The 72,089-nt window shown below is 38.3% G+C and overlaps 2 pseudogenes; one reads left to right on the top strand and one right to left on the bottom strand.

Annotated features, from left to right (window-relative positions):
• Positions 1 to 26,632: 26,632 nt before the first annotated feature.
• LOC102469870 (GTP:AMP phosphotransferase AK3, mitochondrial pseudogene) lies at positions 26,633 to 27,280 on the bottom strand (annotated as a pseudogene).
• A 7,659-nt stretch (positions 27,281 to 34,939) lies between these two features.
• LOC106733802 (histone-lysine N-methyltransferase SETMAR-like) lies at positions 34,940 to 47,192 on the top strand (annotated as a pseudogene).
• Positions 47,193 to 72,089: the final 24,897 nt, after the last annotated feature.

The following is a 72,089-nucleotide window of genomic DNA, read 5'->3' as shown; positions in this document are numbered from 1 at the left end:
TTCCTTTGGTCAATTTCTTTTTCATTTTAAGTTTATTTAATTTCTTCCGAGAGAGAGAGAGAGGGAGGGAGAGAGAGAGAAAGGCATACCCCCATCTGGGTCCCAATGCCACAATCAACATCCAGCCTTTAGCCAGCCCTCAACATGGACCGCTATTTGCCCAGAATATTCAGGAATGTCTGTGGATTTTAAATAGAAACCTCCCCAAGTACGATTCCTCACAGAAAATCATGCTTTACCCCTGCATCATCATCTTGCCCCCAATTGCTCATTTTTAATATCTTAGCTAAGATTTTGCTTAGTATAGGTCATTTCTCTGACTTCCCTATTTCAGGTTGAGGGTCCTCTTTGACTTCCATGTAAATAGTTCCATGGTTATACCTAACAGAGTATCATCGAGAGTAATATGCTTCTTCTTCTTCTTCTTCTTCTTCTTTTAGTTTATTTCTTTTATGAAAGAGTGAGACAGAGAGAAGGAGAGAGAGACAGACTCTTCAGGGTCTTTGCACATGCTACCACCCTCTCCTCAGCATACACTTGTGCACCCAGTGTGCACAAGAAGGTCTTGATACACAAATGTGGGACCTTGCCATATGGCTTCAGTATCACAGAATATTGTGTTCCTGCTGTGCCCTGTGGTTTGCCTATTACAAAACTATCTTGGGACTGGCAAATGGCATCGAGGGTAAGATGCTGTACTGCCACATGGTCAACTATGGTTCGAATCTTGGACCTGGAGGCTTGCTATCTCACTTTTCCTCTCTATCTGGTAAATTTAAAAAATAAAATAAAATAAAAATAATTAAATAAATAGTTCATAAAAAGAGAGAGAATGTATTTATGTATTCCTCTCTTCGCTATATTTCAGCTCCTTCTTTGCAAAAACTCTGCATTTTGTTCCATAGGCCCAGAAACCAGAAATTGCCCTGAGATTTGAAATGTCTTATGCACATAATAATGTTTTATAAAATGCATGAATATAATTTATTTGAAGAAGCATGCTGCATGGGAACCAGCAGTTAGCGTAATGGCTATGTCGCTGGACTCCCATGTAGTCGACCGCGGTTCACGTCCCGGACCCGGTGGCTTAGAACTCACGCCGGGCACGTGTGTGTGCATGCCCAAGATCCCGAGAGGAGAATGGAGGAGAAGGGATTGCGGCGTGACTATCCCCCCTGGGGGGTGATTTCTCTCTTTCTGTCTCTCTGTCTCTCTCTGTCCCGGCAGAGCCAAAAACCAAAAAAAAAAAAAAAAAAAAAAAAAAAAAAAACTCCAAAAAAAAAAGAAGCATGCTGCATGACAAGTCCTGTTCTAGAAAGTGAGTATACAATTGTGAAAAACATAACAAAGTCCTTGTCTTCAGAGAGCTTACCTTCCAATGGAGCAGCAAATAAATAAATTTGCATTCAAAGCCATTAGAAAGTGGAGTCATTTTAACATTTGTAATCAGGTACTGTTTCTGTTTAAGAATTATCTTGTTCACCTTATTTATTTATTTTAATTTGACCAGAGATGGAGGGAGGGAAAGAGAGAGAGAGAGAGAGAGAGAGAGAAAGTGAGAAAGCAAACTTCTAGGTCTGAGATTCGAACCACATGTGGTAGTCTAGCACCCTTAGCCTCTATGCCACCTACTACCCCTCAGGTATTGTTTTATGAACAATCAGAAAAGCAGCTCTTCTTCAAGTTGCAGATTTTATTTGGCAGACTCAAATTTCTGAATTAGGTGTAAAAATGACACTAAAGTGAAAGTTTTATCTGTAAATCTCATATTAAACCTCCGAATGTCTCTGAATGTGTATGATTTAATGTAAGTAGGATGATCATCTGATAAAAGTCATAGAAAAAACTGTAAACAATTCCAATTACATTGACTTAGAACGTTTTAAATCAAACTTTGCATATAAGATTTATTTCAGAAATCTCAAGCGTAAAGTATGCAAAGAAAATAGGCTATGAATGGATGCGAGTCTAAAAAAGTGTCTGATTTCTAATTCCAGCTGCACAGAAAAGAATGACAACTATGCTAGGCTGTGGCTGTGTCTGCATCCACAAACTGATTTTTTTAAAGGACTGAATTCATGTAAATGGCCAGTTATTTTGACAAAAACCAATGACCCAAAGTGGCCAAATCTAGTCAATATGTGGTTGTTTGCATTCAGCCTACTTGCCCTCTTGAAATGGTTCTGTATGTGTAGATAGTCTGTATATCAAAAATTCAAGGTCGGCCACTAATGCCATTTGGTGAAAACAGCATATTACTAGGTAAGAGTGTTTTCTGGCCCTCTGCTCTTGGCCACCCGTGTGTCTGAGATGACAGTACCCTGAGCCCAGGACCATAGGGCCTCACGTCTTCCTCATCTTCTTGAGGTGTGGGGAAAATAATTTGATTGGAAAATAGTCAACTTAGTGGCTGTGGAGGCATCATTACCACAGAGAGTTGCTATTAATCCAAGGGTTAGCCAGTGCCCCACCCCCGGCCCCTGCTACTGAAGAACCCAGGAATTCTTACTCTCCTTTAATTAACCTGATTGGTCTATTGGACAGAAATGTTTACTCAAAAGCATAGACTTGCAAAGAAATATTTTTTTTTTAATGAAGCAACTTTGCTTTTGAATTGTATTTGTGTCTGTAACAATTCTCCAGCTTTAGTTTCTGTCAAATAAAAGACCAGCTAGTATTTTTCTAAATACAAACACCAACAAATATGCTTACTGCAGTTACTATAGCTGCCTTTTTACTATTGTTAGGAGATATTGAAAGGCTTAATTGCTTGTATTTCTTGTAATGCTGATTAAAAATAAGAAAAATGCACACATACAATTCAGTGAGGACTATGAGAAAAACAATATACAGCTGAAAATATCCTGCTGGTCCTTAGCCTGGGTTAATACGAGATTCGTGCATAATAGCACAAAATTTATGTTAAGAATGCTGTGTGCTACCATTGTAATTTATTTTAATTTTAGTATTTATTTTATATTGAATTCAGATTATCTTATTACTTCTATGTAGAGCAAAAGGAAACCAAAGGATCACCAGGTTATTTCTTTTTTCTCAATTTTATTTCTCAGTGATAACCAGAAGTAAAAATTTAGGCTTACGGCCCAATGTATATGTGATCCTACCTCACTGGACAGGTCAAAGTTGTCTTTAAAAGCAGTTATGGGGGCCGGCAGGTGGTATGGTGGTTAAGGGTGCTAGACTCCCACATGGCCAACTACGATTCGAGTCGTGGTCCCAACGACTTGCTTCCTTATTTTTCTTCTTTCTCTCTCTCTGTCCCTCTCTGGTCAACTTAAAATTGATGAATAAGTAAATTAAGTTAAATAAAAATGATTCTTTAAAGGAAAAACAGATATGAAAGTGATGTGGTATTATTTCTATAAATGTAAGCTGTGCTGATTAATATTTATTTACTTATTTATTTATTCACTTATTTTGTGGTCTAGAAATAGAAATCGTAGAGATGGCAGAACCATAGAAGGAGCTGCTAATTCACTCACATACACAGACATTTATGTTGAGAATAAATCACTGGAAAACTATCATTAATTACTCTTCAGGACCCCTGAGTCAGCAAAATCACCTGCATGGAGTTGAGAGAAGAGTCCTCCATAATGCAGATTTTGAGTTTGATTTTTAAGGAGGACTCAAAAGCCAGAATACAGTAGCTGTGGATGGCATTTATATTTAGTAAGAGTGCAATATACTCGTTTGAAGTTGGGAGATGAGTATTTATTGAAACAGCTGGCAAATCAGCTTTTTTTGCAGGAAAATGCTGATTTTGAAAAAACTATTCTTCTTCTGTGGAATCAGACCTACTGTATTTAGCAACACTATTATAATTGAACACAAAAACTGCATTAAAATACCATTAAGAAGGAGACAGAACTCCAGAAAAATAAGAGAATTCTAAGTTAAAGGCTGGCCCAGCATTCCTGAGTCAGCTCTTTTCAGCATAAATGCACACATAGGCTTTCGAAGATGACATGAGATGAACCAGCTAGACTCAGTTTCCCTGTAACTTGGGGTCACTGTCTAACACAACCAGGATCTTTCTTCAGGCTGCCCTACCCCAGTTCATTTATCGAATCTCCACCCAGAGCGTGAATTCCACCATTCGTGGAATGAAAACACTAGAAAACAGGGTGAAAGTTTTAAGTTCCATGCGACATGAACACAGACTAACCTTTCCTCAAAAATGATCTGTGTCTTAGTAAGAGACGTTATGTAACTCCTCTGATTTTTTGCCACTGCTTTGAAACACAGAACCGTACTTTCATGTAGACATAAGGAAACCAAAGGATCACCAGGTCTTTTTTTTTTTTTTTTCAATGGGAACACTAGGACCTGCCTAATTTACGTGCCTTGCTAAAGGTTACACAACTGGTTTGTGGCTAAAACCAAATCTTAGGACTTTTAATCCAGTGTCCTTTCCCCCCTCTCTTGCCCTGTCTTTATTTAGTCACTTATGGTTGTTGCTATGCATAAAATAAAGGTAGACTCTGTCCCAACCCCGAACTGTTAAGGCAACGAGGAGGGCAGAAGTAGGTATAAACAGTAGGGCATTTTGTGAAGCACTTAATGGTTGCTATTTTCTCCTCCTGCATTTAATAATGACAGCAGTCAGGTAGGGTTTGTCCATCTCCCCAGCATAGGCCAAGAGCGTCCTGTGGCAGACCACTGTGCTGAGTTTCCAGGGCAACAGGCCACAGATGTAATGCCGGTTGCCCTGGGAAAGTCAGGAAAACATAGTCTCTGCAGGAGGGCAAGGTGCAGTTGCTGAGCCTTTTTCTGGGGTAACTCAGCTCTGGCCCCCCAGGTCCATGTTAAAGCCAGAAGCCCATCTCCCCACTTCTTAGACATGCATTGTTAGTTTTTTCTGATAAAAGACAAGAGTCTGAAATTTCTGGCAGATGAGCTTCACTTAACCCCTTCTTAAGAAGAGGAACACCTGCATTTGTCAGAACTGGAGAAATAGTGTAAGTGCTGCCGATGCATCCTAAGAAGCTACATTTTTGTGCCCAGCTCTGTTTTTCAAAGGTGCAACTCTGCTCCCTCTTACAACCCCAAAGTAGGGATGGACTTACCTAGAAAATAGCTTCCCTGCGTTCACAAAATCTAATCATTCAGTACTTTAGAAAGGCTTCAATTTGTTGGTTAAGGTTCACATCGTGGTCTTGGAAAATTTAGGAAACAGAAAATCTGACCACTTATTTTTCTGAGTTGAAAGTTCAGTGAACGTGGCTGAAATTTTAAACCTAAGTTAGCTTTTGAATATTCAAGTCTGTACCTTCACTGGCAAAGCACGACCTCCTTTTCTTTATGGGGAAAATTTCAAAATCTCGTGTGTTATTTTTTCAAACATTTTAATTGCAAATGACAGAAACATATGAATGAAGCCTCTCTGAAACTGTATACATAGTTGCTAATACTGAAAAAGTAGAAAAAGATTAAAACAATTTCGTTTAGACTTCATCAGATCATAAGTGGCCAAAGTAAATTTTGCAAGGGAGAGGGGGAAATAGAGGTATATGATACCTTTTATTTTTTCATGTGCAAATGGAATTGAAGAAAAATTTGTCTTGAATATTTTTGGTCACAGTCTCCAATCTGCCTTATCCTGCTTCCAGACTGGTGCTCTGTTTTATTTATTTTTTTTTTCTTTTCTGCTTTACACTAACATATTTTTATTCTCCTAACCAGATATGTTATAACAGGAACCATTAATAAATGCTGATCAGAAACATGACTTTGGTCCTACCTAATTCTGGGGGTGAGTCTGTGGTCTTTGAACGTGGATTGCCTACACCCTCCTTAAGATCAAGTTTGGTTGCAAGTCTAAACAATCCCAAACCATCACTATGTTACTTTCAATATTCCTACATCAGTGATGTTGAATACTTCCACACTCTGATTTCAGGCAGACTGATTTACATGACAGCCCCAGTGTGAGTTTCCAATCTATCTTTTAGTAATTTTTATACCTTTATTTAATTACATTTATTTTGACATTTTATTTTTCTTCTAAAAGTTCTTTTTGAATTATTTTTAAAGTAACATATTTAGCACACTCTTGGCATTTGATGTAATACTGCTTTTGTTAATTTTGTTAAGGAATAATAAACATTTATTGAGTGCTTGCTCTACATTGATGATGCAAAACCTTATATATATTGAGCACTCACATGTCAGGCTTTTCATATAAAATTCTTAATCCAATAATAAATTTTATCCAAATGTTCTATACCTTCTGTTACCCTCTCCTATAACCTTAACCCCACTACCTGACACCTTGATCCTACTTTCTACCATGTTCTACACAATTTCCTAGAGATCTTTGGGTTAATTCCATATTGTAGTCAAATGCAGCATGGGAGGACAGGGAGGGTTGCCTCTTAATGACTCTGGCTCTCCGTGAGAAATGTTACTATACTTCACTTCTTTTAAGTTCAAAACTTGTTATAGGTAAGGACACCCAGGACGTCTTTATTGATCTGGATACTAGTCTGCTCTATTCCCTGATGCATAAGAGGAGCATAAGACCAATTCTTTTGACTGTCTCCTAAGATCAATATCTGAGAGATAAAAACTTGAAGGTTAACCAAAGATCTGCATATACTGTACACACCTGCATGCAATGACTTACTAGACAACTTTAGATGGGGACATGAGAAGGCCTGATTTCTCTGATTCTTCAGGCTAAAGTGAGTATGAAAAAGTACACAAAGCGTGGAAGTGTCAAGGCTTAACCCTCACTGTACATCACTGATGTGGCTTCAATCTTCACTGGCGTGCAGTAAGTCTGGATTTTCCAACACTGTGACTGGACAACAAAAAATATTAATAAATAAATTTTGGATGAAAAAGGTTTATATTTAAAAAGTAGTAACTGCCTTAGAAACATCAGCACTATAAACTTGCTTACATGTATTTTGTGATTCAAAATTATTGGGTCATTGGAAAAGTTGTGACGTATTTTTCTAGGTTTTTCTATGTGAAAATGCATCATGACTTTTCTGATGACCTAATATTATATTCTAAATTAGATGTTTGGATATAAATAGCAGGGAACTTGGGCATAATGATAAGTTCAGTATTGGGCACCTCAACAATATTTCATAGCTATTCAAAATACTTTTAAAATTTCAGGTTAGGTGTTCTCTGATGAAATGTAGACTCAATAAAATATTTTTAGTACTTTCCATAACCTTGGTTCAAGGATGAGAGTTGATGAGAATTGTTGGTTTTTATTTTTATTTTTATTTTTCATTAATTCCCTCTGAGAATGTCTTCTGAGAAAGACAACAATATATTCAAAACACACACAGTGTTTCAAGCGTTCAGATCATAGCCCCAGAGGATTCCAAGACAACAATTACAAATAAGCTGAAACATTGATAAGGATATGAGTCAGTTTTACTCAACTCTAAGGCAACATTACTGTGTAGGTTTGAGTTATTTTGAGTTATTAGCCAGCTTTCTAGAAATGATCTTTACAGTATCTTCTGCCCAGGCCCAGAGAGATTTTTCCATTTTAATTTGCTACAGGGCACGTGTACTCACAGGAGAGAATCTGAGATAAGAAAGAGAAAGAGAGCAGAAGTGAGAAAGAACTCCATAAGGGGGAAATGGCCACACTGCAATTCTGTCTCCTCCGTTCTCCTCTCAGAATTTTGAGTATGTTTACACACGCACCCAGGGTGATTTTAAGCTGTGGAGTCTGGGTCTTAAACTGTGCAATCTGCCCTGTGGTATCTAGCTGCCTTAACCATCATGCCACCTTTATAATCTCCACTTTTGTCAGTTCAGGTCCTCTAAGTAGGAGAACCCATGATAGTATTAGAAAAGATTTCATGTGGAAAGCATATGGAGGATAAAGAGGGAGAATCGTTGGATAATGATACATATTGGACCTCAGTGAGTGAAGAAGGGAAGGGAAAGATTAAATCTGAAGGTTCAGAGTGCAGTGCAGTTCTGAGACTTCCAGGTCAGTGGGAAGTTCCCAAGCCAACGTTGCCCATTAGAGGGTCCTGCAGAGAAGTCCAGACATAATACCCTTGCTTGCCCGACCAATGTCATGGTGAAGTCCTGGAAAAGCATAACATGGGGGAGTGCCAGCAAGGATTCAAAGCTGTGGCAGCTAGACACTGTCAAACAAATAGGCTTCCACAGCAGCTTTTCCTGAAGGGATATCTGAAAAGCACACCTTGGTGGTTAAAGTCTACACCTTGCCCTGCCCAGATCCACTTTTCTACTCATACTAGACAAGGAGCTTTTTCAGTTTACGTGGTCCTCAGCTCCTAAAGGGACTCAGAATAGGGAGACTAATGGGACAAAGTTCATCTAACTGCTCAGCTGGGTTGGGGCCACACAAATACTGATCTTCTCCTCCTTTACTATCAATTTTAAAATCCCTCCATCCCCAGACATCAGCTTAGTAGGTTTAAGTGCAAATATAGAAATTCATCCAGTGCAATTATAGAAATTTCATGTCTGAGAGGTCTGAGCCTTGGTCAATAAACTCTTCATTCATAATTACAACTAAGCAAGTTAGTTCAAAGAAGTGCCCTTCTGTGTCACATACTCCACTGTGCCCCAACTATGTAAATGCAGCCTTCCCTATCTGCCGATCAGGGTAAATTACACCTGACAGGATGGTGACACCTCTTCTCTGCAGCTCCTTAGACACAAAAATTCCAAAGTGCCCTGGAAGATGCTATAGCGTGTACTTTAATGGCGAGAACGAACCTTGTTTGGGAGTCTCTAACCTTGAAAAGCCCAGAGTTGCAGGTATGGGAAACACAAAGTCCCCAAGTAGGCCTAGAAACAATAGTTATAGGGGCCACTCTTGCTTCTATGTCTTGGGTCCCAGACCTGGGTATTCTGTTTATTGGTGTTGTGGCATCATCTAGACATTCTCGTAATGGAGCTTCTGATGTAGTGCATGTGTTGCATCATTAAAGAATGACATCACATTAAAAAAAGAAAGAAAGAAAGAATGGCACCACATTCTTATAGAACATTTCTTCTGAGCTAGTATTTCAGTTGTGCCTTCAATAGTCTGTTCCAGGAATCAATAAGACTTACTGCTTCTGAAAGACAGTCTCTGCCACGGCCAAGAAAGCACATTGCCCTGGGCCCACTCCTGCACCTCCTTCACTATGATGCTGATGTTCTGGTTGGATGTTATGCTCTGTGGGATCTTTGTGCTTATAGATTAGAACAGCAGTACACGGTTATGCTCTGCAGACAGGAAAAGTAAACCCACACTGAGATTAGGTTTCTGTTTCTGTGAAAATAAACTTCTGGCCTTTCCCCTTATTATAAAATGGGCTCCATCTAGTTGACCTGCTACCAGATGACTGGCTGGTGTCCTCAAGAATCCATACTGCCACTCCCCCATGCCATGCTTTTCCTGAACTTCACCATGACAATGGTGCAGGGCACTTCTCCTTAAGTGTATATTAGTGACTCTACAGTGGGCTCTGTTGCTCGTAAGTTGGGTACTCAGGGCAGCAGTAGCTAGATCAATCTTGGTAAGTAGAGTTCCATACTGGGCTCATGTACACCTTCTTCTCTGCTACTGCAGCCATGCCATTCATCTACCCACTGTGCCAGTTCCAGCTTTATCAGTAAGAAAAGTTAAATGCATGATCATGTCATCAGGAAGTCATGATACATTTTTGCATAGACTAACATAGAAAAATGCATCAGAACTTTCCCAGTGACCTAAGAGATGATTTATCATGCCCATCTGGTTGTTCCATGACTTTTCTATGGTGCACTTTTTTGGGGAAGGGATTTTAACGTGTGTACAAAAATCTTCCCCCTTGTCTCTACTCCCATGTACCTACCCACATGCTTCTACCCCTTCCTCCTTGTTCAGTTTTCTTATTCTTTTCTTTCTATGTCATCCTTCAGCATTTGGGAATTATCATAAAATGGGCTCCATCTAGTTGACCTGCTCCCAGATGACTGGCTGGTGTCCTCAAGAATCCATACTGCCACTCCCCCATGCCATGCTTTTCCTGAACTTCACCATGACAATGGTGCAGGGCACTTCTCCTTAAGTGTATATTAGTGACTCTACAGTGGGCTCTGTTGCTCGTAAGTTGGGTACTCAGGGCAGCAGTAGCTAGATCAATCTTGGTAAGTAGAGTTCCATACTGGGCTCATGTACCCCTTCTTCTCTGCTACTGCAGCCATGCCATTCATCTACCCACTGTGCCAGTTCCAGCTTTATCAGTAAGAAAAGTTAAATGCATGATCATGTCATCAGGAAGTCATGATACATTTTTGCATAGACTAACATAGAAAAATGCATCAGAACTTTCCCAGTGACCTAAGAGATGATTTATCATGCCCATCTGGTTGTTCCATGACTTTTCTATGGTGCACTTTTTTGGGGAAGGGATTTTAACGTGTGTACAAAAATCTTCCCCCTTGTCTCTACTCCCATGTACCTACCCACATGCTTCTACCCCTTCCTCCTTGTTCAGTTTTCTTATTCTTTTCTTTCTATGTCATCCTTCAGCATTTGGGAAAGTCCCTGGCCACTGCCTACTAGAAATGTGTGTGTGTGTGTGTGTGTGTGTGTGCGTGTGTGTATGTATACATATTAGTGTGTAAGTGTATATATACGTGTGTGTGTATACTCATAGACATGTGCACACATACACACACATATGTAATTACAGTCTGAATAATAGTTTGTTCCCCAAGTTTTCATGTCTTGGAATTTCGATGTCTCCCAAAAATCTATGTGTTGGAACTTGATTGCATTATTAAGTGAAAACTTAATTTCTTCATGGTATCTCAGGGTAAGACCTCTGGATATGATGATGTCATTAGGTGAGGGCCCATGATTGAATTCTGATGTGTATATAAAGAGAGCAGCTGGGGTAGACAGCAGCCACATGGATACAGATCACTCTCTGCTCTGCTAAAAGTCTGCCTTCCACCATTTTGCAATTCCTTTGGACTTTCCAGCCACCAGAACTGTGAATCTAAATTAACTTATAATTTCTTAAATTCTCCAATGTCAGGTATTTCTGTTAGCAATGCAATAACAGAGTACCATATATATTTATACATACATACATATATATGTATACACATGTGTGTATATATGTTTATACATACATACATACATATATACTTATGTATATGAAATCAGGGACATGCCCACCAGCCACGTATGTATGTGTATGTATGTGTAAACATATATATGCACATTATTATGCAGGGTGATTGCAAGACACCCATTGGGGAGATTTTTCCTTCCTACTGTCTCTGGAGGCCACTCATGGTTCTAGCAGTAATGCAATTGCCATCCATTCTTGGGCTTGCATCCTCATTCCAAACTCAGGCTTTTCCTCTTCCTTCTGCTGATCAAACAATATGCCCATAGGGAACCCATGAAGCACATCAGTGAAAAAGTAATGATTTTTTTTTTTTTCTTTGAGAGGTTTTTGCTATAGGGCGTGAGACAGAGAGACAGAAAGCGAGAAATCACACACACACACACACACACACACACACACACACAAACCCAGGGAGGATGGCCACACAGCAATCCCTTCTCCTCCATGCTCCTCTTGGGATCTTGGGCACACACGCACATGCACCTGGTGTGAGTTTTAAACCACCAGGTCTGGGACGCGAACCGCGGTTGACTTCATGGGAGTCCAGTGACATAGCCACAGTAATGGTTATTGATGTTGAGACAATCTAGACAACTTACTTGTCCCTTCTGGGCCTGCTTGCGTTTGATGCCAAATGTACCATTTCCATCTTGTGGTGAGTTGCTGGTAGAGCTATTTGACTATAAGCTTAGTGGGTCCCATAGAATTCAGTTTATAATGAACAATTTGAGATGCATGGTCACTTAGGGTCTCATAGTCTCTCAGTCGATCTACATCCAGGACCAATTACATATCAGAAGACATTTTTCAAAAAGTGTACAGTTCTTTAATGCTGATGGCATAGCTTTATTCCTGAATCCCAAGGGCCTGCATTGTGCCTCTTCCTGTGTAACTCATCATAATTCACATTGGGTTTTGACTATGTGGCCTCCACAACCCAGAAAGGCCTCCAGGGGTCATGCTTCCCTCTTTGTTGTGGAGAAGCAAGATGCACCAATCTGTTTGTCTGTATTTATTAGTTTATTTAAGAGAGAGTTTTGTGATGCCACAATCTTTTTGTCTCAGCCTTTTAACTAGAACTATAGGCAAGACCACCAAATACGGCTCTAATTTTTAAAGTTTTTTTAAATTTTTTAACATGGGATTTCCCTATGTTGCCCATGTCAGCCTCAAGCTTGCAATCCTCCCATTTCAGCCTTTCAAATCACTGGAGTTAGCATTACCACCATGTCCAAGAATCAAACCTGGTTCTCCCATGTGATTCCAGCACAGTCTGCAGAGCACAGAGTCATTTTAGCAACATGTATCATCCCAGCTTAGTCTGCCTTATGTTTTTTGGGGAAATACCTAACATGCCCCTGAGATGCCTAAGAATGTCACTGTAGTGATAGATCTCCAAATCATTGTGGGGCCTATCTCTTGCTATCTGGCACATCCCTGTATGATCAAGGTATCCCACATGTTGTTCATCCTGCTCAATCAGCCTTTCCTTGATGTAGTACATCACTGTGTCGGTCAAGATCCAGATAGTATGAACTTCTTCAGACTGCCTTAGGACAGGGAATGGGAGAGGTAACATTAGGGGGAAACTGGAAATGAATATTGGCATCAATTCTATGTGACTATAAACTCTTTCTGACTCTCTTATTCTGCTGCAAAGAAAAGAATGCATTTGGCAAATCTATTGTAGCACACTGTGGATCTAATGCCTTTTAAATCCATTCTACAATGATAACGTACCCGGCACAACAGTTGTTATCAAGGCTACTAATTGGTAGAGTCTGTGGTAGTCTATAGTCATTTTGGGGATCCATCCAATTTCTACAGAGGTCAAAGTGGGAAATTAAATATAGTATGTTAGATACCTTCACCTCTGTATCTTTCAGGGTTTTTTGTTTTTCTTTTCTATAATGTGTGTGTGCTTACTAGAGAAAAACAGAGAGAGAGGAAGAGAGAGAGAGAGAGAAAGAGAGTAAGAAGTCACCCAAGTGACTTCTCACCCCAAGTGACCAGGATGACCATGCCACAATCCCCTCTCCTCCATTGTCCTCTTGAGATTTTGGAAATGCGCACACATATTCCAAGTGTGTTTTTCAAGACTCTGGATATGGGACTTGAACCTCACAGTAAGTCTTGTGGAATATAGTGGCCTTAACCACCACACCACCAGCTGGCCCTCTTTTACATCTTTATTAGTAGAGATCATTTCATTCTCCATCCCAGGATGGGTATTTTTATTTACTATCTTAGATGGAATATGGGGAACAGTTTCAAAGGCTTCTACTCAGTCTTCCCGTTTGTGTTAATTCTTACTCTATATACCCAGACTCAATATGGGGATCATTCCAACTGCCGTACATGCCAATTGCAATAAGACACTTAGAAATTAGGGAAATGCCCACCAGCCACTTATATCAACACAGCAGCTCCACTTTATGCAAGTTCTCATTCAAGATTCTGTACATATCTGAATGGTCATGATGGTGTTTTACTTTGCTGGGTATCAAGGTCCAATAATATTCAAAATGCCCAGGAACTTCTCTTTCTCCAATTTATACTCACTGAGTTAATGGCTGTAGATTCGTCTGGGAAAGAACTGAGAGTATGCATTTGCTGTGGGGTTACACGTCCATTGTCCTGAAGGCCTGGTACTTTTTCAGTCAATGAGTTTAAGATACGAAATTTGCTTTAGGTGAAGAACTGAGCAAGTAATTGTGACTTTTTGTGAGGGCTCCTGCTCACTCTTCTTATCTTATTCTGATTTTATTTTATTTATTTATTTACTTTGAGAGAGATTTTTGCTATAGAGCAATAGAGAAACAGAAAGTGAGAAATCATCCCTCTCCTCAAGGGGGATGGCCACACTGTAATCCCTTCTCTTCCATTCTCCTCTCGTGAGTTTTAAGCTACCAGGTCCAGGACTCAAACCACGGTCAACTATGTGGGAGTCCAGTGACATAACCATTGTGCCATCTGCTGGTCTCTATTTATTTTTTAAAGAATTGTTTAATTAATTAATTAATTTTTAATTTGGCCAGAGAGAGATAGAGAGAGGGAAAGTGAGAAAGCAAGCTGCCAGGTCTTCAATTCAAACCATGGTCAGTCATGTGGAAGTCCAATGCCTTACCCACCACACCACCAGCTGACTCCTATTTTATTTATTTTTGAAGCTTATTTATTAATTTATTTCTCCAATATGTGCAAGAGAGAGGCATCCCTAAAATGGTCGTCATACTGAGGCCACCTCTATCGGGGTTTTCATGCTGAGATCCACTCCCAGCCTCAGTCAGCCGGGACCACAGACATGCAGCCACATACTCACGTGCCAGGAGAGCTCAGACCATGAGCCCAGGACCCTATCCTGTGGCTTGAGCATTGTAGAGCATTGTGTTATGGCTGCACCACCATGACTGGCCACCTTATTCTGATTTTAGATGTTAGCACCTTTATTGGCTAACCATCTCCTTTGCTCCTAGGAATACCATCCTTTATCAACCATCTCCACAAGGGACGGGGCAGAACACACTCTTGCATTAGGAACTTATTCCTGTAACAACTAACTTATTCCCATGATGGTGGCATTAAACCATTCATGAGCTGAGAGCCCTCATGACCTAATCACCTCTTGAAGTATCTCACCACTTTTGCACTGGGGGTTGATTCTAGGCCACAACGTTGGGATACACATCCAAACCATAGCAAAGCCTAAGAAGATCTTCTCTTATGGCAGAGAGGTTAGTTCATATCAAGGAAAATAGCCCACCTCTATAAGCTCTGAGGATTCAGAAAGAACTGCTGAGCTAAAATCTTACAGGCATGGGGGCCAGCAGATGGTGTAGCAGTTATGTCATTGGACTCCCAGATGGCTGACTGTGATTCAAGTCCTGGGTCCGGAGTCTTGAAACTCGTGCCAGGTGTGTGTGTGCATGTGTGCCAAAGATTCTGGAAGGAGAATGGAAGAGAAGGGATTGTGGCACGCCATCCCACTAGGGGGTGATTTCTTCCTTTCCCCCTGACTGTCTCTGTTTCTCTCTCTCTCCAGAGAGCATACACACACTAAGGTGAAAACCTCCACAAGAAAAAAAAAATCCTGTAGACATGTGTGCAGAAGTCTTCAAACCATAACTTAGGGCCCCAGGTTTCCCTAATAAAAGTTATGACTTTAGCAAAGTAGTTCTGTTGCATTGGCTGAGCATTTAAACATGTCTAGAGGTCTGTGATTCTATTAAACTACCCAAAGGACTTATGGATCTCATGCTTAATCTTTTTTAGCTATTTCACATTATTCCTATGCAAAGAATAAGTAATACTCAGTAATAACTGGCCAGTTCTGCTCTATAAATAGGAATTATTCTCCTCTATGTCTTTAAAACATCTGAATAATCATGTTTGAAGGAAAACTTCTTGTTAAGAGCAAACTTGATGAAAATATCATCTTAGATACAATCTTAAGATATTATATAATGGAATCATCTTCATGAAACAAAATGACCATGGCAGTAGCAAAATCTTTAACACTAGCCAGCTATGAATTGGTAAGGAATACCCAATTAATAGATAATATTGATATTCTGGGAACTGTTGGACAACCTTATGGAGGTCAAGGAAGCTTTTGGGGGAAAAAAAAAAAGAGCTCAATATCTCTATCACTTCTCTATTGAGGCTCAAGGTTCAATTTTCTTTGATGGATTGAGGTGACTTGGTAACAGATTTCCATAGGTAGAATAGATTTTTAAGGGACACTAGATTCTAGGTGGTAACATATTAGAAGCAATAAAAATAGTTTACCTTTTTGAAGAGGAAGTGAATGTTCAATTTAAATAACACATATATTCAGTCATGATGACAGGATAATCTATAGGCAAAGAAGTTTTTTTATTAAATTACGCAAACTCAGTAAGGTAAAACTTTCTTAACGGATGTGATTCTTTCCTGGACATTAATCTTTCTAAACCTACATCTGGTTTTTCCTTTTTAACTGTCATACACTCTGATATTTTCTATGACCTAATTGATACCATTGTAGTGGTGTTGCTGTAGAACTACTCTGAAATCTTTTAACCAATGTAATGGAATTATAATGGCATTATAATGGGCTCCCATAATTTCTTTTTACTATTGTAATGCTGTCATAATGGCATTGCAAGGGGTTCTCTATAAACATATACTGAAATCATTCTGCCACCATCATGACAGTGAAATGAGTCCCCATAGAGTTTATTTGAAATTGTTTTGCTCTTATAATGGCATTATTAATGCAGTCTCCATAGACTTACAGGGAAATTGTTTGACCATCATAATGTGGTCTTCATAGACTTACAATAAAATCGCTTACCAGTATAATGTGGTTTCCATTAACTTGCACTAAAATCATTTTCCTACCATAATGGCATTATAATAGGGTATCCATGAACTTGGGCTACCAAAGTTTGGTTCTCTTGATGGCATTGTTATAAAGACAGTTAAAGTAATGTTGATGCTCTGTTGTGTCATAAGCAAAGACTATAAGTAATGCACATCTACTTTTCACACTTAAGTATCATGTGGTTTTTTCTTTAAAAGTAGCGTCCTGACCACAATATATTTTATAAACTGACAACAATCACTTCTCTAATAACAAGAAAAGATAACCCAAGATTCTAAGGGCAGCAGATCTCATCACATACACCCTCTCCACATATTCTAATTTTTTAAATTAATTTTACTCCTTCCCCCCCCTTTTTTTTTACTTTTCTCCTTTTTAAAAATAATGTGATAGATTCTTTCCTCCTGATCCTTTTAAAAAGAGAAATTTTTAAAAATTATCTCTTATACTACAATTTATAACATTTTATAAAATTAGCGGAGTATGAATCTGAACTTTCTAGTCCATGTATGAACATGATGAAGTATATGTTTATATAGTTTTTTTTAAATAATTTGGTCTTTCTTACTTAAAAAATACAATACAAGCACAGAGAACTCACTGACAATGAGAAAATATAGTAAAAGCATGGATTGAAAGAAAATAGTAAGTAGAGTGAATTAAATAAATACTGGATAGATCATTGTTAGCCTCTTGGTTAGCATCTAGTGTAAATATATATTGGATGTACAGACCCAGTGTTTGGTGCATTATTAGGAGATGTGAGCAAAGAAAAGGGTGTGATATTGAGGGTGTTTTATGTTTGTATAACATGTGGCTAGGTTACACGTAATGTAACTTTACAAATTGTTATTTGAGGTATACTTACTATGGACAACTTGCTACTTTGAAAAATTTTAGTCAACCTTTCTCTGAATTATCAATATCATAAAGAAAATGTGTGTGATTCTTTAAAAGCACAATTTGTATTGTTGTAAATATTATTCTCTTAACATTCTCTCCACTTGACTTCCTGTGGGCACACTCGTGAGTTCTTATATCAGAAAGCAAATACATAAACAATTAGGTATATAATAGATGAGGGTCATGGCACATGATTTAGGTAGAATTTACATTTTTTTTTAAATTTTGTCATAGCTTGTATATGCTTGCCAGAGAGAGACAGAAGGACAGGGAAAGTAAGCAAGGTTATTCTCCATGGAGAATAACCACACTGCAATCCCTTCTCCTCCACTTATCCCTCTTTTCAGGATTTTGTGCACTCACAGAGATGAACCTGGTGTGTTTCTCAAGCTACAAGGTCAGGGACTTGAACCATGCAGTTCACCATGTGGGGTCAAGTGCCTTAACTATCACATTATAAACTGCCCTTTATTTTATATATTTAAATAATTATTTAATTTAATTTGACCAGAGAGGAACAGAGTGAGAGAGAGCAAGAGAGACAGAAAATGAGAAAGCAAGCCACCAGGTCCAGAACTCAAACCATAGTTGGCCATATGGGAGTCCAGCGCCCTTAACCACCATGCCACCTGCCAGCTCCATTTTTTTTTTTAACTATTTTTCTTTTTCATCTTTTCTTTCTTTCTTCTTTTCTTTCTATCTTCTCTCTCTTTCTCTCTCTCTCTCTCTCTCTCCTTCTTCTTCTTTTCCTTCTTCTTCTTCTTTTCCCTCTTCTTCTTTTTTCATCATTATCTTCTTCAAAATTCATGATAGAGCATGCACAGGAGAGAGAGAGAACCCCACTGTCAATAGCTCAGTCACACCGTGATCTTCTTTCTCCAGTTTTCCAGCTTGCCAGGACCCTAGACACATGTATATGCATCTGCTGTGTCTTCAGGTCAACCAGCCATAAGCACTGTAAGTATGTAGTTTCCAGCTCTTTTGGGGTAAAAATTATCCCTCTGAATGCACATTTAATTGTGTTGCTCATTAGGAAGAAAGTGGAAAAATTTGTACAGAGGTCAAGGAACGTTTTGAGAATAAAGAGATTAAGAATTCAACCATGTTCCTTTTGAAGTTTAATATTAGCACATCTTTGCTAGTTAGAAATGGTTATAAAACAGAGACCTACAGGTGCAGAGATCTACCCCAGGGGCACCTCAATAAGGACATTCGACATGAAAGGCCTGAAGTGGTTACTGAGTACAGTGCTAAAACCTACATGGTCATAGGTGAGTGAACAAAGGTAGTGGGAAGCTTTTCTCAAGCTAGTAGCTACTCTCAACCCTGGTTGTGCTTTTGGACAATGATTATTATGTAATAGTAACAAAATAATGATAATATTAATAAATCAGGGATTTCTATGTATGTCTTACATAGATTCTCTCAAAACAACTATGAAGCAGGTATTTTATGACATATATTTTATCCATGAGAAAAATAAAAGAATAAATGAATTGACCAAGGTTACACAGCTAGCAAGCAGTTGAGGCATGAGTTACCTGAAGAAATTTGACCCTTGTGTCTATCCATTTTCACACTGTAATATTTTGAGATCTCAAGCTTAGGCATTGCACTTAGCACACTGACACACTGAGATCTTACTCCCAGTACAGAGATCCAGGATAGTAGCAGTGATTTGAGAAATGAAGCTTTTACTACACTGGTATAAGGAAACATTTGGAAATACACCTTTTGCCTTTCAGACCCTAAGAATACACTGTCAGGACATGATGTCATCAGTACATCAGATAAGATTAGCACCCCAATGTGTATCCCACTGTGTGGGTCCACAGGTGTCACTGTAGCATACCAGAGTATGCGTCCACGATGACATATGTGGCTGAGAATGGTGATTGTAACTAAATCGAGGAAACTTCCTTCCATTAAACTGATCAGGTTTTCTATTTATGTACCTTAACTGTAAAGCATTATTGTCCCCTAAATGAGAAAGTCTCTAGCGTGCTCGAAATACTCAGGGAGCAGAAGAAGTCCCAAGAGAGATGCTTGAGTTCCTGCTAATGGGCATGTAAAGGCTCTAAAGATTAATTTTAATACTAAACCTAGAAATGCCCTCATTTATATCACAAGCACATGAAGCAGGTCATTCTGCATATTCTGCAAAGACCTCTGGATTAACATATACCAGCCCAATTTTGAAATATAAAAAAATGCAAACAATGTTTAGCTGAGAATTGTCTAATGAAAACCACTGGCTTTTATAGCCAACCTTAAATTACCTACGTAAAAAAAATAGAAAAAGCAAATCAAAATTATCCAAAGATGGTAGCAAAATAACATTAGGACAAAGTGATGAAAATAACTGTCTGAATTATGACTCTCTCATAAATGACACTTAAAATGGCACAAACAAACATATATGATTATGTAACATTCTATTACATCATTTCTGTGAGAAAATTCATATCAGGTCTAAGGATATCATTATTCCTCAACCTTAACCAGCAGCCTTTTAAGTCAGTGAAAAGAATACTCAACAATGTATTAAACGAGAAGCCTTACAAGTTTGTCATGGGGATTAAATGAGATAATTTATCTACAGCATTTAACATAATGCTTGAAACACAGTGAACATTCAAAAGATGCCGGCTCTTCCATAGTTTGTTTTATGGGTTATCATTGCTATTTATCAATAAAATACATGCCTCTGGACAAGTCACTTAAGTTCTCAGGGTCATTCTAGTAAGTCTAAATATTTTACCTTGAGTTTAAACAAATAAAAGTAAATGTTGCAATAAAAAAAAAAAAAGCCATGCAATGAAATAGTTGAAATCATGAGCTTGGCATATCGACTACACATAGTTCTCCAGGTCTTAAGTACCCTACCTTCAAAATGAGGAAGTCAAAGTAGATTAATTTCAGGCTCTTCATAATTTCACATTGTTTGGTCACATGAAGTATATTAGAGAAATTCCGATGGTAATAGTCTCTAAAAAACGTTTTAGGATAAACTCAAAATTATTTAGCCATAGATAGGAGAACTATAAAAATTGATAAAATGTAATGTTGATGAGCTGGCCCCATAGCACAACAATTAAGCATTACACACAGAAACCCAGATCCAACATGGCCAGTAACAGTTCAAATCCCAACTTCAGCAGTTTGAAAAACATGTCAGGTACATATGCATGCCCCACATCTTGATGGGACAGAAAAAAGAGGAAAAAGGATTGTGGGATAACCATGCCTTGTTGGGTAGTACTTTTTGACTCTCTGGTGAGCTCACACACCCTCTGGCAATTAAGAAAAAGAAAGAGAAGGAGGAGGAGGAAGAGAAGAATAAGGATAAAAAGAAGGAGAAGATGTGCAGCGGTCAGAAATGAGGACTTGGAGTGTGGGATCATTATTGGCCTTAGAAGAAAACACTTAGGACTCAATCGCAAGAATTACTGGCAAACACTGGCAAATCATAAAACAAGTTACTCAATAACCTTCATAAAAGAGTCTGGGATAGCAACATTATCAACATAATTATCTCCTTCAAATAAAAACATATTTATGATTAGAAACCAACAGTTAATCGTATCATGAGATACGGATATCAGAACTCTTTTAGAGGAAGCCTTTTGAGATATTTTGATATGAAAAGGAAATCGCTTTTTTGGTCAGTCAATCTGACTTATTGAGATTATTGACCAAAGAACTGTCAAAATACTTAACAAAAGTTAACTGTGGTCAGATCAGATATGAGGACATACACTAGGGAAATTAAGATCAATAGGAAGTAAAAATAAGACTAATTCTTTGGAGATAAAGAGGAGAATATGAGTTGCAACAGGACACTCTTAACCTTGACAACTGTCAAACTTTCGGGCATAGAGTTATGATTTTGTTGTTGCTCTTATAACCTCATTATTCTGACAGATGGAGCCAGCCTTTGACAAAAGTAGGGTGAGAAAAATTGTGTTTGTCTTTCAAAGCACGTTGAAACCTTATGCTTTGTTTGTGACCTTTAAAGTGATCTGAGACCTGTGGACATATTCTTCTCCATGTAGAGGTGCCTAATAAAATTATGAGACATTATGGGAGATGACAGTGTAGCTAGAAAAAGTCTTCGATCCCTCTGAAATCCCTAAGTTGCTTTGTGTCCTACAATGTTTTCTTCCGTATTATTCTTTTGGCCATTTCAGTATCCTCTCTCCATGCTTATGCTGGGCCTCACAACAAAACTATATCGACCAACGATACTTCACATGCACGCACTGCCTTTTCTCTCAATGCCTTTAGTCTTCTGCTCTTTTCCTTAATTATCTCTTCTTAGCTCAACTCTAACTATTCAATGTGTATACTTTCTGAAATGAAAAGCTATGAACATTTTAAGGACTGACTTTTATCACCCTTCAATGGATTTTGACAATAACTCATAGTTTTAATAGAATGGGCTCTTGTACTTCTACACTATAAATAAATACCTTATAATTTAATATGTCATTAAGTAACCCTAACTGTCCAAATACTATACTTTGATTAACAAGATTACTATATCCTTCATATCGGAAGACAATATGAACATTTAATGTTATTCAGTATTTTTAGAAAAAAAATCCAAATATGTACTTTTTTTTTTGAGAGGGTTTTTTTTTTTTTTTTTTTTTTTTTTTTTTTTTTTTTTTTTTGCTATAGGGCGCGTGCACTCGCCAGACAGACAGAGAAAGAGAGAGAGACGAGACAGAAAGCGAGAAATCACCCCCCAGGGGGGATGGTCACGCCGCAATCCCTTCTCCTCCATTCTCCTCCCGGGATCTTGGGCACGCACGCACATGCGCCTGGCATGAGTTTTAAGCCACCGGGTCCAGGACACGAACCTTGATCAATTACGTGAGAATCCAGTGACATAGCCATTACGCTAACTGCTGGTTCCCCCAAATATGTACTTTTTTAAAGAAGATTTTTTGCATGTGTACTCTCCAGAGAAAGAGAAAGACAGAAACAGAGAGAGGGGAAGTGAGAAATCACCCCCTGGGAGGATGGCCACGCTGCAAACCCTTCTCCTCCATTCTCCTGTTGGGATTTCGGGCACCCCTGCACATGTGCCCGGCATGATTTTCGAGCCACCAGGTTTGGGATTCGAAGTGCACTCAGCCATGTGGGAATCCAGCATCTTAACCACCATGCCAAATACTGACCCCAATTCCTAGATACTTACTTTTAATCAAAGTTTAAATATATACAGTGAGGGCCACAGTGGGTATAAACCTAAAGCTTACAGCTCAACTGCTATTCGTGAAGTGTGTGCATGTGTGTGTCTGGGCAATAACTAAATGATTACACATTCACATATCCACACCATTGATAGACACATAGATATCTATCCTTATTATCTGTGAAAGTCATTCAAACTGTGTGAAGTAGCAATTTTATTTTTTTTCATGACTGTAGGGTTCTACTGTATAAATATAGGAAAATGTATTGATTCGACATAATGTTAATGGATATTTGGACTGGTATAAGCATTCCTGTTCAAATCTTCATATGAATATGTTTTCATTTCTCTTTAGCCCATGTCTTAGAATGGAATTTCTAGATAATAGAGTGCTACACATTTAGCTTAGTAGATACCAACAAATCGTTTTACAAAGTGGTTAAAGCAATTTACATTCATACCAGCATAGAAGGATTTTCGTTGCTGCAAATCCTCTATGTGTGAAGTATTATACTTTTTACTGTACTCGTTCAAGTAGGTGTGTAATTTATATTCATGTGTACATTTTATGTGCATTTGTATTTGTTTATGATGTTTAATTCAAAAACTCATCATTGAATTTTTCTGTTTCTATGGAATCTGCTGCTAACTTCTCCGGGAAATATATGATTATTTACAAAATCATACCAAAATTTCACTATGTTGAAAGAGTTAGGAACTAAGAATTGGGTTTTAATTCTAGCTTGGCTTGCAACTCATAGAGTGATTTTAGATGATTTCTTGTGTGGCTCTCGGGTTCCTCACCTGTAAATCAAGGGTTTGATTATGTGGTTGTAAGGTTGTTTCAATTTCTAACATATATGGCTTAACAAATGTTTCATTTTCTGTCCCTGTTTGAGTCTCTGGCCTGGAACGATCTCTCTGTCTCTGCACTTGTTAGAAAGCGAGTTACAAGCAGACAAAAGTAAGCATTAACTCTGGGTCTTTTTGCATTGAGATTTCTAGCTTATTTGGATTCATTTAGATTTGTAGCCTTTTTCTTCACCAAATCCGAATGGGTCTAACGATCTGCCTTACAATTCAGTTTTTGCAGACCTTGTTGTTCATGTCACATTCCTTCAGAAACCCTCCTGGGTCCTCTCGGCAGAGGGTCTTTGCTCCAAGACCAACCAGCTTTCTCTCATTTGTGCTGACACAGTTCTCCTGTCAGACCTAAATCTTAACAAGGGTTACGCCCTCACCAAACTGAACAGCTTTGCATCTGCTTCAGGGAAATCCGGGAGACCAGGAGTGTTGGCATACATCATGCAGTCACAGTAACAAAAATCACCCCCTGCTACACGCAGTTAGGGCAGCTGTGGCTGAGTGAGGGTAAGGCTCTTCTCTCCGTACTGGAACTAGAGCAGGAAAGAGCATCCTTTTTCTCCAAACCCCGACTACTGGTGCTCGATGGCTTCCACCATGTGTCTTTTTCCTGCTTTCTTTAATTCCACATAAACAAATGATTCCATTACAGGCTGCATTTTTTTAGTACCAAAATTGCTACCAAGTGAAAAGTTAGCCTCTTGTCATTGCTGCATTAACTAATGAATGCGTTATTTACATGGAAATAACCTGATGTATTTCAGAGGAAGCGAGAATGAGGCCACTGGATCTTGGTTCAGAGAGACTCAGCTTCTTGATTTATACGACCTGTCCTTGGCATTTATAGGCTTCTCAGTCAGATAAAATCCCTACTTGATAATATAATGGGTAATTAGTAGTTAACATTTTTTTTTAACTTTTTGTAAGCTTATTTCTTATCACAGTATCATTGATTTGTGAATTTAGCAAGCATTAAACCTCAGAGAGTATGATATTTCTGAAAATGCAATAGCAAAATAAAGCAAAAAGTCATTTTTTTTTCTTTTTGTGAGGGCTAGGAATCTTATAGGGGCCACTGTGAGAAAGTCTTAAAGTTAAAATTTTAGATATCCAAGAATATGAGCTAGGTGACTTAAGTAATCTAAATTTTTTTAAAAACCCTTGAGCTATAGGTAAAAGCATTTACTTCAGGCATCACTTTCTCTACATTTTTTGTTTTGCTCTATGTCATCTAATTGGCATTGTCCTAAGCCCTGAGGAGCCCAGAGTGAAGGAGACAGATGTGCCTATTTTCCTCTAGAGTTTCCACCTATTGTTATCTTAGATTCTGCTTGGAAAATTTCATGCTTAATGACTAAGATCCTGGGTCACTACTAATTATTAACAATGGCTTTCATCTACATGGAAACGCCAATGCTCATAAGTACCTTCCTCACAGGGTGCCCAGAACTTGGTTTTTATCTTCCCTTTGAAGCGATAAGCATAAGGGTGTGCATGTGTGCACATGTGTGTGTGTGGTGCACACATATATCTTGAAAATACTTGTTTCTTTTTCCAAGTGTATACAGCTTGGTGGAAAAGGAAATGAGAAAATAATTCTCACATCTTTAACTATGCCCTACCCAGCTTGTACATGAGTTCAAACCTCTTCCCCCATGTCCCATCCAAACTAGATATGGTATATTTAGGGTACAGGTATACCTTGGAGATATTGCAGGATAGATTCCAGATCACTGCAAAAAATCGAATAGCACAGTAAGGTGAATCACCTGCATTATTTTGGTTTCCTAGAAAATGTAAAAGTTTTGTTTTTATTGTACTTCAATCTATTAAGTCTGCAATAATAGAATTATGTTTATCAAAACAATATATACATATATATATATAGATAAAATATTTTAACTTATATATATATAACTTATAATATAACTTATAATATATGCTAAAAAATGCTAACAATTATTTGTGCCTTCTGTCAATTATCATCTTTTTTGTTGGTTAAGGCTCTTGCCTTCACATTGATGATTGATGACTGCTGACTGATTAGGGGTGCTATTGATGGTTGGGATGGCTGTCCATTTGAGGGTTTGAGGGGGGACAATTGGGTCTCAGTTTATATTCTCAATTTCCTATTTTTGAATTATTTAATTTAATATTAATTATTTTAAAATTTGTTATAGGGCATGTATGCTAACCAGAGAGAGAGGAAAAGAGAGAAAACAAGCCATCAGGTCTGGGACTTGGACCATGGTGGGCCATTTGAGAATCCAGCACTGTAACCACCACACCGGCTGCTGGCCCAGTCTCAATTTCTTTTTAACTGCTATATAGTCTTTCTTTTCTAAGTTATTTTATTTTATCATTTATAATTTACATTTAATGGTTGTATATCTTTGTGGGGCACGGCATGGATTTTCAAAGTATGCATGCAATGTGCAACAGTCAAATTAAGGATAATACCATATTCATCATTTTCAACAAACACACACATACATGTATAAACACAGATATATACATCTATATTGGGTTCTTGGAAAAGTTATGACATATTTTTCTATGTTTTTCTATGGAAAAGGTACATCATGATTTTTCTGATGACCCAATATATACATGTGTGTGTTTGTGTGTGTGTACATAATTGGTATGTCTTTTTTTTTTCATACAGTTGTTGTATGCTATTCTACAATCCATTTGCCACATCTACCTGCATTCCTATGTCTATTAAATGCTCTTCTTCCCTCATGCCCTCCTATCTTCCCCACTCCCCCATTCCCTATGCAGTCTCTGGTATCTACAGTTGTCTTCTCTGCTCTGCCTTCAATCATTTCATATTCTGCCATAGAATATACTGGATGAGGGAATACAGTGTTTCTCTTTCATAATCTGGCTTATTTCACTTAATGTTACGTCTTCTAGATGCATTCACTTTGTATCAAAAAACACACCCTGGCAGTTTTTAAAAAGAAGGAAACAGTGACATTTGCCACATCAGTTAACTCTTGCTTTCATGAAAGAGTTTCTGTAGTATGTGATACTGTCTGACAGCGTTTACCCATAGTGAACTTCTATTGAAATTGAAGTCTTACAAAAAGAAGCTTTTACATGCAAAGATGTTGCAGTCCTGCTCATCTTACTAGTCGCACATGTTCCTCACGGATTAACTGAGGCTTTCTGGTCAGTTTGTGGAACTTCTGATTGTAGGCAGGTGCATATATAGGGCCAGATCTTGCTGGTTTCTCTGGAGGATGTTTCCAACAGCCCTTTTTTCCAGTAATGTTCCAGGACTGGCTCTGGGGGGCTTCATAAGACTTTAGTCTCTCGATAGCTGTCTCTAGTCTATCATCCTCACACTGAATGAGAGGCTCCTGGGTCAGATCACCTATGCCCACAGTTTTGGGGAGTTGAATTCAATGTTGTAGACGCTGCAACTTGCAGGATGAATCCAGTGAGCACTGAGGCATCGTTTAATGACCTCGAAGGGCACATTCAGGTTAATCACTGTGTCTATTTGATAAGTTCTATCCAGGGATTCTGCTTGTGGAAGTGTCCTTGGAAAACCATCCAGCAGCTAGCTATATTGGGTGAGATTTTTCAGCTGGAGAAGGGCCAGCCAAGTCATGACATCATTGGGGATGAGCTTGCTTGGTCAATGAAAGTCTTGTTTAATACACCAATTTCTGTGCCCCGCAGCATGTCGTCTCAGAGCAAGTCCCTGCTGGAGAGGTGCTTGAGTTAGAAGTGTTTGGTGATGCGTGATGACACGGTGCCCTTGCGGGATCCCGGGGACCACTTGATCATTGCTCACGGGAGCCACGCAGGTGCTCCCACGGCTGCAAACCCAGGCCTAAGATGCGCAGACACTGGGGCTTTGGCCTTGTTGGCCCGCACACCCTCTCTCAGACTGGATTTAGCCAGTTAGCAGCATGGCAAGCAAGTCAGGGATTTTTAAAGGATTATTATAAACATTTCTTCTTTATAGAACTTTCTAGAATGCCTTATTTACATGTTAATATTTTGTGCTTTCTGAAAATGTTAACTATTAAAGAATTATCAGTAGGTTATCAGGCATGCATTAATCTTTATTAGATAAAATGAAATACCACTCAACCTTTCTAAAAAAAAAGAAGAAAGAAAATTTGAAATCAGTATTCTCAAACCCTGTTGCTACTTTATCAACTAAGTTGATTCTACACTACAGCCTCTGCTGTTACTTCAACAATGTTCACAGCATCTCCACCAGGAAAGATTCCATCCCTAGAAACCACTTTCTTTGCTCATCCATACGATACAACTCCTTTCAAGTTTTATCATGAGATGGTAGCAATTCTGTCACTTCTTTAGGTCCCACTTCTAATTCTAATTCCCTTGCTATTTCAATCATATCTGAAGTTACTTCTTCAACAGAAATATGAAACTCCCCAATGTTATCCAAGAGGCCTGGAATCAACTTCCTCTAAACTCCTGTTAATGTTGATATTTTGACCTCCTTTCATGAATTACACACATTCTCAATGGTGCCTGGAATGATGAATCCTTCCCGGAAATTTTTCAATCCACTTTGCCCAAATTCATCAAAGGCATCGCTATGTATGTCACCTATAGCCTTACAAAATGTATTTTTGAAATATAAGATTTGAAAGTCAAAATTACTCCTCGATCCATGGATTTCAGAATGGATATCATATTATCATCAGAAATAACTGATCACCATAACAGCATTAATAACAACAAAAATATTGGAAATTGTGAGAATTACCAAAATGTGACACGGAGAAAGGAAGAGAGCACACAGTGTTGGAAAATGGTGCCAATAGACTTGCTTGATGCAGGGTCGCCAGAAAATATCAATTTGTAAAACATTCAGTATTCGTAAAGTGCAATAAAGCTAAGGGCAATGAAATGAAATATGCCTGAACTAGCTTGATGGTCAGAAAACTTGAGTTTGGATTCCAGATCCGCCGTTCAGTACCTGGGGAGCTTGGTCAACTTATTTCTTGTGTTCAAACTTGAATGCTCTCATCTGTAAAATGGAAATAATAATTCTCATTGTCTGCTCAATCAAATTTTTAAAGAGAAAATTGGATTGCACAGGAGATTCTGGGCAACTCGTCTAATTATGCTGCAGGAGCAACCTTCTATTTAATGAAAGGAGCTAGTACTACAGTTACATCTCTCTATTATGACCATTGACAACTAGAAGGAAAAGAAAAAGTGCTATCTTCTCATAACCACTTAGAAATTATAACACAGTTGCCACCTTCTCTGTCCTTTGATAATCATCATTTGTTCAAAACACCATTTTTTTATTACCAAAGTGTACTTTGAGTGTAAATATATAGTGTCTGGATAGATGAGTTATCTTTTCTAGAAATTTATCTTCTTTCATAGAGGGAGGGTTTTGACAAAGTTCCCTCAACCGTGCTTCACTCCACCATCAAATATTTCCTTTCCCTGTGGGTCAGTTATCCCATTTCACTAATGAGGCATGGATAAGCTAAGTGATATCACTCAGGCACAAATGACAATTAGATGGCAGAGCTGGAATTAGAACCCATTAGACGGCTTTACTTCCAGGTCTAGTCTCATTTCATTGAACAAGATTTGTGCTCCATTTCAGCTCAGATTTCTTATTTATAGTTGATGTTTTGTTGTCTGGAATTTCATAGATTAGCACTCTGACCCCTTAAAAACAGGTTTAAGTGATTGGAGCACTCTTGCCTCAGTGCACTTTTATTTTTGCTTAATCAATTCATTAAGACTTTCTATTGTTAGTAGGAAAAAGACAGACACCAGGAACTTTCACAGCAATTCCAAATACTCAATTTTGCATCAGAAGTAAAAGCATTTTATGAAAGAAAAACAGATGCAACAAGAATTATTATGATTTAACAAGTGAACTGCTCTAGACCTGAGCATGGAATGAATATGCCTGTGAGTGAAAGCAAAAAATATGGAATCAGATTCCATAATTTATTTTCTGCCCTAAGAAGTTTTATTTTCCAAAAGCATCTAGTCTGCCTATATCAATTAGGACTAAATTCAGCTGCAAACAACAGAAAATCCATAAGTAATAGTGATTAAACACATACCAATATTCATTCTGTCAACTAAAAGGGAATCAAAAGTAGGCAGTCCAGGTGCGTTAATTGGCACCACAGAGGCAGTAGAAAACTTCCTGCTCTGTCTTTTTTTGCTCCATTATCTTCAATGGGTGGCTTCAGTTCTCAGTGTCACCTCATAATCCAAATATCTGCTAGAGCTCCAGTTCTCATATCATTATTCCTGGCAGCAGAAAGGAACAAGATGGGAAGGCCAGAAGGGTGTGCACGAGCTGCCAGTCTTCCTTTTATGGGGGCCCTCCTGCAAGTCCCACACAACAACTTCTGCTTCTCTCACTTTGGCTAGATTTTATCCTCATGACCATGCTTAGTTGTGTGGAGATTAGAGTTTCTATTTTGTTTGTGTTTGTTTTACTTTGTTTCATTCTGTTCTGTTCTGTTTTAGTTCTAAGCTGGCCATGTTGTCTCTGCTACTATTATAAAGTTTCATACAGTAAAGAAGAAGGGAGAAGGCTTATTGGGTAGACAATCTGCAGCATCTGACACAATGTTGAAACCATGTGTGGAGTAAACATCAAACATGAGAACTGGCCAGCCACAGTAGCAGTAGCAGGAGTAATGCAATACTCCATGGTGTGGGAGCCACATGGGAAAGCCTAGCTTCATATACTGGGACCTCCCTGTACATGCCCTGTGTATGTGTACCCATAACACTGGCTGGCTGAAGCTGGGAGTGGATCATGGCATGTGAACCCTGTGAGAAGAACTCTTCTCTCTCTCTCTCTCTTTTCTATGTCTCTCTCTCTCTTTCTCTCTTGTAAGACACACATAAGTAGGGGCTGGCAGGTGGCATGGTCGTTGGGGAGCTGGACTCCCACATGTCTGACCCTGTTTGAGTTCTAGGCCTGGTAACTTGCTTTCTCACATTCCCTCTCTCTCCCTTCGTCCTTGTTTGGTGAATTAAAGAATAATAAATATTTTTTTAAAAGAAAAACATAAGTAAAATTTTTTTCAAAAATAAGATTTAGGTCAACAGGTGGTATAGAGGTTAAGGACTAGATCTCCCATGGCCTGTGTTGTGATTTGAGTCCTGGACTCAGTGGCTTGAGAATTACAGTGGGCATGTGTGCATTCATGCCCAAAATCCCAAGAAGAGATTGGAAAAGAGATTGTGGTGTGGCCATTCCTCCCCTGAGGGGTGATTACTCACTTTCACTCGCTCTTTCTGTTAAGTGCATGTCTCCTATATAAAATAAATAAGTAAAAAAAAAAAGAGAGAGAGAAATGTATTTAGAGACCAATTGATCTTTGAAATAATTCACATAAGTGACTAGTCCATGTAAATGAGTAATTCTGTATAATAATAATAAATACAATAATAATAAATACAAGAAAATTCTTAAATACCTTTCTATATTATTATGTTAACAATAAAAGCAATGTGCAATTGTTATAAAAATAGATAATGTGGATATATGAAGAAAAATGTTCATACTCTCTTTGATTCTTCTTTGTTATTCTGCTCCCCTCCCTGTATTTAGAAAACAAAAGCTAAGTTTATTTTTTCCATCTCTCTCTAGGATTATACACATAAATGTATACTAGTCACTGCTAGTAATCAGAGTAGGATTGTACTATACCAATTATTCTGCCATAATTTTTTAACCGAACATTAAGTTCAATACACAGAAATGTCCTCATTCTTTTCATGGGTGCTTAAAATTGTATAGCTATGTCATAACAATTTCACAAAGAAGATGCCTTTGATTTTGTAAGAGGGCAGCAAAATCAGCATGACGAAGTTGTAAAATCAGCCAAAAGCCACGCGTCTAGATGGTTAAGAGAAAGGTAGGGATGTAAGGGTTACACACAGTATGCGAGTTCACGGGGCTAACTAAGGACACGGAGCATACTCAGCGTGGGACTGCACCATATTCAGGACAGAGGGGACACTTTTTAGCATAACTTTCTATGCCACAAAATCCCTAAAGATGCCATTTATGCCATCTGGCTTTGTTGTTCCTCTCAATCAGCATCTTTAGACATTTCTACTATTCATTTTTTTTCCCCCTTTTCAAAGCATCTCCTCAATCAAATCACCATCTAATTTCTAAATTCTAAAAAAAATAAAAAGTTTTAAAAAAAATTATTAAAAGCTTTGCCCTTAAGCCACTTTTCCTAGTAATCAGTTCTACCTGTTGGTAATGTTTCCATTTTGAGTTTGAGAAGTATTTTCATTCTTTTTCTCTTTCATACATTTTTTTTTTTTGGTCTTTCTTCTGATCTTCTCTCCTTTTTCCCTCTCCATGCATGATCTTTCATCCTACCCTCCTATGCTTTTCATTTTATTTTATTTATATTTTTAAGATTTTGCCCTAGGGCACATGCACTTACCAGAGAGAGAGAGAAGGGAAGGGAAAAATCACCCCCCAGCAAGGATGGCCATGCTATAATTCCTTGTTCTTCAGTCTCCTCTTGGGATTTTTAGGCACACATGCCAGGAATGATTCTCAAGCTGCCAGGTCTGGTACTCGAACTGTGGCGGCTATGTGGGAATCCAGCACCTTAGCTACTGCACCACCTGCCTCCCCCCTCCCATGCTTTTTAGATATTGACTTATTTAACCACAAGTCACTGTGTATGCTTTCAACTTGAATTTGCACAAATATTTAACTTTTTTAAATGGAAAGGAGCTATATTAGAATCGACATCTCCAGGTTGGAGGTTCTAGAGACAACTCTTCCTCTAAAATTGCAGCCTCATGCCATGAACTGTTCTCCTTTCCAACCCAACTCTAGCCAATTCTTGAAGCCTGGATGTATATCATGAACATTCTGGCTAAGTAAATAAAGGAAAGAAAGAAGAAAAGGCTATTCTGTGAAAGACGCACTTGTTTTAGAACACTAAAATGCAAATATTTGGGAAAGACAAATATCTGGGAACAAACACCAAGCTGAGCTGCTCAGTTTCTGTTTTGGTGATCCAAGTTTGGGGGTTCCCTCCGTTTGTGTGTTGAGGAATGTGACCGAGAAAATAAGGAAGCAGTAAATATGCTCTCTGGGAAGGTTTCCTGTCCTCACACATCCCTCCATCTCTAAATGATGTTATTGCCTTTACAGGGAGTTTCATTGGAGATGCCAGGAATGCGAGGGGCTGGTTTTTGAGAGCCTCTAACATAACTACAAGATTTTTGGGGGGCATTTTCCAACCTTTTCCTAAGGAACCTGTTGTGTATTTACACAAAAATAAATGACAGTATTAATATGAAAAGAGATCTCAGAGAATCTCACATATGGGAGGAGGCCAAAGAAATGAAGTGGCTTGCCCGGCATCGTCTGATGGCTGGCAGTGCCATCGCGTAGGTTCCTTTCACACTGTTCTTGGCTCTGGGCTGCTTCAGGTGATGAGATGATGCCTGACCCTCTATTGTTCCCAGAAAAGCAAATCAGGTAACATTTTGTAGGAAGCTAGTGTATAGCAGATATCAGTGCATGAAATGTCTTTATGCTTTTCTTTACTCCACGAATCTATGTCGAGTGAAATTTATGTGCAACATCTTTGGGGGCGCTGTGGACAAGTCAAAGAAGGCCCTTGTCTTCATGGGGCTCACTTCTGAATGTGCGTGTGTGTTGACAGAAGATGAAAACGGGTAATGACAGAAAAACAATAAACAAGGAAATGCACATGCGTGATTATATCTGGGATCATGTTTTATGCTAAATGAGCATCAGAGACTGAAGAGAGAGAGATGTGGAAGATGAAGGAGGAGAACTGCTGTACATGACCTCATTTGATCTTTACATCAAGCCTAGGAGACAGCTACCATTATGACTCCTAATACACAGATAATCAAATCAAAGCTGAGAGGAGACTGGTCACTCCAAGTCCACACATCACACGTGAGAAGCATTCAGCTCGGAGCCAAGGTCAGCCTTGCTCCAGAGCTGTTTCCTAGCCACCGTGCCGACTGTCACTGAAGGAGAACTCCACAGCAAAACATGTGCTGACATTTCCCTTCAAAGCAGGGATTGTTAAATGAGAAAATATAATGGGTCAATGCTGATGATGAACTACCTGAACGTTGAGCTGAGTTGCTTAATGAGGTGAAGGCTCATGGTATAGGAACTTGACTTATTTCATCTTGAGATTGGTGGAAAAGAGGCCAAGTACAAAGTACATTATTGGATTCATCTGGTTCCTATTCTTGAGGATCAAAGAATCAGCTAATAAGTACACAACTCTTGAAGCCATGCTGTTCAAAGCAAGGTCAGCAGCTAATAAAGACATCCACTATTTAATCATGGCTCAGACCACTCGACTTTGCTTGTATCGCTGATACGGCCATTATTGGCTGAGAACCAGCAGAGAACTCACTACAGCATGAAATAAGAGAGGTTTGGGGATCTGTTAATTGCATCTTGTCTCAGCTGTAGGAGGTATACTACTCCAAAATCAGTCCCTTCCAATTATTCCAGGTTGCAGCTGGCATGGTGAACCCGGGGTTGTTTTTGTCCAATGAAAGAGTCTAATTTTATCACAGAATCATAGGACTGGCAAGACCTTGGGAGGTCAGTGAAGCTTTCAGGCAAGGCTGCCCTGAGTGAACGTATCTAATCCTGTTTTAAACCATCTCCAGAGGGGCGAGTCCATGATTTCTATTGAAAGCCAATGCCAGCATTAAGCAACCTCTCTGTAGCCAGTGAAACATCCCTAGCGATTTATTTTAAATGCCTCTTTCACAGAGTTCATCATGCTAGCTGATACCACCTTTATCTTCCCTCCTTATTTTGCTAAAATTAAAACGCCTCTGATGTTAGGGTAGAAGGATTATTTTTAATTGTTTAATAGGCAATTATGTGCATTGTAATTATAAAAATGCCTGAATCCAACACCTATGTCCTGCAAGCTTCCTGTATTCCAAACGAAAGAAGTGAAGTTGAAGGACTTACCATCCCGCCCCCAGTGTCCGCAGCACTCCTGGCCCTCCAGGCACACTGGCCCCTTTATAGTCTTCGGACGGGCTGGGCACCTTTCTCACTCAGGGCTTTCGCACCTGCACTTCGATCCAGTGCCCCAGATCTCCCAGGGGAGGGCTCCTCCCGATTAACTTACGAAAGCTTCCTCAGGGCACTCATCAGTCTCCAGAATGATTTATTTTCTAGTTAGCTCATTCGTTGTTTCTCTCCTACCCTGTTAGAAAGCATACTGTCAGCTGAACTCTTGGTTTTTACTCGGTTAACCCAATCTCAGTTTGGAAAACAGGCACAGGATAGGCATTCAATAAATATTAACAAATAAATGGAAGAAAGAATATTTGAGGAGCAAGAGCACATACAAGGCATTTGTCATGGTCTCTATGTCCTCCTAGAGCTCCCACAGGGGCCTGTGCTGAGAGGGCATGCAGCTGGCTAAAACTCACACCGTGCGGCTCGACATCCCAGATCTAGAATTTATCAACTGCGGAAACTCGGACAAGTTACTGACGTCCTCTGAGGTTTTGTTTTGTAATGTGTGGGATGATAACAATAAAGCGAACCCCATTTTCTAGTTAAGAGGTTATTTAACACAGCACGTAACAAACTATTAGCTACCTTTTTTGAGTGATATTTATTGAACATCTCTGGGTCAGTCACTGGTCTAAGTGCTGAAAACACAGCAGTGAAGAATAGGTAAAGGCTTCTACCCTCTGAGCTTATATTTTGGTGAAGTGTATGTTTCAAAATGGTTCTAAGAATGTGTTTCTGAAGTTAACCTATAGAAAGATTAAAGTCAAACTCAGGTCATGGTGCTAACACAGGGTGTTCCCACTATTCTGATCAGTTCTTCATTCAATCCTCAACAAATATTTACTAAGTGCCTATCATGTGCCTAGGCACACTTATCAAGTTAATAGTGATGTAAAGGAGGTTCTTAGAATATCTATAAGAGAGTGTAGCCTTGCTATGAACATTTTGCTAATATCTGACAGTGCATAAAGAGATCTACCGAGTACATCAAAAGGTCTATCAAGAGACACAAAAACATTTACTTATTATCAATCACACATATTTCAGAACAATTATCAGCAAAACAGGTGACCCGTGCTTTGATGTCCTTCCGAAAGGCTTTTTTATTTCTGAAAATTGGGTATTTCTTGATTTGGTCAATGAATCATTTACATCGATGAAAGACAGAGTTAGACTTAGGACCTTGATGTTCTAGGAAAAAAAATTATTATTCACGAGTAATCCATTTTCACTTTAGAATGTTTTTTAAAAAGAGCTAACTAAGTAGGCAACAGAGAATCCCTGCTAATATATTAATAGATTTAAGCAAACATGTACTTATATACATCCTCCTTTTACAAATTTTTGCCAAAACAGGACTCAGCAGGTGGCATGGTGGTTAAGGCACTGGGTACTCCCACATGGCTAACCACAGTTCAAGTCCCGAACCTGGTGGCTTGCTTTCTCATTTTCTCTCTCTGTGTGTGTGTGTGTGTGTGTGGTCAAATTAAATAAATGAATGAATAAATAAAAATAATTAATTCTTTAATTTTTTTCCCCGAAAGATATTTGTGCTCAGCAGAGAAAGACAGAGAAAGAGAAAGAAAAGTGAGAAAGCACCCCCATGGGGAATTGTTGCAGCCAAATCCCTTCTCCTCCAGTTTCCTCTTAGGATGTATCCAGTATGATTTTCAAGCTGCTGGGTCCCGGACTCAAGCCAGTCATGTGGGATCCAGCACCTTAACCTCCACATCACCTGCTGGCCTGTGAGTTAATATTTTTAAGCATACCTTTTTATCATTAAGTGGTGACTAAATTTTATGTCAATCAACATGTAAATTCTCCATAATTGTTAGTGATCACAAAATCTAAGTTATGAATGTATCATAATTTATAATGGATCTTCAGAATGTTCGTGGAAATTGCATCTCAGGAAAAAATTATGTATACACATCAAAATTGAGGGACACTAAAATGAGCTCAAATTTTACTTTATTTTTCTTGCAACATTTCAAAGTCCCCTTTTATTTAATCAATACTTAATTGTTGGGCATTTCAGTTGCTTCCAGTTGTTTTGATATTTTAAACAGTATTTTGGTACACATACCTGACAGAACATTTTATGCAATTGTTTGATTCCTTTAGGCTATATTTGGAAAGAAGTTTTACACCTAGAAATGCAGATGGATGGATTTGATCACATCAAACCTAATTTTTAATATTGTTCTTCTAATGAAATCCTAAGTATGAAGTCTGGGAAATAATTGCAGGATGTGCATGGTATAAAGAAAGCATAGTGGCTTGCACCAGCCTGCCCGCCTCTGACCTCACTGGTTAGCTCTGTGGCCTGGGGAAGTTATTTATTCTCTTTGCACTTTGATCTCTCAACTGTAACAATCGGGGATGATGACAGTACCTTTCTCTAAGGGAAATTATGTCGAGTAAACATAACTGTGACTCACACCTGGGAATGGGCATATAGAAGTTTGTTGACAAACCCGTCAACAAAGAATAACTTCCTAACTGCATCAAACTTTAGAGATCGTTAAGATTAACACTAATATTGAGCAATAAATAAACTAAGCAACATTAGAGCAACACAAGGAACAATATAGCTAAAAAATAAAAACAGTTGATATTTATATAGATGGATGGATAATTATATATTTTATATATGTGTATTTATATATAGATATATATCTATATATACATATATAGGTAGATAAATGTGTATATCTATACACACACACACAGACACACACACACACATAAAAATTTTAAACCTGAAAGTAAAATCCCTAAAATACATTTGCCCTATCTTACAAATATTAAATGAAATGATATTATTAACCAATATTAAGACCTTCTGCACTGGAATAGCGACGCAAATTTGGTTAACATATTTGGAAAATAATTTGGACAAGTATACTAAAGACTTTAGAAAGGTTTAACCCCTTTGACTCTGTAGTGCTACTTCTGAGACTATATCTCAATATGTAATCAAATATAGACACAAAGCTTTTTTTTTTTTTTTTGGAGAAGTTTTTGCTGTAGGGCCAGTGCACTCGCCAGAAAGAGAGATAGAAAGCAAGAAATCACCCACCAGGGGGATGGCCACACCGCCATCCCTTCTCCTTCATTCTCCTCTCGGATACACTTGGTATGAGTTTAAGCTGCCGAATCCAGGATTCGTACCGCGGTCAACTACATGGGAGTCCAGCGACATAGCCATTACGCTAACTGCTGGTCCCATGCACAAAGCCTTTACCACAAAGATTTTTATCAAGATGATATACATAACATGGACCCAAGATAGCAAAATTATTAATAAGTCCAGCTCCAGAGTGAAATAAAACCTGCGTTCAAATTCTGATTCCACCCTTGTAGCAGGAGTTTGCAACTATGTTTAACCTCTTAAACTCAACACTTTCACTTCAAATAAAAGATGATACAGTAGCATAGAATTTGTTAGAATTTGTTACAAAGATACACTATGTCTGGCACAGAGAAAACTCTCAAGACATAATCACAATTGCCATTATTAATGACAGCCCCACATTTTAGATAACTGAAATAATTGACCCATAAATGATTATATATGTTTTGAAGGAATATGTAAAGAATATCACAAACTTATAATGTACATATCACTAATATTTGCTTTCAGATGAGTTTGGGCAAGCCTGTAGTGTGGTGGTTCAGGCTGATGGAGCACATGTGGCTGACACTGTGGACGGAGTCCTGGCCCTGGCCCTGGAGAACACTCCGGGCACTTGTGTGTGTGTGGGCCCAAAACCCCTAACGGAGGGAGAGATGCAGGTGAAGGGATTGAGGCATGACTAATCCCTGGGGGAAGGTACTTCTTCACTTCCCCTCTGTGTCTCTCTTTCTCACTGCAACACTATCAACACCAGCACACACACCTGCTGGCAATTTTTTTAAAATAAATTTTTAAAGTGAAGCTATTGTATAATATGAAGTATATGAAACTACACATTTGAAAGGTAAATAATACTAAATAGCCGTTGTTACTATATGGTAGAATAAGAATATTATTTTAGTGTGTGTGTGTGTGTGTGTGTGTGTGTGCGTGTAAATCTATTTCTGTAATTTTAAGTGTTCTGCAGTATATACATGGTGCCTTTACATCCAAAAACAAAGTTCTATATTAATAAAATAAATAAGTCCCTAAGTTAAATATGTTTCTAGTTATAATGACACACAAATAAAACACGAATTAAATATTTTTAAGGAAGAACCTGTTCTTTCCTCTTATTCTAACATCTTTCTATCATCAAATATTTATGTGTTTCCAGGCACTTAGCACTTGCCGGAGGCGAGCCTGAGAAAGTCCCCATCCTCCAGGTGTTGACACGTGAGAGATCATCTCACCAGTAACTCCTGCTAAGGTTGTTCGTGATGACTCATGAATAAATTCAGAATGACAGTCAATCTTTCAGAGGCGCTTCCAATGCGCACTGGCATACAGAGATAAAATTTATTAAAGGTTACAGGGTGGTGCAGTGGTTAAGGTGCTGGACCCTACATGGCCGCCCATGGTTCATCCATGTCCTAGATACAGTTGTAAGTCCCAGATGTGGTGGCTTAAAAATCGCACCAGGTGCATGTGAGTGCATACCCAAAATTCCAAGAGGAGAATGAACGAAAAGGAATCACCCCTGTGGGGGGATTTCTCACTTTCCTTCTCCCTGTCTTTCTCTGTCTCTCTCTGGCAAGCACATATGCTCTATGTTAAAAAAAAAAAAAAAAAGCGACCAGCAGTTTGCATAGTGGCTATGTCACTGGACTCTCATGTAGTCGACTGCAGTTCGAGTCCCGGACCCGGTGGCTTAAACTCACATCAGGCATTTGTGTGTGTGTTCCTAAGATCCCGAGAGAATGGAGGAGGAGGGATTGCAGTGTGGCCATCCCCTTCTTGCTTTCTGTCTCTCGCTGTCTTTCTGGCAAGCACATGCGCCCTATAGCTAAAACCTACCCCCCCCACAAAAAAAAAGAGTTTAACATTTAAAACTGGCAACAGACTAGAAGCTATTGGTAATGTTTTTCTCTAAGAAAATAAAAATTCAAACTTTTCAGTTACTATAAAGTGGTAGGTGTGTAGTTCAAAGTGTACTTATTGGACAGAGCAAGCATTTTGCTTGTTGCTGGGGTATAAACCAGTAACTTTTAATATTTCCTGCAAAATAAAAAGTGTCACCTCATCCGCACTATCTGCAAACTTCCCTTCCTTCCTGAGCTTACTTCTGAAGTCAGTTGGTATGTGCTACACAAGGCTTAACCCAGTGAATTACTCCAATCCTTACTAGTCGTTGACCAAGATGGTTCCAGAAAATCAATTTCAGCATGAAATTTAACATAATATGAAAACTTAACCTCCCCCAGAAGGTCAATTCTAAGAAGCCACATGAAGAAAGACGGAATGGTACTCTGAAACAGCACTGGGCGTTCCCCAGTTCTGCCATCGCGGAGAGGCAGGGTCATGTGGCATTTGGTCCCCATGCTCTGTTTTCTGTTTCCCACTCATGTTGGATTTCAGTTCAGAAATAGCTAAACCAGAGCTGGCCTGTGGCCTGGTGATTACGGGAGCCAGAGCCCACAGGGCTGGCCACAGCCCAATCCCAGCCAAATCCCAGCCCTGGCAACTCGACAACACGCTGGGTGCGTGCAGAGGGTTACCCCAAATCCCACCTGGGTAGGGGGTGGGGGAGACAGGATGGCAGCATGGCCGTTCCCAGTTGATCTTGCTTTCTCCCCTGTCCCCTCCTGCTCACTCCCTCACACCCCCTGTCTCTGGCAAGTGCACGTATCCACTGGGAGACAAAAAAGAAAATACTAAAATAAAGAGGCATGAGAAAATGGCCTCAGAACAAGGTGCTCGCATATGCATTGATGCCATAGTATTAGTTACATTAACTTCCCCATTCAAACCTGAAAGATCGTGATCATATTTATGGGTGTCAGTGGCCTTACCCCCGACACTCCTGCTGCATTCAGAACAGGACAAAGAAAGAGGCTTTTGGAGTTTTTCTTTAGTCAGTCCTCATCGTGCACACAGGACACATACGAGGAAAGAAGTGAGGTTCTCTAGAACTGAGGCGGCAGGGAGTCGTCACAGGGGCAGTAAATATTTACGAAAATAGCTTTATTTATTTATTTATTTTAGTTTTTCCTATAGGGCATGTGTGTTCAACAGAAAGAGAGAGAGAGAGAAAAGTAGGGAAAATGAGAAATGAGCCCCACCCCACGGGGAGGGTGGCCACTCCACAATCCCTTCTGCTCCATTCTCCTCTTGAGACTTTTGGGCATGAATGTACGCAATGAAGCAGGCGGGTGTGGGACTTGAACTACTCAGTCGGCCATGTGGGATCCAGCCACCCCTAACACCATCTCACTGGCTGGCCCCCTGAATTATATTTGAACTTTAAAGATTCCTCCAAATATAATATTTAGAATATATAAGTAATGTATATTTACTCTGGTTTGAAATGTGGACCCCCAAAATTCATTTGATGAAATTGGACTGTGACAGAATTAGGGGGGTAAAACCTTGATCCAGCCATGCGCTCAATCAGTGGAGCATTTGGGACGTGATTAAGATTGAGGTCACCCGTCTAGGGCTCCCATGGCTGACTCGCGGTGGGTGAAAGAGACAGAGACACAGACCTGCTCTGCTCTTGCTCGGTCTCCTCGTGACTGTGCTCCTCAGGACTTCGCAAAGCCTCACCCAGAGCAAGACCCTCACCACGTGAGACCCTGTGGCCTTAGATGTTCAAAGCTATGAACTAAAGAAGCCTCTCCTTTTTATGATAATTACTCCGACTCAGATATTTCGGTTATTTGCAATGCAACGGAGTAAAACAATGTTCTTTATAGGAAACTGGAAAATTTGAAAATAAGATAGAAGAGAATTTACCATATCCTCAAGCACCCCGAACAGCTACTGGGGCAATTTGGTGAACTCCTCCATTCGAAAGTGACCCTCCCACATACACACATCTACAACTAACAGTCTTCCTGCTCAAGAGGTCTAAAGAAAACATCTAACTCGCCCGCTTCCATTTCTTTGACCTGAGTTCCTCTATCACATTCAGAGAGAACTAGCAACATTTCTATTTTCCTTCTGTTTCTTTTCATCCATCTCCGAATAGACACACAATTCAATTAGAAGGGAGAAGTTATATTTACCCCCTACAATGGAAGGAATCAGAAGGTACAGTGTTTTTTTTCAGTAGTTCTGCTCGGCTCTAAGTAAGGGTTGTCTGTTATCTTTAAAGGAGGGAAAAACAGCACTCCCTTCAGAATTTTATTACGAACATTTTTAAATTGATACATTCAAGGACTCAGAGCAATGACAGGCACGTAGTATGAGTTTAACGAATAGCCACCACCATTATTAGTGTTGTCGATGTTATTATCTTCCCCTGGTCTTGGAAAGCAATAATTCTTTTTTTCTGTTTCCTTTTTCTCATATTCTCTGTAGATTTTTAAGGAAGAATCAGGGCAAAAAAAGGAGGAAAAATGGGGGGCTCATGAATGCCAGCCAAGCGAATACAGCAAAGCAAAAGAGCTGTGTTTTTTTTTTCCACCATATTTTTACCAGATTATAAGGGAAAATTATTACATATCAGCATTAAGAAACAAACCCTAATTGCGAGTAAGTATGGGAGGACTGGGTTCTAAGACTACACAATATTTTAAAATATTATGCAAATGCAGCACAACAAATTATCATAATAAATATTTAGAAACCTCTCAAGATAATTATTTCTGGTTTTCATTGTGTAACCAAAGCTAATATTTGCTATTCAACTGAAGAGTTAAATAAATAACTTCATGGAATTTGTAGTATCTTAATTAATCTAATTTCATCCATAAAATATATGAGTCAACTTGGCGAGGAGCAAATGCAATTTTATTTATCAATTTAAAATTTAAAAATCCAGTTGACTATTTTTACATCGTCTAAGAGTAAAAGGAAACAAAAAAAAATTATTGCTTTCAGAGGCATCCTTTCTGCTTTTCCTACTCAAAAATGGCTCTGATTAAAATTTTTAGCTTTGGCAAGCAGTTATCCAAAAATATGATCAAATGATAAATAGAGATTCATGACTAAAACCCAGCTTTCTGCTGTGCTTTCTAAGTAATATTTTTCAACCAAATTTGAGTGATTACTTTTACAATGGAGACTGATGTGACTAATATTTGAGCAGCCTTTTAAAAACATAAAGGGGGATGCTACATTGTAGGAATCCATTGGCTAAAGAGAACTTCCCGGTTAGATTCCTTCATTTTCTTTTCTTTTTCATGTACTGTCACAGGTTGGGTTTCTCATGAAGCAGATTCAAAGACAGAGGTGAAGGGTATCTATTTGAGAGGACCCTTGGCATCAACATCTGAGGAAAGGAAAGAAGGAAAAGGAGAAGTTGAATTAAGTCACAGGCCTGAGGTCAGCCTTGCCTGATCCCACCAGGGACTCTATAACTGAAATGGCCCTTCAGTATTCGCCCAAGTGAGGCCAAACATGGTGAGGATTTTAGGTTCTCACCTCCCTCATTCATGGGGCATTGGCTTTCACTCCACAGGCATGGCCTTGGGTGATTTAGCTCTGACCAGCTGAGACTCTTTCTTTCTTTCTTTCTTTCTTTCTTTCTTTCTTTCTTTCTTTCTTTCTTTCTTTCTGAATTATTCTATTTAACTTTATTTATTTAATTTAATTTGACCAGAGAGGACAGAGTGAGAGAGAAAAAAAGAGAGGGAGAACTGTGGTCGGCCATGTTGGAATCCAGAGCCCTTAACAATGCTGCCTGCCAGTCCTGAGGCAATTTCTTAAAGGGGTGACAATTAAAGATCATCTGCCCATCCCATTCCCAGTATCTGGACAGCAAGCCCTTCCTTAGAGAATAAACTGAACAAAACTTTATGATTTGGGCAAAATATACACTCCATCATGTTTATTTAGACAAGTAGTATAATTCTAGAGTAAACCTTCAAGAAAAGTTTTGTGAGATGTGTTTTTGTCTTCTTTTCTTTTCTTTCTTTCTTTTTTTTTTTTTTTGAGAGGTTTTTGCTATAGGGCATGTGTGCTAGCCAGAAAGAGACAGAAAATGAGAAATCCCCCCCCAGGGAGGATGGCCACGCCACAATCCTTTCTCCTCCATTCTCCTCTCAGAATCTTGGGCATGCACACACATGCACCCAGCATGAGTTTAAGCCACTGGGTCTGGGACTCAAACCATGGTCAACTACATGGGAGTCCAGTAATGTAGCCATTACGGCATCTGCTGGTCCTGAGATGTGTTTTTCTCTCCCCTACCTGATTTTATCAAGTTAATTCACAATTGTCCTTGAGATCAAACATTCCATTATCTCCTTTAGGAAGACTTGACTATCACCCAGACTTGTGCATGTCACTCCTTTTAAATTTTGTTTTAGAATTGTCTTATAATGCTGTGATTTCCCATGTAGGAGAGCTAATTGTGTGTGCACATGTGCATATGTGTGTGTGTTATAGGGTACATGCACTCACCAGAGAGAGAGCGTGTGGGTGCAGGAAATCACCTCCCAGAGGGGATGGCCATGCTGCAAGCCCTTCTCTTCCATTTTCCTTTCAGGATTGTGGGCATGCACACATGTGCATCTGGTGTGTTTTTCAAGCCTCTGGGTTTGGGATTCCAGTCACACAGTCGGTTATGTGGGGTCCGGAAGTCTTATCTGGGTTTGGGATTCCAGTCACACAGTCGGTCATGTGGGGTCCAGAAGCCTTCCCCTCCACACCATCTATGGCCCAAAGGACAGCTAATTTAAGGCACAGATTCTAATAATAATCTTTATTTGTATATAGATTTTTATATATTTAAATAAATTTATTTAAAAATACATACATAGATTTTATATATATTTTTACCATAGAACCTGCAATATAATAGTCACTCAATAAAAACTACTGATAAATGAGTGAATTCTTCTATATCTGTTATCTCTCTCTCTTCTCTTTTTTAAGATTCATTTCCTTCATGATAGAGACAGAGAGATATGCCCTTTACAGTTGATCTCTTTGGATCCCACACATCATTTTTGAAAGGCCCAAACTACATGACAGGCCACATGGGACACTCTATGGTTAGTCACAGTGGAACTTAGACATGGAGTTACACCCAGGCAACATTCGAGGGGTCTTTAAAAAGTTCAAGGCAAACGGTATTATGAAAAAGCTATGCACAGATTTCCATTTTTTTTTGGCGAGAAAATGAAGTCGTACTTTAAGTCCACTTTTCAACAAATTTTGCTCAATACCCTCATATATGTGAATGAATCAACCTCCAAGTTATTTCACACCCCCGACACAATGGTCACTTTTACCATTTGAGTTCTCCCAATGAAGGCCCCAAACATAACCAAAAATAGATAAGCCAGCTCCATTTTGCCCTGTCTTGAAACACAGATACATATTTTTTTCTTTTTGAGCATAATAAAATGACTTTTAGTTTATGGTACTAAAATTGGGATTTTTTTTTTTAATTTTACACAGAAGATGGCAGACATGTTAGCACTAGCAGCTTCAACTTCTGTTACTCAAGTCTTAGCTCCCTTATCCTGCTTCCTTAAGACCAAATGGTGAAAGTACCCGTTCTGAAATGGTTCCTGAAATACTAACGATTCCTGATCGTATAGTAACTAATGCACACATTTTATTCTTGAATGCAAAATTTCCCAAAGTATTTAAGTTAATAATAGAAAAGATAATGCAATGACTACATTGTTCAAATTATGTGACTTATACTGACATTATTGAACAATTCCTCCATTTCTCCCCCAAAATTCTCAAAACGAGAGACTTAACAAGTTTAGAATAAAAAAAAAAAACTTTTATTGGAGCCAGCAGATGGTATAATGGTTACATCCCTGGACTCCATGTTCTCGAGCACAGTTCAAGTCCTGGACCCAGTGGCTTAAAACTTACACCAGGCACGTGTGTGTGCATGTCCAAAATCCTGAGAGGAAAATGGAAGAGAAAGGACTGTAGCATGGCCCTCCTCCCGAAGAGTGATTTCCCACTTTCCGTCTGTTTCTCGGGTGAGCACATGTGCTCTATTGCAAAAATCTTTTAAAAAACAAACAAAGCTTTCATTTATCTTTTTTGATAACTACTGACCTGGCTAGTAAATTTTATTGCTTTATATACTTAGCATTACAAAAATGAAACTCTATAGTACTCCATTTAAATCAGATTTCTGCTAATATAAATAGTGCTACTTGAAGTTACATGCTTTTGTTTACATTTTAAGACCCAAGTAATTCACAATGAACTCAAAGAGGATTTTAGTCAGTTAACTAGTACTAGAAAATAGAAAAGACGTCTCATCATCATGTGTTTGCCAAACCACTTTGTCCTAGTATGTATTCAGTTGGTGCAAAAGTAATTGCAGTTTTGCATTATTAACGCTTGCCATTTTATTTTGTATACATTCCTAAATGTGGTAATGTTACACATCATTTTAATACATGCTTCATGCTTTTTTTTTTTTTTTTTGCTAGTGATTTATTACTTGCTGTTTATTTCATGTGGATTTTAGACTACGGTAATGATGGTAGTAAAAGCAAATTTGAGCGATTTTCTTGTTTGAGTTCAAAATGGATTGTAAAGCAGCAGAGACAGTTCGCAACATTAACAACACATTTGGCCCAGGGACTGCTAATGAACACACAGTGCAGTGGTGGTTCAAGAAGTTTTGCAAAGGAGACAAGCGCCTTGAAGCTGAGGAGCACAGTGACTGGTCATTGGAAGTTCACTGCGAATAACTGAGAATCATCGAAGCTGATCCTCTTCCAACTACATGAGAAATTCCTCAAGAGCTCAACATGGACTATTCTTCAGTGTACAGTATTAGAAGCAAACTGGGTAGGCGAAAAAGCTTGATAAGTGGGTGCTTCATGAACTGATGCAATTTTTTAAAAACTGTCATTTTGATATTTCTTCTCTTACTCTATGCAGCAACAAACCTTTACATGATCGAATTGTGAGGTGCAATGGAGAGTGCATTTTATAGAACAACCAGCAGCAACTGGCTCAGTGGTTGGACCAATGAGAAGCTCCAAAGCACTTCCCAAAGCCAAACATACACCAAAAACAGGTCACGGTCACCATTTGGTGGGGTCCTATCCATTACAGCTTTCTGAATCCCAGCAAAGCCATTATATCTGAGAAATATGCCCCATAAATCAATGAGATGCTCCCAAACCTGCAATGCCTATACCCATCATGGGTCAACGGAAAGGGCCTACCTCTTCACAATGACCCACCCCACATCACACAACCCATGCCTCAAAAGTTGAATGAGTCGAGTTACGAAGTTTTGCCTCATCTGCCATATTCGCCTGTTCTCTCACCAACCGACTACCACTTCTTCAAGCATCTTCACAACTTTTTGCACGAAAAATGCTTCCACCCAGGAGGATGCAAAAGATGCTTTCCAAAGGTTTGTCCAATCCCAAAGTGCAAATTTTAATGCTATGGGAATAAATAAACTTATTTCTCATTGGTGGAAATGTGTTGATTTTGTGGTTCTTATTTTAATGAATAAAGAAGCATTTGAATCCAGTTATAATGACTTAAAATTCACAGTCCAAATCTCCAATAGCTTCTGAACCAATAGTTGGTTCCTGATCTACTCATAAACAATATAGCCCAAGTAGACAGAGGTTAGAAGGTTATAACCTCTAGCTTCTGATGTCTTCCCTGACTATAGTTAGAAACAAATAAGTCTTATTTGACCTTTTCGCCCAAATTTATTTAGTAGAAAAAAGTTACTAGATGCTTGGGAAATGAAAGAGGCTAAAAATTCTAGAAATAATTTTTGACTGTTCAACTCTTTATATATAATATTCCCTGAAATGTAATTGACCATAATTGTCTTCATGCATATTATCAACCTTTTATAATTTTTTGTTATATTTAATGAACCATTGGATTCTGTCTATCCTTCCACACTCATAGTGGACTATATGCTTATGTAAGTTTGTGTATAAAATATGTGTGAATAATTATGCAAACCATATAACCCTCTTTATCTCTATACCTCTAGTTCTAGAATTTTACAAAGCGTATTGAAATGGATATTACAAACTGGAACTGGGAATAGGCAGCACAAATATATCAGGATGCAGGTTCATTTTTATTCTAATTTTAAAATAAGTGGAACATTGGTTTATCTGAATATTTTGTTCATTATTTTCTTGCTAGCAGAACGCAAAAGAACAACTTTAACGATATATTTAGTCAAGTGGTAAAACCAATCATTAGTTAAGTAACGTTCACCTTTGCTTTATATGACTTCTTGGTTTTGAAAGCAGGCGAAATAAACTTCTTGATACAGTTATGTCTATTTTTCGTTTACCACGAAGGTTTCAGATTAGTAAGAGCCTGAAGATGATGGGAAATAAGTAGGAGTTACCATTCAAATTAAAAGAACAATTTGGCAATTGATCTGCCATCAGCGGGGTTAAATATATAAATAAATAAGAGGTGGACAAGAGAAACCCAGGAAGCAAATTTGTCTTTCTTAAATGCTCACTTTCAAGTGTGTCTGGTTTCTAGCCCAGTTTGTATCAGGAGGGATCAATTTTTTCCCCTTTTCCCTGTTCTACTTTTGCACGGGTATTGTCTGAATCCCAGAGTGAGCAGCAATACATCATCTTGCTTCAACATCTGCTAGAGCCCCTCTCCTCCTAATCTGCCCAGATCCCCAAAGCCTTTTCCACCTGCTATAGCGCCAAATGCTCATTATAGCATACAGCTACGCCCTTCGCTGTCCTTCCTCCCAGATCCTCAAGGTTAACGTGCAACAATGACTATTATTAAGTGGGGGCTTTAGGAATATAAAAGCAGACTGGGCAAGGAGAAAGGGGGAGGGGCAGTGGAAGCACTGGGTAGAACGCCAACAGAGCTGGCAGGAAAGAGCTGCTAGAAAGCTGTGGCCAATTTTCCAGTCGAAACATGAGTCACTGAACAGAGCTGCCCTAGAAATAAACAGCTTCCCTGTTCACTGCCCAGGATGAGTGGAGACCACACCCTCCAGTGGTTTTGTATCAAGGCCCATTGGGGTATGGCTTTCAGCAGCTTTCAGGGGAGAGAAGGAGATGAAAATGGCCAGTTTGAGAAGGCTGGCAAGTCTAGAAGTTGTGTTTACTGCCTGGCCAACTGTAAATTGTAAGCCATTGGAAGTTGTTCTAAGTCCTTTTTTCTTCAACCCTTTAACCTGTTCCTTCAGCTTACATCATCAAACCAATGGCCAATAGAAAATTCTAGGCACATTGGGTTAGACTACTTAGAAAACAGGGAAATTCAAAACCCCTTTGACAGTCTGTCAGATAATCTTGGGACCCGAATTATTTTTTTAAAGGAATCTAACAGGGCAGGGGCCTGCATTATTTTAAAATTTTCTGTCTTCAGCAGCTTGTATACCCGACTCCCAGATGCCACACGTAGCGTGATTTCCTTTTCGTTCTGTAGGAGATATTTTAAGCAATTAAATGTTGTTTCCTCAGTGACATTCATAGGGATGATCTTGATAAACCACATGAATGCTGCTGGTCGCTAGTAGAGTTGGCCAGCTCTGCCGTGGACACACTCTCCTGCTTAGGGATCCTGGGCAACATTTCCAGCAGAATCAAGTCACTCCCTGTTGCTCTACATTGCCTGAAAAAAATATAAAACCGCAGGTTGCCCCAAAGGCCTCCTAATAAAATTTTTCTTGCCCCTACTACCTAGAATCCCAGGAAGCATGTTCTATTCTATAGCCATACAACACACTGATTTAAATAAAGCACAAGCCACCTAGCTCAAAAACTGCTCGAGCCAACATATTGGAGGGGTTGAATGAGCACTCATTAATAAAATCAACTAAGCATAAAAATGCCTGGGCTAGATACAGCCAGACCTTGTTGCTTGCTCTGTGAAATGACAACACAACTACACTGTCAGACTTACACTTGGAAGATTGTTCTATTTCTCCTCCGTGTTTTTACAATCCAAATTTAAAGATTATAACCAATTTGGATAGACAGTGTTTTAAAAAGATTACAACTGAGAAAGAAGAGACACTTTTAGGGAAGTGATGTCCTCATTTTTACTTAGAGTGATCAGGCTACTAGAGCTTCGCTGTAGCTTTGTGTAGTCTAGAAAGGTAACTCGAGTTGAAATTGCAGACTTCAGACACTTTTAAACGTTTGAAATCTAAGACTTGTCCTCAGCATTTCATGTATACTAATCTTCCCCTCTGCTGTTTTACTATCACTCTTTTGTGCTTGCGAGGTAGAAAGTATGTGCTAAGATGAAGTATTTCCTGTGGTGTAGCTTTATCTCTAAGTAAGAAAATCAGGAAAATTGAGTTTTCTTGGAAGGACACCTTACGAAATATATGAAGCTACAGAAGAATCGTCGTAGCTTTTCATTGGCTTGCAAGGTAATTGTGCTTTCATTATAATACTGGGGCAAGTTGTTTTTGATCTCCCTGAGCCTATTTTTACCTATAAAAGAAAGATAGTAGTAATATTCTTTCTTTCTCATAAGTTATTGTGAGGGTAAATGAGAGAGCTTGGGAAGGCGCCTGGAGCAAAACAAGAGATCAATCAATTTCAGTGGATCTTGTTTTCAGTGTATTTTACTTGAAGACATTTGCAAGACATTTTAAAAGTTTCCAAAGTGTTATAGTTCTATTCTTTCTTCTTCTTCTGCCTGAAAAAAATATAAAACCGCAGGTTGCCCCAAAGGCCTCCTAATAAAATTTTTCTTGCCCCTACTACCTAGAATCCCAGGAAGCATGTTCTATTCTATAGCCATACAACACACTGATTTAAATAAAGCACAAGCCACCTAGCTCAAAAACTGCTCGAGCCAACATATTGGAGGGGTTGAATGAGCACTCATTAATAAAATCAACTAAGCATAAAAATGCCTGGGCTAGATACAGCCAGACCTTGTTGCTTGCTCTGTGAAATGACAACACAACTACACTGTCAGACTTACACTTGGAAGATTGTTCTATTTCTCCTCCGTGTTTTTACAATCCAAATTTAAAGATTATAACCAATTTGGATAGACAGTGTTTTAAAAAGATTACAACTGAGAAAGAAGAGACACTTTTAGGGAAGTGATGTCCTCATTTTTACTTAGAGTGATCAGGCTACTAGAGCTTCGCTGTAGCTTTGTGTAGTCTAGAAAGGTAACTCGAGTTGAAATTGCAGACTTCAGACACTTTTAAACGTTTGAAATCTAAGACTTGTCCTCAGCATTTCATGTATACTAATCTTCCCCTCTGCTGTTTTACTATCACTCTTTTGTGCTTGCGAGGTAGAAAGTATGTGCTAAGATGAAGTATTTCCTGTGGTGTAGCTTTATCTCTAAGTAAGAAAATCAGGAAAATTGAGTTTTCTTGGAAGGACACCTTACGAAATATATGAAGCTACAGAAGAATCGTCGTAGCTTTTCATTGGCTTGCAAGGTAATTGTGCTTTCATTATAATACTGGGGCAAGTTGTTTTTGATCTCCCTGAGCCTATTTTTACCTATAAAAGAAAGATAGTAGTAATATTCTTTCTTTCTCATAAGTTATTGTGAGGGTAAATGAGAGAGCTTGGGAAGGCGCCTGGAGCAAAACAAGAGATCAATCAATTTCAGTGGATCTTGTTTTCAGTGTATTTTACTTGAAGACATTTGCAAGACATTTTAAAAGTTTCCAAAGTGTTATAGTTCTATTCTTTCTTCTTCTTCTTTTTTTTTTTTTCCTTCTGGATTTGCTTGCTTTTTCATTGCTATATTTCTTTTCAAACCTATAAAGGGCAGAATTCTGCTTATTTTGTTTTATAAAGTTTCATGATCTTAAAGTGTAATGTGATGTTCCATCTATAAATACCCCAAATTAAGAAAAAATGGAAAAAAAAATGAAAAGAAACAATGGCTAAGTCTTAGTTTGGGCTGCTGTAACCAAATACAGTAGTATAGGTGGCTTAAACCACAGAAATTTACTTTAATGCAGTTCTGTGGACTGAAAGAACAAGATCCGGGTGTTGGCATGGTCAGTTTCTAGAGCAGCCTCAGATCCTGGCTTGCTCGTGGCTGCTTTCTTGTTTTATCACGTGGCAGAGGGAGACCAAACACCTGTGTCTCATGATAAGGGCACTAATCCCACTACGAAGGCCTCACCCTGATGACCTTGTCTAAGTCTAATGACTTCCCAAAGGCCCATCACATTGGGATATCGACTCAACACCCAAGTGTTCAGAGGACAAAGTACAATACACATCAGACTACTGTTCTGAAATCTGAAACCTAACGTCATCAACGTAATGGTAAGGTTGTTCAATAGAATCAGTAAATTTGATCACAAAATTCCAAATCATCAGATATTTTGGCATTACAATTACAATTTGGGGTTAACGAGCTTATTAATATTTTACCAAATGATGCATTATCTTGACCAAATTCTTCTTCATCCCTCATATGTTCTTCCATATCATTTCTTTAGTGGACTACTAAGCTTAATTACCAGTTTGACACAAATTCGGACCCTTTCCCTGCACTGTTGATTTCACTGACCAGCTTTGTCCTGTCTGCTCCGTACTCACCAGTCCTGCTCAATCTTACTCTGAGTCTCCCTTCAGTATCTGAACACTTTGCTCTGGATCCAAAACTCTTCTTATAACATCCCTTCTCTGGCTGCTTTCTCTGAAATGTGTACACGAATCTCACCAAAGCCTCTGGGAATTTTTGACCACTTCTCCTTTCAGCTTTCCAGGAAAGGCGACTTTTCTGAGAGTTTCTCTGGATTCTCCTCTAGTGACTGTCATCGGGCCTTCTCTAGTTTCTCTCGCTCCATTGACAAACCTAAATCTAGGCCATTCCCTCAGGTCCCTTTCTCTTTTCTCGTGATTCATTCTGTATTTCATGATATACTCTCCACTTCCAAAGACTTTATTTCACCCCATGAAGATGATATCCAACCTTTTCTTCACTCTAACTTTATAACTCAGGCCATAATTGGAAAACCAGGCCTGAGGAAGGGTCAGGCCTGAGGAAAGGAGACGTGACGTTTTAAGCAGCTGACAGAAAGAACACTTCAGAAGTAAAGACAATTACTTCTGACAGTCTTTTTAGCTGGTTCATGATCTGGCTTTTCAATTCATTTAACATGTGCATTGTAGACACCTTTTTCCAGTGTAAAATATGCTCAAGCATCCGCTAGTCTGCTGGATCACGATGAAACTGCCACAGCTTACTTTTCCAGGGCTATTTGGATAGCTCCTAATTAATATGCGTTTAAAGAAGAGGACACCCTCTGTGATCTTCCATGCCGTTTCTCTGTATATTTTATACTCCTAGTTACATCACTCTTGCAGTAATCCAAACTCCGATCTCTTTGGCATCCTCACATTGCTCCTACGGATGTATACTTAGCAGCCTTCACGATCTCTGATTCTTCTTCTGCAATTTCTTGTCCACCAATAGCTTCATTTAATTTCTATTGACATTATTTTTTCAGACTTTGCTTGTACTTCATCCACGTTACTGTAGCCTCTCCCTGAACGAGTCCATCTCAACAGCTCATTCCTGTCTCTAGGTTTATCCTTGTAAGATACTTATTTTCTCATATCTCTATCCACATCCATGGGTCCTTACTGCCTATAACACGAAACAAAACCTGAGACTTTATCCTGACTTTCCAAGCCCACTGCAAATCAGATGGAGACTATTGTGATGCACCCACCTCCAAGCTCCCCTTAAATGCTCTGCACTAGGACAGCCGCCTCTCCCCACCATTCTCGGATGCATTCAGGCGGTCACACACTGGTGATGCTGCTGCCGTCAAGTGGTCAAGAGACTTCTCTGCTTTTCCCATTTGTTGAAATCTTCCTTCCTTCAAAGGGCAACACAGATGTCAGCCTCACTTGAAATCGTCCCTGTTTCTCCCTGTCAAAATTGTATCATGGACACAAACACACATGTTTTCAAATGTAATCTGCTTACCACATTCTATAAGGGTTTCTTATAGCCCTTCCTGTCTCCTTCCATCGCTTGGGAATAACCTTGTGCCTGGAACTAGGTCTTATTTATGTAAGACCCCCCCCCTTTTCTCCCACCAAACAAATTGTCTGGATTCATACAGGTCTGTTTAAATCACATGGGTTAAGTCTTGAGTAATGGCTCTAGAATACATACAAAATAAGAGAATTAGGATATGAAAATTTCTTTAATATTAGGTTGTCAAAAAAGTCATGAGAATTTTTGCATAGGAAAAAAAACACATCCTGACTTTTCCGATAACCCAATAGTAGGGGTTATTTCTTAGATTAACCACTTAGAATGATTGTAATACTAGAAATGGCTAGAGGAAGCTGCCTTTTTTCTGAACATGTTTCATTGATAGAACGACATGACATGGGCAGCTGAATCTTTAAAACCTCCATGTTTGTATGACAAAAGGGGTAACTGTAACTTTGTTTGCATGACTATATGTATCTATGTTAGGATAAATAAAATTTTTAAGAGAGTAATGGCTTTTCAGACAAAATTACAGCTGATATTTGGTCATATTTAGTCTGTAATAAAATCATATCTTTAATAAATGTATCTGTGAAATGAAAAGAATTATATCCATAAAAACAACTCAAATTAAAGAGCTGAATAATTATTTTGGGGAAGAGATAAGATTAATCTTTTTAAAGTATTGCCAATTAATGAAAGCTTCTGCTATTTTTCAAGTAATTTAATAAACTATTTGTAAGGCGCAATTATTTTAAACATTTTTCTTATAGGAAATAACATTGCTAGAAACCACAAAGTCTTCCTTTTCCCTCAATTCGATGTAGGTCCAGCAAATTTCAGATACCATGAAGAACTACATAGAAAGTTGTGAGTAAAAAATGTAATTAAATCTTGTAAGACAAGTTGGTTATTTGAAGTTTTAGGGGAGATACATTATCAGCAGAGCATGTGTCATGGAAGTTTCTATTTGATAATGTTTTGAGAGAGAGCTGAGAAGTTCGGGGAGCTGGCAGCTGTGGGTGGCCATGCTTGGGAGATCCCATGAAAGGGTCCGGTGGGCTGGGGGAGGTTGCAGTACAGGTGACAGGATATTTCCACGTGTGTTTCCTTTCCGTTGATACCTTTTGGTCAAGCTTCCTGTGACTGCAAGAGCACTCATCTACACCACCCACATTGCAGTTTCTGGTTGAATTCATGTTCATGGAGTGTGGGTAGTAGGAGTTTGACTCAATACCCAGATAGTCAAGAACACAGTGATGGCCTTGATCATCAAGGTCAAGGAGTCTCATCATCATCAAAAGAAAGGGCTTCACAAAGAGAAAATAAAAATCCATAGATCATAAATATTAATTTAGAACCTGATCTGGGAGAGACATTTATTCCAGCATTGCTATTTTGCAAATTAAAAAAGAGAGAGAGACTGAGAAAAAGTAAATAAATTACTGACGGTCTAATCTCAAAGTGAACATAGATTTTCTGACTTGTCATTCAACCTCCAAACTGACTCCTCTGAAGAAAACTATTACATGCCAGTACTAAACATCTGACTGTCATATCTGATGCAATCTGTGAAAACGACGTGGGCCAGCAGGTGGTGTGGGGTTAAGGCAGCCGGATCCCACACCCAACTATACCAGTTGAGTTGCTGACTGAGGGCTTAAAAAACTCACCAGGCGTGTGTGCATGCATGTCCAAAATTCTGAGAGGAGAATGGAGAGGGGATTGCATTGTGGACATCCCCACTGGGTGGGGTGATCTCTTATTTTCCTCTCTTTCTCTCTGTCTGTCTCTTGGGAGCACACATGCCCTATAGCAAACAAAAACAAAACAAAACACACACACAAAAAAAAGAAAGAATACTTCCCCTTTGCCCCAGACTCTTTACAAAAGAGTAGACTACCAAAGAAAGAAAATGAATCTCAGATTAAAAGGTGCCATAATTTGGTTAAGTGGGATTGAGTTCCTAGAACTCAAAATAATCTGTATGTATATGTCCTTTTTTCTATTTATATATGCATTCATAAAATTTCTAAATACAAAATTATTAAGTATAGAATGAGATGAGATATATTTGAATTGCCACCAGAGGGTTATTGGGATAATACTCAAACATCTAATAATAATAGTATAAAAATTGGCAGCTCGTTTTTGCCTTATACATTATTTTTCGTAATGAGTTTATGCAGGGCCAAAAGGAGTTGGTGGAAATGATCTTCTTCATACACTTGAAAAAGCAGAGAGGCAAATTAGAAAAAGTATAGATTTGAATTGTCTTTAAGTCTGTCTCCTATGTGGGTTGGTTTAAGCATCCTTAGGCTAGCTGAGAGAAATCATTAAATGAATTCCCATCTTAATACAAAGAAGGCAAAATGATTTTAAACTTCAGAATTAACTTAATTTGTCATCAATATTTTTAACTTGAAGGAAATTTAAAAAGAACAATAGACTCTGTAATCAAACTGTATTCAACAACTAAGAGCGAGATTGGAATTATCTTACTCATATTTTTGTTGTCCCATCTATGATTGGCTCTTGTTAAAAAAAAAAAAAAAATCAGTGATGTCTAAATTGACTATATCCGGTCACCATAATGATAACTTGTTTGGAGTCCAAGTTTATGCTTAGAAAAAATGAATAAATAAAATATGGTGTAGGCAGAGGAAAAGAATCCAGACTTTCAAAGGTAAGGACAGGGATTTGTACAATGTGTGATCAGATTTCTCACTCGTCAAATGAGCTGGCCTGGAAAGTTTTGGAAGAGAAATCCAGTGAACTGCACATAAACTGGAATGGGCAGAAAGTGAAAAAAGGTGGAAAAAAAATCATTATAATAAGATCTAAAAACCTGAGGAGTAGGACCAGGCAGAGGCGCCATGGTGGCAAAACTGGACCCACGTGAGAAGGATCCTGGGTTCATGTCCCAGACATCCCTGTGCACATGGGGTGTGCCCGTGTCAGGGATCAGGGCCAGTGAAGATGGGCTGTGTGGGGACTTTGTTGGGGTGCCTTGTCTCTCTCTTCCTCTTAGAAAAAAATAAACTTAAAAAAAAAATCATTAGAATTGAGCCAGAGAAAAAAAGAAAGGAAGGAAGGAAGGAAGGAAGGAAGGAAGAAAGAAAACACATTGTGAAAGAACAGTCTCGATGGGAAAAGCAGAACAACTTACAACAAGAATTGAAAACCTAGCAAGTGGAGGCCTAGGAGATAAGAAAGGTGAAAGTCCCTGTAGTGAAGTATCTGGGGGCAGTCAATTGACAGCATGGTCCTCGCAGAATATTAGGGAATTTGACTTTGTTCTAAATCTCATAATATAAATGAGAAAAAAAAAAAAAAGAGATACAAGGACAGTTCAGAGATATTCACAATAAAAGTTCACAAGGTCTCATTCAACTAATTCATAAAACTCAGTAATCCTCACATACTTCAGCTAATACTCCCTCTCCCTGTCGCTCCACACCCACACATACACCTGCTGCCACTAATTTCATTGCCTGCATCTGCAAAGGTAAATTAAATAGAGCTTTTTGACACCTCAAGACAATCCAATGGCTCTAAGACCTGGGAAATGGTACAGGAGTATAAACCTCAAATATTTCACTCAATTTGGGCCCCAAATTGAGCTAATTGCATTTAATCCATTATAGCTTAGCAATCAACGATTCATATACGTAAGGATGTTGCAAAACGGGGCAGAAAAAAACAAAAAAGAAAGTGGCGTTTTCTTTCCTTTTTTGAAAATGATAACTACGGAGATAGATGTAAAATTATTTCCTTTGACATTTAAAAAATTTCCTTTTTTAAATTAAAATGGGACAAAACAAATAGCACTTTTTTATTCACAAGATCAAACTCCTGTTATTACTGGGCAGTATAAACCTTTATCAGAGATACTCACAGCAATACTGGGGTGCTTTTTCCTGGCTAGGAATCACCCCTATTTGAGCTGTTCTAAATCCTGAAGAAGACCAGGTTTTCTCCATCTCACCTTCCTTACGAACTAAGGACTACATGGGCTTATCAGAATATTTTCTTAAAGAAAAACAGTTCTCCAAATACAGTATAGTTGTAACATTCATTGTGCTGAGGGATTAGAATTGTAAAATTCAGAAGAAGAGGGGCGCTTGGCACTTGCACGTTATTGGAAATTCCCCAAACACAGACAACAAAAGCTCAGTCAGTTTAATCAAATTATCAGCTTTTCCTCAGTCTGTGTTTAGTCTGTGTTTGTCTAATGTCCGGGTGCATATTTTCTACTTAAGAAAATCAATAAATCTGCTGCTTTAAAAAAAGGCACATTTCAAATGCAGTATAGAGCGTATTGCACTATCTGATCCAGCAATCTGTCTGCCTCTGCCCCGCAGAAGGAATGGAAAAGAAATATGTCTGATGAGCTTATGAGACGATTTAGAAACTCATGTTTAAAGGGGAAACAAAGGTGCCATTGCCACGACACCCTTCACTTCTGATGAAAGGCATACCTGGACCTTCTTTCTGCTGTACTGAGCAGTTAGAACTCTCGTGGGCAGAACGGATGTGATCTTAGCAATGAAGAAGCTAAATACGGTTTCCTAGGTAGAACGTTTATGTTCTAATATTCTTTCATGGGCATAATTTTACTTTTCATTGTTATACCATGAGGCCTGATAGCATCTCTCTCTTTGTTATTTTGTTTTGTTCTGTAAACATTTGAGTTGTTAGTCTAACATATTATTTTCTATTTTCCTTTTGGAGAGATTTTTGCTCTAGGGCATTTGCGCTTGCCAGAGAGATAGAGAGAGAAAGAGAGACAGAAAGCGAGAAATCACCCCCCAGGGGGGTTGGTCACGCTGCAATCCCTTCTCCTCCATTCTCCTCTCGGGATCTTGGGCACACACGCACACGCACCCAGCATGAGTTTAAGCCACCGGGTCCGGGACTCTAATTGCAGTTAATTACATGGGAGTCCAGTGACACAGTCATTACGCCAACTGCTGGTCCCTATTCTATTCTGTTTTTTAACTATGAAAAATGATCATTTGGCCCTGATGACATTTTCCATGTCCATGTTGCTCCCAAGTTTTCTCCTGCGCTCTTGCACTATCTGATCCAGCAATCTGTCTGCCTCTGCCCCGCAGAAGGAATGGAAAAGAAATATGTCTGATGAGCTTATGAGACGATTTAGAAACTCATGTTTAAAGGGGAAACAAAGGTGCCATTGCCACGACACCCTTCACTTCTGATGAAAGGCATACCTGGACCTTCTTTCTGCTGTACTGAGCAGTTAGAACTCTCGTGGGCAGAACGGATGTGATCTTAGCAATGAAGAAGCTAAATACGGTTTCCTAGGTAGAACGTTTATGTTCTAATATTCTTTCATGGGCATAATTTTACTTTTCATTGTTATACCATGAGGCCTGATAGCATCTCTCTCTTTGTTATTTTGTTTTGTTCTGTAAACATTTGAGTTGTTAGTCTAACATATTATTTTCTATTTTCCTTTTGGAGAGATTTTTGCTCTAGGGCATTTGCGCTTGCCAGAGAGATAGAGAGAGAAAGAGAGACAGAAAGCGAGAAATCACCCCCCAGGTCACGCTGCAATCCCTTCTCCTCCATTCTCCTCTCGGGATCTTGGGCACACACGCACACGCACCCAGCATGAGTTTAAGCCACCGGGTCCGGGACTCTAATTGCAGTTAATTACATGGGAGTCCAGTGACACAGTCATTACGCCAACTGCTGGTCCCTATTCTATTCTGTTTTTTAACTATGAAAAATGATCATTTGGCCCTGATGACATTTTCCATGTCCATGTTGCTCCCAAGTTTTCTCCTGCGCTCTCCCTATTTGCAGCAATATTTCAGACATAAACAAGCACAGATCAGTTGTTTACATAAATCATCTTAAATAGCAATACTTTTAATAAGTAATAGTTTGTTTTATAAAGATTTGCTTACTAATAAAAACAAATTAAAGTGCAGGTTTTCTTAGACCCAGCCTGAAAAATGTAGAAACTTAGTGGTAAGAATTTGGTTCATTGATTTCTCTGGATTAACTCTGACAGTATTAGAACTACTGTATATTCTCACCCAGAAGGGTGGATCTATATTAAATAAAATTTGAAAGGATGTAGAGAAGACAGATACTTTGGGAATAAGATAAATTTTTCCCTATTGATTGATACATATAAACATACCAGAAAATAGATGCTAGTTTTCCTAACAATCAATACAAGATAAAATAAGAGACATAGGTTATTATATTAGAGCTTTTTGATCTACAGATTTGCTCCCTAGAAGTTCCTCGAAGTGAATTTATCATGATGCATGTCTCTAATCTCAAGACCAGTACTGATACCATTACATAAATTGATTTGAACAATGACAGTACTCTGGGCTTCATCACTAAAGAAATGTCATTTACCTTTTTTCCTGTGTAATTTTGACAGTGAGAAAATAGGAAATAGTGAATTCATGCATCCAATGAATATGTCAAATATCAAGAATTGCCCAAGAAACGTATGAAACTTTCATGGATGCACGTGTTTATCAATACCTCCGCAAGAACAAGAAAAGGAAGAGAAAGATCACGTGGAACAGCATCTTTAATCAGTTTTCAATGACGTTTTGATGAGCTAAGTCCCTTTCCATCAGACAACATTTGATAGAAAATGTTTCATTTATTATAAAAATGCAGACGTCACCATCATCAAATACCTTTCTTGCTCATTACTCATGTTTTGGGAGAACATTTTTTTTTTTTTTTTTTTTTTGGTGCACAACTCTCCCTGGATGTGGTGTGCTGATTTTCCCCTCACTGTTGTTTATGTGAAGAATTTCTAGTCAGGAAAAAAAAAAATAAAAAGGTGTTGATTGTGCAGAGAATCCGTTTAGTAGAGCAGGCTAATAGGCTGACCAGTCATTAACTAAAACACAGCTGGGAAGAGGCTATAATCCCCCAATTTCCTTCACAAATGCAGTAAATAAATATTCAAATGAAGCAGTGCACAAATTTGCATATGAGTGAAACAAAAGCCCAGCTGAAGATTTGGTTTAAGAGCCCTGCTAATGTTCCTCTCTTTCCTACCTACAATTCCTCTACCTGAAGAGTTTATAGTTCACAAAGGTCCTCCTGCTTTTCCCAAAATAGAAGTCCCTTTTACTTGAAGAATTATCTTAGGAATCGTTGGTTGATCCCCAAGGTACTGCTTTATTGAGCCTCATTTTAAAAAGAGTAAAAACCATCTATCAAATTAAGAGGATTTCTTCTTTGGATGTTTTCAATGCGAGTATCTTTAATGGGCTATGCCACTGGTATACTTTGTGTTGCGCCCATTTGTGAATAGAAGCCTAAGTTTTGGGCCCCAGAACAAGAAATACTTAAGAAATAAAACTCAAAGACTTGGCTAGTGGTACCACGAATTTGTTAACCCCATTGCTTTTAGGTAACAGAATTCAGAACAGTTTTCTGAATTTTTCAGCCTGTCCTCTGAGCTTTGAAGCACATGATGTAGCATAGGATGCTGTTCGGTTAATTATTCCTTAGAACGAGCCTCAATATGGTTACAAATTCCCTACTCTGCCTCTCCTTTCCCTCTCCTGTTCTTTTCCGTGATTGTAATTTCTAGAGTTAGATTCTAGGGCACACCTGACCTTAGGCTCTGTTGGGTTGCTTATCCTGAAGCGGTGTGAGTCCCTCCCAAGGTGAAGAAATATAATTAGAAGAAAAAGAGATCATTCAGTGAGGAGCCTAAGGTAGGACACAAGGGGTTACTTTCTAGGGGAAAAAATAGATTACAAAAAAAAAAAAAAATTAACTGATTCTGAAAAGAGAAAAAAAAAAGAGTTCTGCAGTTAAAGAAAGTAGCATGTCAAAAATTAGCAAAGTAAATTGACTCTTCCTTGTTTTCAACACTGTTTGTGATTCTTAGGAGGTCTGCTTCATACTTCTCTCCCAGTGGAGAAAGCAAAACAAGACAGTAGCCAAAGACCCAGAGAGATCCTAGGGGAAACTGATTTGTGCCATTTTCCCCTAGTTGTAAGAAGCAGGTTATTGTTAAATAGATAATGATATGTATATAATGGTATAAATAATACATGTGAGATATATACTAGGAGTCGTCTACAAGTTCATGGGAAATGTATGGTCTAAAAAACCATACATGGATTTTCAATTTTTGGCACCAAAATAAACTTGTACTTTAATTCCATTTTTCCGCAAACTTCTTGAAGTTCCCTCATATGTATGTGTTTGCATGTTTGCATACTGTATGTAAATGTATTTCTGATACTTCCAAACATTACAGACTCAGTAAAATAAGGTACATAGATTTGAACTCTGAATCTTATCATGGGAAATGGGTAAGTTACAGACAACATGAAATTAGAATTTGAAATTTTGATATATTTTTATAGTCATGAGAAAGCTTCATTTAAATGCATGAGAGAAATCTTCATTAGTGTCTTGTCTGTTACTTGCTATACAACAGATCGACATATTTTAATACTGTAATATTTAGGAGCAAGTGTAGCTTATGGAATAAAACTCCCCAGAACAGAGATAATAATTTTTTTTCCTCTTCATTCAATCATTTACAAAGAATACTTTTAGGGAAAACTTCACTATCATATAAACGGTACTATTGAAAACTTCACTATCATATAAACGATAATATTCTGTATTTGAACAAAACCTTGTCAGCTTATTTTCCTTTTTTTTTAACAAGTAAAAGTTTTCTCTTGAAGAAAATAAAAGGTTTAATACCAGGGACCTAGTTCAAATGGACACTCTAGGTAATATAAGAATCAACTTGTGTGCGTCTTGCCGTATATCTAAGCATTATTTTGAAAAGAGATTTCAAAGCTTTTACAATGCTGTAACACAAGGTGAAATAGCAAAATGAATCTCTCTGGTTTTTTAATGTACATTTTATTTTCTGGTCATTTCTCTAAGAAGCTATTGCTTTTTTTTTTTTTTTTTCTGTTCAAATATCATTGGACTAAAACACTGAGTTTATCTTATTTGAGCACCCAAAGGTTTGAGAAGATAAAGTACCCAGAAAAACACCTATTGAATGTAGATAAGGTTCCTTTTCCTGGGCCTGCTCTTCCAGTTGAACTCTCTGTGAAAGGCAGTGCCTCCTCATGTTTTATTTCCTCAAACTTCCGCAGCTCACCGTAGAGACTACGTAGCCCGGTAGCAGCATTCACCACAGTCATTCCGGTGCAGCTCCTCCATAACATAGTACTGGGAGTGCTACTTCGCAAGAAACAGCACCATTTCCCATTGGTATATGAAAGCCAATTACAATTTCAAATAACTAACACGTGTTACCTGTTTTGATTTTGATCTTCACAGGTGGTTTTCTGTGGTTGTACTTGTTGCTTTAAACACAAAACAAGTTCTTTTATGATTTTTTTTTTTTTTCTATTATAAATGACTCCAGGTTCCATGAAATCATGGTGTTGCTTCTTGGGTTGGCATTCCCTAATCATCTGCAGCTCAGTGACTTTGGCATTCTTTTATGTAATCATGTGCTACAAAGTGACAAAAACAAGCCAAAGAAGAGCTAACACCTCAGTCTTCATGGCAGGGAGATTTTTATCAGCCATTCTGTCTGAGCGAATGTCTATCCAGCAGTCCAGTCTGAGATCACGGCTGCCCCAGAATTTGAGTGGTTGAGGATATTTTAGGATGCTTTCATTAGAAGGTACAGAGTACAGTTAAGAAACAGGCTTGGGGCGCCAGCATGTGATTATGGGAAGACTGGCTGACCACTGGGAAATTGCTGAGCCAACAGGCCGGGGAGGCAGGCTGACCTCCCTAGACCCCAGGCCACAGAGAGCCACCACCCGACACACCTTCTGAGGCTTGATCTGAATCTCTCAGTGTGCAAAACACTCATCTGAGCAACAGATGTTTTTGTAAGACAAAAGTATTGTACATTTTCAAATGCTGTTTATAAATTTTCTTGCCATTCTATTTTTAAAGGTGCTTGTATCCAAAAAAATATTCCCTATATTTACTTTAGAATGATCCAGCATCATGCTGCCTGTCTCCCTGCTGCTGGTGGTTGGGGGTGGGCAGTGTTTGGGAGGGTGTTGCCGAGAAGCTCTAACCACAATTCAAGAGTAACTTAGCAGGCAGCAAGTTACCAAGAGCTTGTTCAGAGACCATTACATAAAGCAGGTATTTTTCTTCCCCCTAGACTTCTTATATGTAATGACATTTCATGCCTCTGGATAAAAATCTTTTAAATTTTAATCTGTGGTTAACAAAATATTTCTTTTCTTCTTGCTTCTGTTACTGCTTCTTAGAGCACCCAAATTTGTTTTTTAGTTTAGTTTTCTTTTTTGTTTTTTGGTCTTGATTTTCAAGCAGCTTGTTTATACAAATCAGGGAAAAGAGTTAAAATGAGAGAGAATTTAGAGAAGGTGTCATTTGATAACCATGACAACTCAGAAGGCAGTAGAAAAAATTTGGAATCTAATATTTGTTTTAGGAGCAGTACAAAACCTGGCAATTGAAGCAATAGTCCTCCATTACCTGGCAGAGTCGGAGCCTGGTTGAGCTACAATAAATCTGAAGAAAATGGGAAACGGTTACTATAACTTCAAAAAATACATAAGAAGTAATCCATTAACGTCGCTTTTTAAATTTTATCTCAGAAAGACTCTATTTGAAAACACCGGTGTCCCCAAAACCCATCTATTCCACCATCCTCATTTCCTCTCTCGTCCCCAGTACACATAAAATATCCTTTGGAAGGTTTTGACTGGGACAGTTTGTGTGTGTGTTTTCTTAATATAAGAGAAAAATATGTAAAATAAAATGCTAAGCAAGATAAATTAATTATGATAGACTCTAAAACAAATTGTGTTAAAACTTTGGTGCTTAGTGTCAGGGATTACAATTTAACTTATTTTGATTTAAATAAAGCCCTTGAGGTTTCACAATTCAAAAATCCACATTTCAAGTTTAGATGCTATAAGAAGCAAAAGGTTTATTATACATCACCAAGACAGACTGAGCTCAAACAGTAGTGACTGTGACTGTCAGGTTGCTGCTAAAAAGACAACAGACCGACAATAAGGAAAACTAAAGTTTCTAAAGAAAAGGCAAATCTATAAAAAAAAAAAAAAAATCACTTCCTACTTTTACCACGTTATAGTCTGCCTCCACTTTGTGTGTGTGTGCGTGTGTGTGTGTGTATTTTCTTTATCACACATTTGCCTCTTCTCTAATTTATTTCCTCCCTTATTGTTTCTTTGCCTTTCCTCTTTTAAATATATCTTAAGGTCTTCTTCAGCAATTCCAGGCCATCTGTCCTCTCTGTACTAAATAAGCTTTCATGGACACATGGCTGCCTCCTCCAGACTGACAAAGGCTCTTTAGTATAACTAAGAGAAATGACCCAACAGCAGTGGTGAAGAGGCCTAAAAATATTTAAAGTACAAAAAAAAAAATAGCAAGACCCACCAACTTTCTCTTTACTTAACTCCCCCTTTTTCCTTAAGTTTATTTTATGTTTTACCATTGGAATCTGCCCTTACAGAATTCATTTGCATAATTGCCTGCCAAATTGGATATAAGCTTATTTTTAAAGGTAAAGAACCCTTCTATCAGAAAAAGAAATTTAAGATAGAAAATTTTGACTGCCTTTTAAGCCATCACTGCACTTAGCCCCTTATAATATAATTGTCAGGCATTGAAAAGACAGAAAGGTGATCCTGCGTAAGCAGTACTGAAATCTATACTTCAAGTAGAAAGAGTTTGCTAGATACATTTTTGAGCAGTTTAATAAGAATGCACCCACCAAGCAAAAATGCTTTTAAATAACTTACATAAATTGTAAGACAGTAAGGACACAGTTTTTTTTTTAAGTTATCAACAAATTAAGATTTTACATAAAAGGTTTAGACTCATTCCTTTCGTAGTTGACCAACCTTTGATCTTTTTTCATGCTCTATAGAAAAGTGATGTTTCATTCCCAATGAATATTGTTTTCTTATAGGAATTTGTGGATTTATTAAAGCATTTTATCTAATAAAAATATTTTAATTGGATGTAAATTATCACTTTATTTTTTCACAACAGATGCTGTGTGAATTACATGAACTTATATGAATTTCTGAGCTACTCATAAGTATTCAGAAAACTGCTAAAACCTGTTAGCTGAATAGAAGATAAGATATGCCTATTCTCTTTATGGATTAAACCTTGCATATGTAAAAATTGTTAAGCATTTTCCCTCTGAAACATAAAGAAATTGTGTATAAGCAAGTGTGTCTTCATTTTTACACCTGTGCTATGTATGTTTCCACCTATAATATGTAGAAACCAAAGTGGTATCTTCTTGGATTTAAATTACAAAATGATTGAACACTACCTGTCATGTACTTTATGTTAAAAACTAAATGAAAATTGTTCTACTTTGCTATTATATATATATCATCATAAGTTCTTTCTACAGTGTGATTTTGGCTTCTGTCTAATTATTACTGGTTAATTTGCTGAAAATAAGGTCTTTTTTCTTAAAAGTATCAACAATAAAAATTTAGTTAATTGTATTATATTATTTCCAGCAAAGAGAATAATTTTTTAAAAAGGTCTTTGAGTTATGATGGCACGAAGAAAGCAGATAATGTAGTTGACATGACAAAATGGAATTCAAATAGCAAAGAAATTATCCTCCCATTTATTTGAATCACAAACCCCCGAATCCAGTTTCACAAACACTTTTGAAAGTGTATATTATGGTGGCTTTGCTGTTCAAATTGGTCTTGGACCAGGTGGTGGTATGGTGGTTAAGCAGCTGGATCCCTCATGGCCAGCTCTGCAGTTAGGGTCATGGATGGATCCGATGGCTTAAAGGACACACTGGGCATATGTGTGTACATGCCCAAAATCCTGAGAGAAAAACAGAGATGGATTTGCCACCTGGCCATCTCCCTGGGGGGTGCTTTCTCACTTTCTCTCTCTTTCTGTCTCTTTTCAGCAAGTATGCACACCCTATAGCAAAATTTTAAAAAGAAAAAAAAAACCTCCCAAAAAACAACATCAAGTTCTTATGGGGACTGGTGTGTGTGTCTGTAGAGGGGGCAGAGGCGATGATGTGGGGAAGAAGGAACTGAATTTAGGTGGTGATGAATTTCATTAAGAAGTAGGTGTGCATCAGTGTGTATCTTACAGTGTTCAGTGTTTTTTTATAGAATGTTTTCCCCCTTTTAAAAAAAATTCTAGTGGGTGTTCAGTGGGTTCTTTTGTTGTTCAATCTGTTAATTAGAATTTTGCAACAAATCTTAAAAGAGGAACAAAGTACGGTAGAAATGTCTTCCTTTAAAATTTAGAAAATGCGAATGCCAAAATCAAAGTCAGAATTATAAACATGAGTGGAAAAATACCAAAGATTTTATATAAGTTTGAAAAGAAAAAGCACAGCACCTCCTGAGAATTATAAGTCTAGAATTAGAGATACGTCCGGGATCTGATCTGAGAAGGAAGCAGGCTGAAAACAGCAGAACTCTATAGACAGTAGATAAAATGCCGTGTATTCATGTTTTCTTTGGCTTACAAGAGAGAATAATTTGATCAGATTTTTCCAAATCTTGGATAAATGGAAAGGGATCAAGTATCTTCCTCATCTGTAACATGTCAAACCATTAAAAAAATTAATAATAAAAAAAGAAGAGGAGGAAGTGGGGGGAAAGGTGAGGAAACAGACACATGCGGTTCTGAGGAATCAGTTCAACCCTCCATTAATAAGATGAATTAGTAAGCAGCAAAAGGCAGCTATCTAGAAAACAGAAAATTTCTTATACATTTTATGGCTCCATTAAAGATGTTTCTCTCAGTAATTCTTGTTAGCTTACCGTGTCAAGTTCCAGATCAATTTAAAGGAACAAATAATTCGAACCATACATCTCTGTCATTTTAAGTTAACTTTGTAAGGGGAAACTGGCCAACTACTTGCAGACAATCCATTTGAAAATAAATCCCAAATTATTGGAATGTAATAATTAGCAAAGTAGTCATTTTACTCTCTGGGAAATAGGGGATAATGGAATAATACAGACATCGAAGCTGAACAGACCTAAACTGAATTCTTACTCCATTTCTTACCGGATGTGTGGACTTTGTCATAGTACTCTCCTTCCTGAGCTCGTAACCAGGAGATAATAATCGCTTCGTCATAGACTGATTATGAACCTGAATTGTGCTAATACATGTAAAGTGATGAAAAAGTTTGGGCCTGGAGGGTGCTTAGAAAATATAAAGTCCCCCACCTCTGCCTACCTCTGCCTTGAACTATCTACAGGCACATGACTAATTTAATCACCAGAAAAAAATGATTGTGCAGGAATTTTCTGGAACACTCCAAAATCTTTTCAGATATTTTTAGTGTTGAAGTCCACGGTCTTCTTAATAAAGACCATGAACAATGCAAAGCGGATTTTCACATTTAAAAGGTGCATGTGGGTAACTCTGGTAGGGGAGTTTTCTTTTAAAAATCCCCTATTGAAAGCCATAACTATCATGAGTTCTAAAAAAGTATCATAATTATTGTTGCATTGACAAATTAAATCCTGTATAAATAATTTTAACTTTGGGATTCGCAGAAGGGAAGATATGAACTCTGGAATGTGAACCATTCAAGTAAAACCTAAAGCTATAATATTGTTACAGTGAAATAAATTTGACATATTTGTAGGTATGGGTGACATAAGGATTTTTACTATTTTAAAAAAATGATTACTGAATTTTCTGTCAATAGTCGACAGAGAAAACTAAATTGAAATAATTTTAAATAGAAAATGCTGTTACCTACTGTAATAAATGGAAAAAATGAATCATCTAAATAAAATGATTTTTCCATCAACATACATATTACATTTGAGAGCTATCAACTTGTTTTAAGCCAATCTTTTTATTCTATGGAATAAGATATGTTTGTTTCCTTTTAAATGTCTTATAGAGACACTTTATATTGGTGCATATGATGTAGATGGAAAGGATAATTATTAGTTCATGTGCAAAACCTCTATTTTCCAGAAAAGTGATTCTGTAAAGGAGAAAAATAACCATTTTAGAAACAAAAAAATTATGCCATACCTTAATGCATCATACAATTTTAAAATTTATTTTCTGTGGCTGGTAAAAAACATTTGCTTGTGATCAGTAATATAAAGTACACACCGTGCCTCTATTTGGACTTTTCTGTAAGTCCCCATGGCCTGTAAGTATGGGCAGAGTTTTATTACGGTTAATTCTGGAGATAAGAACAAATGTAATTGTGTCATTTCTCATTTCTTTTTACTTTAACCACACAAGCAGACATATGTACACATACACATGTCCCACACCGTTTTTTTATGTATTTATGCATGCTCATAGAAGTATTATTCAAGTTGTTGTTCTGGTTTGAGCCCAGAAATAAACAGAGAGACACAGTAGGACTGCTTTAAAATTACATTTGTCCTAGTTTACCTGTATGTCAAATGATCCAGATACTCTTTTGCATATATATATATATATATATATATATATATATATATACGCCAATGGAACTGGTATCATTTAGCAAAGATTCTATGAGGACAACATCTAACTTTACTTTCTGTTTAGAGCAGCAACGGTCTAAATTACCGTGGAAACAGAAGCACAAACACTTTGCCAGAATCAGTTATATAAAATAGTAATAATCACTTTCTCTTGTTGTCAGACCGGAGAACACCAGTAAGTGGAGAGAAATGACGAGGGAGAAGAGGTGGCGCGTGAAGGTAAAGCAGAGACGAAGGCTAACAAACGTGGCAATGGAAGGAGTCTGCCGTTGGACTGGCTGATTCACAAGTTAGAGAAATTGGAAGGAGGGGATAGGAGCTCAGGTAGTAGATGATTAATCTGGGTCCGTCAACTGAGAATTGAAGTTTCTACCTGAAGAAGATACTTTGACCATACAGCCATGATTCTACTCTGTACCTCTAGACAGGACAGAAAAGCCCATGTTTTTCTGGTGATGAGAGCCAAAGCGTCATTTCCATGAAAGTATTCTGTGACAAGACATTAAAAAAAAAAAAAGACATTCTTTGAATTTCTACAAATCATACTGTCCGAGTAATCAGGATGGTTTAGAGTCAACTGCCATAACATTTTCAAAGTTGCAGTAGACAACGCAGATGTAGTTTTTGCTTGTATCACACTTTTCCCACAGGACAACTGCCAACTCTCCTCCACCTCTTCTCGCTCCAGGCGGACGAAGCGTCTATCTTCTAGAATGTTGCTACTTGTCTTAGTTGTAGGCAGGAACAATTGCAAATTGAGCTTTCTTTTAAAGATTCTATCACGACATGACACCTGTCGTTTCTCTTCACATATCATTAACCAAAGCAGCCTATGAGGATATGAAGTGATTTATGTCACAAGGACATGAATGGATTAACATGGTCAAAATTAATGAATAACAGAGAGACACAGTAGGACTGCTTTAAAAGTACATTTGTCCTAGTTTACCTGTATGTCAAATGATCCAGATACTCTTTTGCATATATATATATATTTATATATATATATATATATATACGCCAATGGAACTGGTATCATTTAGCAAAGATTCTATGAGGACAACATCTAACTTTACTTTCTGTTTAGAGCAGCAACGGTCTAAATTACCGTGGAAACAGAAGCACAAACACTTTGCCAGAATCAGTTATATAAAATAGTAATAATCACTTTCTCTTGTTGTCAGACCGGAGAACACCAGTAAGTGGAGAGAAATGACGAGGGAGAAGAGGTGGCGCGTGAAGGTAAAGCAGAGACGAAGGCTAACAAACGTGGCAATGGAAGGAGTCTGCCGTTGGACTGGCTGATTCACAAGTTAGAGAAATTGGAAGGAGGGGATAGGAGCTCAGGTAGTAGATGATTAATCTGGGTCCGTCAACTGAGAATTGAAGTTTCTACCTGAAGAAGATACTTTGACCATACAGCCATGATTCTACTCTGTACCTCTAGACAGGACAGAAAAGCCCATGTTTTTCTGGTGATGAGAGCCAAAGCGTCATTTCCATGAAAGTATTCTGTGACAAGACATTAAAAAAAAAAAAAGACATTCTTTGAATTTCTACAAATCATACTGTCCGAGTAATCAGGATGGTTTAGAGTCAACTGCCATAACATTTTCAAAGTTGCAGTAGACAACGCAGATGTAGTTTTTGCTTGTATCACACTTTTCCCACAGGACAACTGCCAACTCTCCTCCACCTCTTCTTGCTCCAGGCGGACGAAGCGTCTATCTTCTAGAATGTTGCTACTTGTCTTAGTTGTAGGCAGGAACAATTGCAAATTGAGCTTTCTTTTAAAGATTCTATCACGACATGACACCTGTCGTTTCTCTTCACATATTAACCAAAGCAGCCTATGAGGATATGAAGTGATTTATGTCACAAGGACATGAATGGATTAACATGGTCAAAATTAATGAATAACATATCCTCCATAGTTTGTTTCAGATGAAAAAAAAATAGCCCCTATTTGCAGAAATCTGTTTCCCCAAAATGCTTTTTGTTGTTGTTGTTGTTTTTCTACAAGAGAACAGCCACTAGAAAATTGTTGGGCTCGTAAAAACATAACTATGAATTTTCTAGCGCCTCCGTATACGAGGAGTACTAGGGGCGCCAACTTCTCAGGTTATTTTGTATGTTCTTTCTGCTTCTCTATATTGGGAATCAGGGCTGCTGCTTTATCCAAAAACGTCCTTGGACTGACATCGCCATGATGGCTCCAGTTGTCATTGTTGTACTGTTGCCACGGCAGCCAAAATATAGACCTGGGTTCTAAGGAGTAACTGGGTGTGTAAGAGGGTAGTCACTTCCACTCTCATGAATACAGCTGCTTGAATGTGACAAATACCATTTTCATCTTGGGTCTTATTACCTCAAACCACAAGGTGCTCTCTGAACAAATGCTGGGTTTTAACTGTCAGATTCTTGAACGTATCACATTTTTCTTTCGATCTTTGGGTTATTGTAACAGCTGTTTGTAAACATTGTAAAGCTCACATTAGCTACAGAATGGGTAAGAATATTTTGACCCCGATGTATGCCCCCGAACCGTGATAAAGAATGCCACGTGTGTGCTGACACTTAAGCAGTAGATTTAAATAGCAACCAGGATCAACTTCCAGCTGAATAAGTCAATAGGCATTTTCAGTTTCTGACTCTATCTGGGTCAGTTTTCTTTCATCAACTGGCCTAAGAACATCCAAGGGTGTTCAGACCTTCAGTGAAAAAGAGGTAACAAACTAACAGGCATTTCCAACATTTTGGCTGAGCAATATTTTCACTAAGAATCTAATATATCCTCTCTGACAGTTAAAGTTACCAGCGCTTGTTTAATAGCAATCCTTTTCTTTAGAAACAGGGACACGAACAGCTTTAGAATTTGTCATGCTCTGATCTCTTTCATTCTGAAAATACCCCATGCTATTTTATGTAGTGGTAATGAGTTAGATATTTCTAGTGCTTGCCTGGGTA

This window comes from Tupaia chinensis, unplaced genomic scaffold (genome assembly GCF_000334495.1).
Source record: "Tupaia chinensis unplaced genomic scaffold, TupChi_1.0 Scaffold145147_1, whole genome shotgun sequence".
NCBI lineage: Eukaryota > Metazoa > Chordata > Mammalia > Scandentia > Tupaiidae > Tupaia > Tupaia belangeri.
This window is presented reverse-complemented; position numbering and strand designations above follow the sequence as displayed.